This window comes from Oncorhynchus clarkii, chromosome 10 (genome assembly GCF_045791955.1).
Source record: "Oncorhynchus clarkii lewisi isolate Uvic-CL-2024 chromosome 10, UVic_Ocla_1.0, whole genome shotgun sequence".
NCBI lineage: Eukaryota > Metazoa > Chordata > Actinopteri > Salmoniformes > Salmonidae > Oncorhynchus > Oncorhynchus clarkii.
In genome coordinates this window covers 48,148,612-48,209,559 of record NC_092156.1, presented here as the reverse complement: position 1 = coordinate 48,209,559, position 60,948 = coordinate 48,148,612, and the positions used below count along the sequence as shown (strand labels likewise).

Genomic DNA, 60,948 nt, shown 5'->3' with positions numbered 1-60,948 from the left:
CTGACCGATGGGTCGGTCGCGAACGAGTCAGCTCTAAGAGCCGGTCTTGTTGGTGAACGTTGGGAGCCGGCTCGCATATCAGAAGAGTCTAAACTATTTATAAAAATATTTAAAAGAATAAGATATGAATAATCAAAAGATTTATATGAATATAATTATCTCATTCAAAGAGGGAGACTCTGCATAGTGGCCACATAAATTCCCTCGGAGAGGGTCTTTTCGAAAACGGGACAAATAATTACTGAGAGAAGAAATCGCATCAGCCCCTCAAAAGTGAGGCAGCTTGCATTTCTGAATGCAAATCTCTCATAAAAGCTAAATATGGTCAGCATTGCTGTGTGCTGCTGGTTATAACATGGCAACAAAGAAGAGAGAGAAAAGAGGGACCCGTTTAATGTTGTAAGTGGGATGCTGCAGTTTTGCACATTATTTATTTTTCTTTGATTATAGTGCAATATTATTTTATGTTCAGATTGTATTCGTTTTAATTTGTTAGATTTATATGCACTTTGTTTTTATATATTAAAAAGTTATACTTTAAATGCAAATGTTTTCTAGCATTCTTTTTCATAAATCAATGCATTATTAAATACATTGTGGTTACGGTAGGGTATGATTTCATTTAATAATTTAATTAGAATTGTTTTAACACAAATCATAGTTTGACTATCGCAAACCGGTTTGACTTGAAAAAATACAAAACATATTTTTTTTAAAGAGCCGTTTGGAAGCTAAACGTGCTGGCTCTTTTTGGTGAACTGAGCCGAACGAGCCGGCTCACTGAAAAGAGGCGGAATACCCATCACTACTGACCAATGGCAGGCACCAATGGGCGTTTCCATCAAGAACTAACCGGAATTGAAATTACACGATTTTGGAGCAAGTTGGCAAAAGCAGAAGGGTGCAATTGCGGCCAGCAATTTGGGGCGTTCCTGCATGTGGGTATTCCTACATCTGCAGGAGCCCTTCTTTACTTTTTACCAATTTTAAACTAGGACTCCGGAACACAGCAGACGTAGTAATTCCCACATACAGGAACGCCCCAAATTGAGGGCCGCAATCACACAATTGGAGAGAAAGCAGTGACGCGAATGTCTCTGTACAGTTTTCGGCTCCATCCAACTGCTGAGCGCTAATAACGTTTGCTGCGTTCAACTACTAGTCGGATCTAGGGAACTCAAATGTTCGACCTGCTGACTGATTGAACGCAGCACGTGTATAACGATAACCAGTTAGCAAGTTGGAAATTTCCGAGTTCCCTCTAGCATATGAACATGGCATAAAGCCAGCCAGCCACATCAACGTAGTTCTGACAACAAGTCGTCGACTGCTTGCACTTTTGGATGTATTTTTTACTAGCTAAATCCACAGATGAATAGCCTGTCGTAACATCAAATACATTGTTTTACAACTATAAATGAATGTTAAAACATCAAGATCGATGTCATGGAATAGTCAGTCGTCTGTTGTTTTGAAGTAGCTAGCCTAGCGTTAAGGCTGGGTGTGTAATGTCAGCTAGCTACGACGACTTTAGCAGTTAGCTACGTTTTTCAAAGGAAAAGAGGTTGCTACCGTTAACTAACAAATAATAAACCGCATACTGGGTTGCCTGACGTTAGTTCGCTAGGCTAGTTATCTAAAACGTTAATCGGTTGGTTTTCTGTTATTCCTTTGGATGCGGAAGATGGCCCAGTCACCGGTTGCGGTGCAAGTGCCTGGGATGCAGGTAAGTGGAGGCCTCCCAACTTTTTTTCAACAACAACCATTTCACGTTAAATAGCTTTCTTGCATTTAGTTGAGTAACGTCAGTTAGCAAGATTGCAGGGCGTTGCTAGTGTGTAACTTCATAACTAGGTAGTTAACGAACGTTAGCCGCTGTAGTTAAGTTACTTTGCTAACTTAGCTAGTTTTGTATCCAGTTGGTGTATTGTTGCTAGACCGTTTTGAGGGTATGACATACATCAATTAGCTAACCAGCTTTTTGAGCACTCGGGTATATATCGGCAGTTCGTGGGAAGGAAGGACACGTCTGTCAACGTACGTACAATCATAATTGGATGTTAAACTGATTATGGCAGTACATTGCCGAGTAACGTATGGCAATAGTCATGCACACACAACTCTGCTTATCGTAATCGACGTAATGTCAAAATCAAAGTAAGCATACGGCCGATTAAAACACGTGAATTATTAGGACATGTAACTAAACTCGGCCCTTTAATCAGCGTTCCAGCGGTGTATTTGATCTGCGCATGTGCCAGCACCGGTAGCGCAAGACTTCGTGACCTATGCGTCCCAGTCGAAACAGTTCGCGCATATATTATGACGACGTTTGTGTTCGTTTTTTGGTGTTCGGCAGGGTTCAACTTTTTTTTTTCTTGAGGCTTGTCGAAGTTTTGGTAGCCGAAGTCAACTTCCTGTTCGTCGGTGATTGGTCGACAGCAGGGATTCTTCAAAGAAGTGTTTGAAGTTCAATGACGGATGACTGACTCTTCGTTCACATTTGATCACGTGAGAAATACTTAACCAAACAAACCAAATGGTTAGATGTAAAAATTGAACAATGCGAAAGAGAAACTGATGACACTGCCACTGACATGCCAAAACTGCCAATGGCAGGTCTGGGTTAATTGTGTGAATTATTAATTCATTTCTCTGCCTGTTTTTTTAATTTTTATTTTATATTTGCAATGCATCAGTGCAGCAAGGTATCAATTTAGCCAATGTTATCATATCACACCAGAGCTAGGTTACATGTCACTCTCGCCATTCAAACTTCCCCTCCAGTTCATTGCCAATTTATAGTGCAATATTTACACGCGTGTTGGGGGAAAGTGTATTCATCACCCGCATTGCTTCACTAAAATGTATCAATGGCTGATCATTAGGCTATGGACAGGCTGATCATTAGGCTATGGACAGGCTGATCATTAGGCTATGGACAGGTTGCGTGCATGTTTCTATTTTCTAATAGTTGTCAATTGTCTCTAGCCTCGTCAGTGGCGTGAAGCCGTTTTTTGTGGTATCTTTACTTTGCTTTACTATTTATAGTTTTGCAAACTTTTAGTTCACTACATTCCTAAAGAAAATAATGTACTTTTTACTCCCTGCATTCTCCTTGACGCCCAAAATTACTTGTTACATTTTGAATGCTTAGCAGGACAGGAAAATGGTCCAATTCACACTTATCAAGAGAACACGTGGTCATCCCTACACTTATCAAGAGAACACGTGGTCATCCTTACTGCCGCTGATATGGTGGAGTCACTAAACACAAATCAAATCCAATTTATTTATATAGCCCTTCGTACATCAGCTGATATCTCAAAGTGCTGTACCGAAACCCAGCCTAAAACCCAGAACAGCAAGCAATGCAGGTGTTGAAGCACGTTGGCTAGGAAAAACTCCCTAGAAAGGCCAAAACATAGCCTGGTTCCTCTCTAGGTTTCTTCCTATGAGGGGTGGCCAGTCCTCTTCTGGCTGTGCTGGGTGGGGATTATAACAGAACATGGCCAAGATGTTCAAATGTTCATAAATGACCAGCATGGTCAAATAATAGGTCTGGGACAGGTAGCACGTCCGGTGAACAGGTCAGGATACCATAGCCGCAGGCAGAACAGTTGAAACTGGAGTAGCAGCACGGCCAGGTGGACTGGGGACAGCAAGTAGTCATCATGCCAGGTAGTCCTGAGGCATGGTCCTAGGGCTCAGGTCCTCCGAGAGAGAGAATTAGAGAGAGCATACTTAAATTCACACAGGACACTGGATAAGACAGGAGAAGTACTCCATATACACTGCTCAAAAAAATAAAGGCAACACTTAAACAACACAATGTAACTCCAAGTCAATCACACTTCTGTGAAATCAAACTGTCCACTTAGGAAGCAACACTGATTGACAATACATTTCACATGCTGTTGTGCAAATTGAATAGACAACAGGTTGAAATTATAGGCAATTAGCAAGACACCCCCAATAAAGGAGTGGTTTTGCAGGTGGTGACCAGACCACTTCTCAGTTCCTATGCTTCCTGGCTGATGTTTTGGTCACTTTTGAATGCTGGCGGTGCTTTCACTCTAGTGGTAGCATGAGACGGAGTCTACAATCCACACAAGTGGCTCAGGTAGTGCAGCTCATCCAGGATGGTACATCAATGCGAGCTGTGGCAAGAAGGTTTGCTGTGTCTGTCAGCGTAGTGTCCAGAGCATGGAGGCGCTACCAGGAGACAGGCCAGTACATCAGGAGACGTGGAGGAGGCCGTAGGAGGGCAACAACCCAGCAGCAGGACCGCTACCTCCGCCTTTGTGCAAGGAGGAGCAGGAGGAGCACTGCCAGAGCCCTGCAAAATGACCTCCAGCAGGCCACAAATGTGCATGTGTCTGCTCAAACGGGCAGAAACAGACTCCATGAGGGTGGTATGAGGGCCTGACGTCCACAGGTGGGGGTTGTGCTTACAGCCCAACACCGTGCAGGACGTTTGGCATTTGCCAGAGAACACCAAGATTGGCAAATTCGCCACTGGCGCCCTGTGCTCTTCACAGATGAAAGCAGGTTCACACTGAGCACATGTGACAGACATGACAGAGTCTGGAGACGCCGTGGAGAACGTTCTGCTGCCTGCAACATCCTCCAGCATGACCGGTTTGGCGGTGGGTCAGTCATGGTGTGGGGTGGCATTTCTTTGGGGGGGCCACACAGCCCTCCATGTGCTCGCCAGAGGTAGCCTGACTGCCAATAAGTACCGAGATGAGATCCTCAGACCCCTTGTGAGACCATATGCTGGTGCGGTTGGCCTTGGGTTCCTCCTAATGCAAGACAATGCTAGACCTCCTATGACTGGAGTGTGTCAGCAGTTCCTGCAAGAGGAAGGCATTGATGCTATGGACTGGCCCGCCTGTTCCCCAGACCTGAATCCAATTGAGCACATCTGGGACATCATGTCTCGCTCCATCCAGACTGTGCAGGAGTTGGCGGATGCTTTAGTCCAGGTCTGGGAGGAGATCCCTCAGGAGACCATCCGCCACCTCATCAGGAGCATGCCCAGGCGTTATAGGGAGGTCATACAGGCACGTGGAGGCCACACACACTACTGAGCCTCATTTTGACTTGTTTTAAGGACATTACATCAAAGTTGGATCAGCCTGTAGTGTGGTTTTCCACTTTAATTTTGAGTGTGACTCCAAATCCAGACCTCCATGGGTTGATACATTTGATTTCCATTGATAATTTTTGTTTGTTTTTGTTGTCAGCACATTCAACTATGTAAAGAAAAAAGTATTTAATAAGAATGTTTCATTCATTCAGATCTAGGATGTGTTAATGTTATTTTTTTGAGCAGTGTATAACAAACTGACCCTAGCTCCCCGACACAAACTACTGCAGCATAAATACTGGAGGCTGAGACAGAAGGGGTCAGGAGACACTGTGGCCCCATCCGATGATACCCGCGGACAGCGCCAAACAGGAAGGATATAACCCCACCCACTTTGCCAAAGCACAGCCCCCACACCACTAGAGGGATATCTTCAACCACCAACTTACCATCCTGAGACAAGGCCGAGTATAGCCCACAAAGATCTCCGTCACGGCACAACCCAAGGGGGGGCGCCAACCCAGACAGGAAGATCACATCAGTGACTCAACCCACTCAAGTGACGCACCCCTCCTAGGAACGGCATGAAAGAGCACCAGTAAGCCAGTGACTCGCCCCTGTAGTAGGGTTAGATGCAGAGAATCCCAGTGGAAAGAGGGGAACCGGCCAGGCAGAGACAGCAAGGGCAGTTCGTTGCTCCAGAGCCTTTCCGTTCACCTTCACACTCCTGGGCCAGACTACACTCAATCATATGACCCACTGAAGAGATGAGTCTTCAGTAAAGACTTAAAGGTTGAGACCGAGTTTGCGTCTCTCACATGGGTAGGCAGACCATTCCATAAAAATGGAGCTCTATAGGAGAAAGCTCTTCCTCCAGCTGTTTGCTTAGAAATTCTAGGGACAATTAGGAGGCCTGCGTCTTGTGACCGTAGCGTACGTGTAGATCTGTACGGCAGGACCAAATCAGAGAGATGGGTAGGAGCAAGCCCATGTAATGCTTTGTAGGTTAGCCCTTGCCTTGACAGGAAGCCAGTGTAGGGAGGCTAGCACTGGCGTAATATGATCAAATTTTTTGGTTCTAGTCAGGATTCTAGCAGCCGTATTTAGCACTAACTGAAGTTTATTTAGTGCTTTATCCGGATAGTCGGAAAGTAGAGCATTGCAGTAGTCTAACCTAGAAATAACAAAAGCATGGATTATTCTGCATCATTTTTGGACAGAAAGTTTCTGATTTTTCAATGTTACGTAGATGGAAAGAAGCTGTCCTTGAAACAGTCTTGATATGTTCGTCAAAAGAGAGATCAGGGTCCAGAGTAATGCTGAGGTCCTTCACAGTTTTATTTGAGACGACTGTACAACCATTAAGATTAATTGTCAGATTCAACAGAAGATCTCTTTGCTTCTTGGGACCTAGAACAAGCATATCTGTTTTGTTTGAGTTTAAAAGTAGAATGTTTGCAGCCATCAACTTCCTTATGTCTGAAACACAGGCTTCTAGCGAGGGCAATTTTGGGGCTTCGCCATGTTTCATTGAAATGTACAGCTGTGTGTCATCCGCATAGCAGTGAAAGTGAACATTATGTTTTCGAATGACATCCCTAAGAGGTAAAATATATAGTAAAAACAAACGGTTCCTAAAACGGAACCTTGAGGAACACCGAAATGTACAGTTGATTTGTCAGAGGACAAACTGATATCTTTCTGACAGATAAGATCTAAACCAAGCCAGAACTTGTCCGTGTAGACCAATTTGGGTTTCCAATCTCTCCAAAAGAATGTGGTGATCGATGGTATCAAAAGCAGCACTAAGGTCTAGGAGCATGAGGACAGATCTAGAGCCTCGGTCTGATGCCATTAAAAGGTAATTTAGCACCTTCACAAGTGCAGTCTCAGTGCTATGATGGGGTCTAAAACCAGACTGAATCATTTCGAAAACATTGTTTATCTTCAGGAAGGCAGTGAGTTGCTGCGCAACAGCCTTTTCTAACATTTTTGAGAGGAATGGAAGATTCGATATAGGCCGATAGTTTTTAAAAATATTTTCTGTGTCAAGGTTTGGCTTTTTCAAGAGAGGCTTTATTACTGCCACTTTTAGTGAGTTTGGTACACATCCAGTGGATAGAGAGCCGTTTATTATGTTCAACATAGGAGGGCCAAGCACAGGAAGCAGCTCTTTCAGTAGTTTAGTTGGAATAGGGTCCAGTATGCAGCTTGAAGGTTTAGAGGCCATGATTATTTTCATAGTGTCAAGAGATATAGTACTAAAACACTTGTGTCTCTCTTGATCCTAGGTCCTGGCAGAGTTGTGCAGACTCAGGACAACTGAGCTTTGAAGGAATACGCAGTCTTAAAGAGGAGTCTGTAATTTTTTTTTCTAATATTCATGATCTTTTCCTCAAAGAAGTTCATGAATTTATTACTGCTGAAGTGAAAGCCATCCTCACTTGGGGGATGCTGCTTTTTAGTTAGCTTTGCGACAGTATTAAAAATAAATTTCAGATTGTTCTTATTTTCCTCAATTAAGTTGGAAAAATAGGATGATCGAGCAGCAGTAAGGGCTCTTCGATACTGCACGGTACTGTCTTTCAAAGCCAGTCGGAAGACTCCCAGTTTGGTGTGGCGCCATTTCCGTTCAAATTTTCTGGAAGCTTGCTTCAGAGCTCGGGTATTTTCTGTGTACCAGGGAGCTAGTTTCTTATGAGAAATGTTTTTAGTTTTTAGGGGTGCAACTGCATATAGGGTATTGCGCAAGGTTAAATTGAGTTCCTCAGTTAGGTGGTTAACTGATTTTTGTCCTCTTGACATCCTTGGGTAGACAGAGGGAATCTGGAAGGGCATCAAGGAATCTTTGTGTTGTCTGTGAATTTATAGCATGACTTTTGATGCTCCTTGTGGTTGGGGTCTGAGCAGATTATTTGTTGCAATTGCAAGCGTAATAAAATGGTGGTCCGATAGTCCAGGATTATGAGGAAAAACATTAAGATCCACAACATTTATTCCATGGTACAAATCTAGGCCCAGAGTGTGACAGTGAGTAGGTCCAGAGACATGTTGGACAAAACCCACTGAGTCGATGATGATGGCTTCGAAAGCCTTTTGGAGTGGGTCTGTGGACTTATTCACTAAAAATGTGAATATTATCTGCTATGACTACAAGGTCAGATAGGAATTCAGGGAACTCAATGAGGAACGCTGTATATGGCCCAGAAGGCCTGTAAACAGTAGTTATAAAAAGTGATTGAGTAGGCTGCATAGATTTCATGACTAGAAGCTCAAAAGACGAAATCATCTTTTTTTTTTGTAAATTGAAATTTGCTATCGTAAATGTTAGCAGCACCTCCGCCTTTGTGGGATGCACAGGGGATATGGTCACTAGTGTAACCAGGTGGTGAGGCCTCATTTAACACAGTAAATCCATCAGGCTTAAGCCATGTTTCAGTCAGGCCAATCACATCAAGATTATGATCAGTGATTAGTTCATTGACTATAATTGCCTTTGAAGTTAGGGATCTAACATTAAATAGCCCTATTTTGAGATGTGAGGTATCATGATCTCTTTCAATAATGACAGGAATGGAGGAAATCTTTATCCTAGTGAGATTGCTAAGGCGAACACAGCCATGTTTAGTTTTGCCCAACCCAGGTCGAGGCACAGACGGGGATAGCTGAGCTGACTACACTGACTGTGCTAGTGGCAGACTCCGCTAAGCTGGCAGGCTGGCTAACCACTTGCTGCCTGGCCTGCACTCTATTTCATTGTGGAGCTAGGGGAGTTAGAGCCCTGTCTATGTTCGTAGATAAGATGAGAGCACCCCTCCAGCTAGGATGGAGTCCGTCACTCCTCAGCAGATCAGGCTTGGTCCTGTTTGTGGGTGAGTCATCTACAAATTCTATCTTTTGGGAGGGGCAGAAAACAGTTTTCAACCAGCGATTGAGTTGTGAGACTGCTGTAGAGCTCATCACTCCCCCTAACTGGGAGGGGGCCAGAGACAATTACTCGATGACGACACATCTTTCTAGCTGATTTACACGCTGAAGCTATGTTGCGCTTGGTAACCTCTGACTGTTTCATCCTAACATCGTTGGTGCCGACGTGGATAACAATATCTCTATACTCTCTACACTCACCAGTTTTAGCTTTAGCCAGCACCATCTTCAGATTAGCCTTAACGTCGGTATCCCTGCCCCCTGGTAAACAGTGTATGATCGCTGGATGATTCGTTTTAAGTCCAATACTGCGTGTAATGGAGTCGCCAATGACTAGGGTTTTCAATTTGTCAGAGCTAAGCGTGGGAAGCTTCGGCGTCTCAGACCCCGTAACGGGATGCATCAAATGCATCATTTGTAAATTGTCTGAGTGTGCCTGTACTTGAATTGCTAGGGGGCTGGCCCACGTGGGGGAAATGACACCGCTTCCAGAATAAGAAAATGGTGCCGTCTGCTTTGCTTAATATAAGGAATTTGAAATTATTTTTACTTTTGATACTTAAGTGTATTTAGTATCAAATACTTTTATTTGAGTAACTTTCTATTAAGGTATCTACAGTGCGTTGGGAAAGTATTCAAACCCCATGACTTTTCCCACATTTTGTTATGTTACAGCCTTATTAAAAAATAACTTTTTATTTATTTTTTACATGCCCTCAATCTACACACAATACCCCATAATGACAAAGCGAAAACAGGCTTTTAGAAATGTTTGTAAATGTGTGTGTATATAAGTGTGTGTATATATAAGTATTCAGACACTTTGCTATGAGACTTGAAATTGAGCTCAGGTGCATCCTGTTTCCATTGATCATCCTTGAGATTTTTTATATAAATTGGAGTCCACCTGTGGTAAATTTAATTGATTGGACATGATTTAGAAAGGCACACACCTGTTTTATATAAGGTCCCACAGTTGACAATGTAAAAACCAAGCCATGAGGTCGAAGGACTTGTCCGTAGAGCTCCGAGACAGGATTGTGTCGGAACAGATTTGGGAAGGGTACCAAAACATTTCTGCAGCATTTAAAGGTCCCCAACAACACAGTGGCCTCCATAATTCTTAAATAGGAGAAGTTTGGAACCAAATTTCTTCCTAGAGCTGGCTGCATGGCCAAACCTAGCAATCGGGGGAAAAGGGCCTTGGTCAGGAAGGTGACCAATAATCCAATGGTCACTCTGACAGAGCTTCAGAGTTCCTCTGTGGAGATGGTGGTCCTTCTGGAAGGTTCTCCCAGAAGGACCACCATCTCTGCACCACTCCACCAATCAGGCCTTTATGGTAGAGTGGCCAGACAGAAGCTACTCCTCAGTAAAAGGCACATGACAGCCCGCTTGGAGTTAGCCAAAAGGCACCTAAAGGACTCTCAGACAATGAGAAACAAGATTCTCTGGTCTGATGAGACCAAGATTGAACTCTTTGGCCTGAATGCCAAGTGTCACGTCTGGAGGAAACCTGGCACCATCCCTACAGTGAAGCATGATGGTGGCAGCATCAGAAAAGTACAGAGAGATCCTTGATGAAAACCTGTTCCAGAGCGCTCAGGACCTCAGACTGTGGCGAAGGTTCACCTTCCAACAGGACAATGACCCTTATCACGCAGCCAAGACAACGCAGGAGTGGCTTCGGGACAAGTCTCTGAATGTTCTTGAGTGGCCCAGCCAGAGCTCGGACTTGAACCCGATTGAACATCTCTGGAGAGACCTGAAAATAACTGTGCAGCGACGCTCCCCATCCAACCTGACAGAGCTTGAGAGGATCTGCAGAGAAGAACGGTAGAAACTCCCCAAATACAGTTGTACCAAGCTTGTAGCGTCATACCCAAGAGGACTTGAGGCTGTAATTGCTGCCAAAGGTGCTTCAACAAAGTACTGAGTAACAGTACTGAATACTTATATAAATGTTATATTTTTTTATGCAAATTTATTACAATCTGTGTGTGTGTGTGTAGATTGAGGGACAACATGATTGAATCAATTTTAGAGTAAGGCTGCACCGTAACAAAATGTGGAAAAAGTCAAGGGGTCTAAATACTTTCCGAATGTACTGTATACTTTTACTGAAGTAAAACTTTTTCCACCACTGATCCTCGTCAATTTATATGATGGGCTACATTGATTTAACATTAATTTTGATATTCCACAGAGGATTTGAAGGCAAGGTTTTTAATGTGTTTTGCTTATGGCTGAGTTAGATGTGCTGCAGGCAGCTTGATTGATGGGTCCTTTTAGGTGGGTGGTGTGCATGTATGAGTTCACCAATTCCTTATGTCCATTCATACAGTTTACTACATTACTACATTTGGCCAAGCCTGTCTGGACTTCATCTCTTTTAATCAGATAGAAAACAACAACCTATGTCTTGTTGCAGGGTCAGCATATGTGCAGGGAATGACGACAGGTGCCAGTTTTGCGTTTCCTCTCTTATTAAATGTGGTGCGACTGAATGAAACGTAGCCCAGCTCTCTTCATGATTCATCCTACAGGATGCATAGCCTCTATCATAATATTTTCAGCAGCGTATTATTTTTCCAGAAATGTATTATTTTTCTCTCATTACTGCGTCCTCTGAACAACATATTTCCATAGAGAATGACCCCAGTTGCGTTGGTGACGTTATGCGAATCGATCGGGAAAGTGGAGGGAAAAACGCATCTGACTGGGTGGGAATGGTTTAGTGCGTCAAAATCGGAATCTGCATTTTTCCTGCATCCTCTCCAAACTGACATTTCTTAATTTGTATACTAGACTAATATTTAGAGGTAATAACTTGAATAATAATAATAATGAAATACTACTGATAATAACAGTGTAATAGTAATAGCGAAGTTGCAGAAAAGCCCCTCCTTGGCCTTGCCCACATAGGATGAAAAAGCCCCCATCCACAGGGCACGAGTGGACACTGAATGGTTTGATGAGCATGAAAATGATGTAAACCATATGCCACGGCTGTCTCAGTCACCAGATCTTAACCTAATTGAACAATTATGGAAGATTCTGGAGCAGTGCCTGAGACGGCGTTTTCCACCACCATCAACTAAACACCAAATGATGGAATTTATCGTGAAAGAATGGTGTCGCCTCCCAGCAACAAAGCTTGACACTTGTAGAATCTATGCCAAAGTGCATTGAAGCTCTTCTGGCTCAGCCTGTTAAAGAGCATCTGTACTTTCTGTATACTTTTTAGCCAATAGTTCTGAAAGTAGCGCTCATGAGCCAAAAGTGGTCCCAGAAAGTTGCATACTACGTCACATATGTGCAGATATGTGCACCATGTCATTGCTCTTGCTCTGCTGTGTGTATCTTGCTAGCTGTCACTCAAATGGCGAGGGCCGGAAGCTCATTGGCTAGTACTTGAATTGCTAGGGGGCTGGCCCACGTGGGGGAAATGGCACAGCTTCCAGAAAAACTGTATTTTTCAAACAAGGTATTACTGTTTTTATTTTTAATACATTTCCCCAAATGTCTAAACCTGTTTTCGCTTTGTCATTATGGGGTATTGTGTGCAGATTGATGGGTAAAAAATTATTGTAATTCATTTTAGAAAAAGGCTGTAATGTAACGAAATGTGGAAAAGACGAGGTCTGAATACTTTCTGAATGCAGTGTATGTGTGTGTATATATATATATATGTGTGTGTGTGTGTATATTAGAGGTCGACCGATTAATCGGAATGGCCGATTTAATTAGGGCCGATTTCAAGGTTTCATAACAATCGGAAATCTGTATTTTTGGGCGACGATTTAAAAAACTATATATTTAAAAAAAAAAGTATACCTTTTATTTAACTAGGCAAGTCAGTTAAGAACACATTCTTAGTTTCAATGGTGGCCTAGGAACGGTGGGTTAACTGCCTTGTTCAGGGGCAGAACGACAGATTTTCACCTTGTCAGCTTGGGGATCCAATCTTGCAACCTTACGGTTAACTAGTCCAATGCTCTAACCACCTGCATTACATTGCACTCCACGAGGAGACTGCCTGTTACGCGAATGCAGTAAACCAAGGTAAATTGCTAGCTAGCATTAAACTTATCTTATAAAAAAACAATCAATCATAATCACTAGTTAACGACACATGGTTGATGATATTACTAGTTTATCTAGAGTGTCCTGCGTTGCATATAATCGATGCAACGCTGGGGGATGATTTAACAAAAGCGTATTTGTGAAAAAAGCACAATCATTGGACGACTGTCCCCAACCATAAACGCCAATGCCTTTCTTAAAATCAATACACAGAAGTATATATTTTTAAACCTGCATATTTAGCTAAAAGAAAGGTTAGCAGGCAATATTGACCAGGTGAAATAGTCATTTTTCTTGCGTTCATTACACGCAGAGTCAGGGTACATGCAACAGTTTGGGCAGCCTGGCTCATTGCGAACTAATTCGCCAGAATTTTACGTAATTATGACGTAACATTGAAGGTTGTGCAATGTAACAAGAATATTTAGACTTAGGGATGCCACCCGTTAGATAAAATACCGAACGGTTCCGTATTTCACTGAAATAATAAACGTTCTAAATGACGTTTATGACGTTTTCTAAATGATAGTTTCCGGATTCGACCATATTAATGACCAAAGGCTCGTATTTCTGTGTGTTATTATGTTATAATTAAGTCTGATTTGATAGAGCAGCAGCAGGATTGTAAGCATTCATTCTAACGGCACTTTAGTGCGTTTTGCCAGCAGCTCTTCGCAAGCACAGCGCTGTTTATGACTTCAAGCCTATCAGCCTAATGGCTGGTGTAACCAATGTGAAATGGCTAGCTAGTTAGCGGGATGCGCGCTAATAGCGTTTCAAACGTCACTCGCTCTGAGACTTGGAGTAGTTATTCCCCTTGCTCTGCAAGGACTGCGGCTTTTGTGGAGCGATGGGTAACGCTGCTTCGAGTGTGGCTGTTGTCGATGTGTTCCTGGTTTGAGCCCAGGTAGGGGCGAGGAGAGAGACGGAAGCTATACTGTTACACTGGCAATACTATAGTGCCTATAAGAACATCCAATAGTCAAAGGTATATTAAATACAAATGGTATAGTCCTATAAATACTATATTAACTACAACCTAAAACCTCTTACCTTGGAATATTGAAGACTCCTGTTAAAAGGAACCACCAGCTTTCATATGTTCTCATGTTCTGAGCAAGGAACTTAAACGTTAGCTTTTTTTACATGGCACATATTGCACTTCTCCAACACTTTGTTTTTGCATTATTTAAACCAAATTGAACATGTTTCATTATTTATTTGAGGCTAAATTGATTTTTATTGATGTGTTAAAATAAGTGTTCATTCAGTATTGTTGTAATTGTCATTATTACAATTTTTTTGAAATCTATTTTGTGAAGTGCACCAGTCCCTCCTGCAGCAAAGCACCCCCACACCATGATGCTGCCACCCCCGTGCTTCACGATTGGGATGGTGTTCCTCAGCTAGCAAGCCTCCCCCTTTTTCCTCCAAACATATCGATGGTCATAATGGCCAAACAGTTCTATTTTTGTTTCATCAGACCTGTGGACGATCATTGTCCCATGTGCAGTTGCAAACCGTAGTCTGGCTTTTTTATAGCGGTTTTGGAGCAGTGGCTTCTTCCTTGCTGAGTGGCCTTTTAGGTTATGTCGATATAGGACTCGTTTGACTGTGGATATAGACACTTTGTACCTGTTTCCTCCAGCATCTTCACAAGGTCCTTTGCTGTTGTTCTGGGATTGATTTGCACTTTTCGCACCAAAGTACGTTCATCTCTAGGAGACAGAACGCGTCTCCTTCCTGAGCGGTATGACGGCTGCGTGGCCCCATGGTGTTTATACTTGTGTAATATTGTTTGTACAGATGAACGTGGTACCTTCAGGCGTTTTGTAAATTGCTCCCAAGGATGAACCAGACTTGGAGGTCTACAATTTTTTTTCTGTGATCTTGGCTGATTTCTTTTGATTTTCCCATGATGTCAAGCAAAGAGGCACTGCGTTTGAAGGTAGGCCTTGAAATACATCCACAGGTACACCTCCAATTGACTCAAATGATGTCAATTAGCCTATCAGAAGCTTCTAAAGCCCTGACAACATTTTCTGGAATTTTCCAAGCTGTTTAAAGGCACAGTCAACTTCTGACCCACTGGAATTGTGATACAGTGAATTATAAAGGAAATAATCTGTCTGTAAACAATTGTTGGAAAAATGACTTGTGTCATGCATAAAGTAGATGTCCTTACCGACTTGCCAAAACTATAGTTTGTTAACAAGAAACTTGTGGAGTGGTTGATACACTTAGGTTGGAGTCATTTAAAGCGACTATGTAAACGTCCGGCATCAACTGTATATAGAAAGGCACAGGTGTTTGCCTCTGGTCTACTGAAAGCATCTTTTGTGTATCCTTTGCCTTGGCAAATTATATATTGTTTGGGCTGCCATATGGTCACCGTTCACTAGATTTGGGACTTGAAATAGGCCTAAGCCACTAGCTACAACTGCTGTTCTGCATTTACAGCCTGTAATCTGATATGGATGAGAACATTTCAGTGCAATAACGTTACAGCGTTAGATCTCATCTCTGTCGTTGATGATTTGAACGTTAGAGGGAAGATTGCTCCATGAGAACACTTGTGGGTGGAACTATGACATTACTTTACCAAAGTGAGACGTTGAAAGATTCCATGCTTTTTCAGTTATAGTTTGTGTACCAATTTATTAAATTGGGGGATTAGGCTTTAGGTGTTTTCTATTTCAGTTTAGCCACAGTTATATAACACGTCTGAAATGTAACATATTATAAGGCAAGCAAAGTCAACTGTGACAAATATGAACATTGTCCTATCTGCAGATTATTCTCTCCCTGCCAAGTTCTAGTATGGTCATTGCAAAACATGGGCATTAAGGCTACTTTGCAGCACTCCAGTACTCAAGCTGCCTCGTGCAACAGCAGGAAGGCTGCATTGATGAGAGGTGGTTGATATTAGTAATTTCCCTGGGGCTTTAGTAATGACGTTTGTTCACCATGCTTCATTGCTCTGGCAAATGAATTCCTAAATGCAGGATATCCACCTGTCTCTCTCGCTCTCTCTCTCTCTCTCCAGGGAGATCAGCAACTCCCTTGTGATTTCCTCTGTTTTCTGGTATGGGCATTAGGCCTACCTGCAGTCCAAAGTCTGATGCTAAATCGGGCCCGGCAAGCCTTACTGTTTTGTGAGACTGGTATGATACTGCCAACAATGACCAGTAGCATTGGCCACATTTGAAGTGTTCTGTCAGCTTGAAGAGGGTGTGGCCTGAGAGGGAGTATTCCTTACTCTTGTTTGCTGTGGGTAACACCCGAGTCTGCGCTAGGTTAGTTGTCAACAGTGCATTGGAAACGGGCCCATGCACAGGATGTGTGTATGTTAAATGTTGGGCATGCTGCCTGCATGTTCTTTCCACAATATGCGCAGGGGCCTATTCTCTTCAGCTTTTAGTTTTGAATCAGAATAGGCCTGTTGGATTTAGACAGCTAGCTTCCTCCCAAGAAATTCTGTTGACAGAAGTTATTTCCAGCCAAACATGTTCTGCCATGTGGCGGTAACAAACTGATTAAGGTCCTGGCCTGGGCAGTCTCCAGATTAGCCTAGTGCTCACAGCTTTATCTGAGGCAGAACGGTCTAGATGCGTGAGACTTGGTGCAGGATACAGCCTCTTATAGCTGCTCTGGCCCTCTGTGACGCCATGAGCCAGTCTCTGCCCAGACACTGACGCTGCTGCCATTCTAGGCAGTCCTTTCACACTGAAGCCCAACACACCCAAATGTGACCAAAGACAAGAAAGTCATCTATTCCTGCCTCTGTGCCAACCTGCCAGACAGGGCAAGGAGAGATCAAGGCTGGTGCCACTGACTTCCACCACTCTCTGTACTGATTAATAAATTGGTGTTTCCCCTAGTATTTTGTTCAGCAGCGGTGGCTACCAATTTGCTGTTTTTAAAGCAAATATCCTGTAATTCTACACATTTATCCACGATATATGCTGTATTCTTATGCCATCTGAGTGACTCAAACATTATAACCATATCAATGGGGGCCCCATGCCATTACGTTTTTTTTTTTACATTTTAGATTCTCCCTGACCGTCTAGTTTTTATTTAGGTGGTTGTTAGTTCTCAAAGTTGATATTTATTTCAAAAAATATATAACGGCATTATCTTTTCTACGTACTTAGTTTTTTTTGGAGTGGAGGACATGACTTGGCAGCGGCGGATCACCGCTGCTAAATTAAAATATCGGAAACACTGAGAAATACACGTGGGCAAAAATCTGTCTGTGGAAACCCATTTTCCGGTCAAAACACATCTGCTTCCAAGTGATCTCAATGCTACACCCTTTTCACCTTTGCTGTATTTGAAATGTCCCACATTTTAGAACAAGGTTTGGCAATAATAAGCTTAACAGGAGACCGTTTATTATTTATTTGGATCCAACAGGCTCTCTTTGCAAACATGCTTGTGGTCATCTAGGGATAGGTTACAGTGCAGATTAGGCCATGTGGCGTTTTCACATTGGGTAGGCTATTCTTTTATAAAACAGTTGATCGTCAGTTTTCTATAGCCCGGCCTAGCAATAAACTATGTAGCCACACCGTTCAACGTCAGTTAAATAAATGGCAACTTCCTGTTTTCGAATCATTCAGCAGTATAAACACATAACATAAGGCTCTGATGAAGGAGATTACGCTGAAACGCAAGTCCCGTGAATAAATGATCAGGTCTATGCTGAAACAGTCCTCTTTAAAAAAAATGTATTTTCCTGGATTGTCACCTGTTGAGGTGTCCTGGGGTAAGGAATGTTTATTTATTTTATTTTTTTAGCCACATAACTGCTATGTCTCTGTCTCTGAACCTTCAGAACAGCCGGACGGACCCTGAGGAGCTGTTCACCAAGCTGGAGCGTATTGGGAAGGGCTCCTTCGGCGAGGTGTTCAAGGGCATCGACAACCGTACCCAGAATGTGGTGGCCATCAAGACCATAGACCTGGAGGAGGCTGAGGATGAGATGGAGGACATCCAGCAGGAGATCACCGTGCTCAGCCAGTGTGACAGCCCCTACGTCACCAAGTACTACGGCTCCTACCTCAAGGTAACACACACGCACACCGCCACTCGTTCCACCTCAAAAAGCACCAGAAATAGGATTTGACACCCACCATCTCGGATTGTTCTGAAATCGTTAGTTTGAAACATCAAATGAATATTCCTGAAAGATTTGGTTGAAATATAATTTGATATCTGAGAAATTAAGGTGCCACTTTTTTTCCCCTTTTTTTTTCATATAATCGTCAACAAATATAGTATCTTACATTCGATTTGGATAATAATTTTTCCTACCAATGAGTAAGACAGGAGGAATCCAATAAAATGATCAAAAGCCCTCCTCTCTCTCTGCTGCCAGCGCCTACGGGCTCATTAGGCTGAGATTGACTGGTAACGGCGCCAAATTGTAATTTATTTTAAAACATTTGGCTGCATCAGCCTCATGGGACTTCAACCTCTTCTCTCTCTGCTTTTCAGCACCGCCTTGACGTTATTTCTCTTTTTGTTTGTCCATCTTGCTCCGCTCCACTATTTATCCAAATGTCACCACTTAACAGACATGGGAAAGGGGCGGGGCCCAGGTAAAGTTAGAATGGACTGCACCAAAAGTAATTGGCTGGGGGAGAGAGGCTGACAGATGTAATACCCAACCACAGTGGCAGAGGGCTGGCAGCACACTCGCCTGGGCCAGTCAGACATACAGCACTTGGTTATTTTTATTTAAGCGGGGGCTGGGGTTATTTATATTTTGCTTTGCTCAGGCCCCAATTGTCAAGCGGCCCACCGGGGAAACTCCCGGTGCGCCAGATGGCCAGTCCGTTATTGTCTGCTGCAGAGGATAAGTTCATTAGAGTAAATAAGAATTTGTTCTTAACTGACTTTCCTAGTTAAAATAAATATTTAAAAAAGTAACACACCTCAACATCAACTGTTCAGAGGAGACTACGTGAATCAGCCCTTCACGGTCGAATTGCTCCAAAGAAACCACTACTGAAGGACATCTATAATTTAGCCCAAACAACTACCTCTCCCCCTACTGTATTTATTTATTTTGCTCCTTTGCACCCCATTATTTCTCTCTACCTTGCACATTCTTCCACTGCAAATCTACCATTCCAGTGTTTTACTTGTTATATTGTATTTACTTTGCCACCATGGCCTTTTTTTGCCTTTACCTCCCTTATTTCACCTCATTTGCTCACATTGTATATAGACTTATTTTTCTACTGTAGTATTGTGACTGTATGTTTGTTTTATTCCATGTGTAACTCTGTTGTTGTATGTGTCGAACTGCTTTGCTTTATCTTGGCCAGGTCGCAATTGTAAATGAGAACTTGTTCTCAACTAGCCTACCTGGTTAAATAAAGGTGAAATAAATAAATAAAATGTGAACCCCAAAACTTCAATGGCCAATTTGAGTGCTGCTATGTTACAAGACCTGTATTTCTAGAAGAGGGCGATGTGACCCACCCCTGTTTTTTTTGCCAGGGCCTTGAAATGTTTGCTGAGAGCGGTGTGGCGTGGTGAATGCCAGCTTTGCCCACCTTTTCACTCTGAGTATGCTCTTGTTCTGCAGCCCATCTTCTCCCTCGTGCCTCAATCTGGAGCATTGTGTGATTTTTTTGTAAAAAAATATATATATTTTTTTATATGCGTCAGTTAGGGAGTCTTTATTGGATGATCTCCCAATATATGTTTGCCGGAGTGGACAAATCCCAAGCCTCGGTGAGGTTGCCACATACAGTAGAGGGTATTTCTATTTGCACATAAGAGACGTTCTGCATGGAAAACCCGCGTTCACGGCCATGTGTAGCTCCAGCATGACTTTGAAATGAAAATCATCGGAGTGGCTGGGGATCTATCTGCCTTTTCTGGACCACTTTTCCCGGGAAGCGAAAGGTCCTGACGCTTCCTGCGTGTGTGCGGTATTCTACTTCTATACAGAGTCTCTGCTTTACTCGTAGAGAACAGGCTACTCTGGTGAATGGCGCTCGTTTTAATCAAGTTAAATCAAAGATTAAAAAAATGTCTGCACGATCATGTATAAAGATCGTATTGGACATGTTATACTATTATATTTGGTTCTCGTTACTGAGAGACAAAACACCGCCTCGTGTACCATGAGATTTTAGGATTGTGCGAATGGTGGCATTTTTCTGAACAGCGCACGCCACTAGGCAAAATATGGCATATTCCCATGAAACCGATTTGAGATCAGATGGTCCACAATGCAAATGCTGCATGGACGTTTTCACCGGTTAAACCGGTGAGAAATGTGAAGGGAGGGTGACAACAGTAGCCTGGAGGTAAAGTAGGCTAGAGGTAAAGAAACGGGTGCAGAACATGATACAAATCTTTCCCGGGGGAGTGGGCCTAAAATCATGTCTAATGGTTCCCTCTTTTTCTCTCTCTCTCTCTCTCTCTGTACAGGGCAGTAAACTATGGATCATTATGGAGTACCTTGGTGGTGGCTCAGCTCTGGACCTGGTAAGGGTTACAATATGTCAGTGTCCCCCCCCCCCCCAATGTCTGTTGATGGGTTTGCGTATGTGGTATGTGTGCTCACTGTATGTCTTGTGTCTAGCTGCGAGCAGGGGCATTTGACGAGTTTCAGATTGCGACCATGCTGAAGGAGATCTTGAAGGGTCTGGACTACCTCCACTCCGAGAGGAAGATTCACAGGGACATCAAAGGTGTGTGTGTGTGTGTGTGTGTAATATCTTCCGTAGAGACGAGCTGCAGTATTAGGGTTAATATATCCGGTAGTCTTGCTCTTGTGCCATGTATTGATTTCACTCATTGCTGTTGGCATTATCATGGTTGTGTGTGGTTTGGCAGCGGCCAACGTGCTCCTGTCCGAGTGTGGCGAAGTGAAGCTGGCAGACTTTGGCGTGGCGGGCCAGCTGACAGACACCCAGATCAAACGGGAGACGTTCGTGGGCACGCCATTCTGGATGGCCCCTGAGGTCATCCAACAGTCTGCCTATGACTCCAAGGTTACCAGCTTTCTGTTCTCTTCTGTCTTTAGTGGAGGGCAAACTTAATTTCACTGAATTCCAGGCCCCTCTCTAACACACTCGCCCTCCACCAGGCTGATATTTGGTCTCTGGGCATCACTGCCATCGAGCTGGCCAAGGGTGAGCCTCCCAACTCAGACATGCACCCCATGCGGGTCCTCTTCCTCATACCAAAGAACACCCCACCCACCCTCAGTGGAGACTTCTCCAAGACCTTCAAAGAGTTTATAGACTCCTGCCTCAACAAAGACCCTTCATTTGTAAGTACAATGCCTACGCACTTATTCAAGTGATATGAGAAATAAAAGACAATCTTGCATTATTTAGTGGTAGTCCATATAGTTGTCCATGGTTAGCCTGCCTTTAATTGTGGGCCAATATTCCCCTTTATAGAGGCCAACAGCTAAGGAGCTTCTGAAGCACAAGTTCATAGTGAAGAATGCCAAGAAGACGTCCTACCTCACTGAGCTGATAGACCGGTTGAAACGCTGGAAAGCTGAGGGACACAGTGACGGAGACTCCAGCTCTGAAGACTCTGACTCGTGAGTAGTGAAGGCTCTTAACATTGTACCCTTGACTAAGAGTTGGTAAAGATTTGATCGGAGACCCTGTCTGAACTACAGTAACATTTAACCTGTGGATAATCCTATCTGTTGTGTCTCTCCCAGGGAGTCCAGCAACAAGGAGAATGACTCCTCCCAGCCAGGCTGGTCCTTTACTACTGTTCGCAAGAAGAAAGACCCAAATAATGTGTCCAATGGAACGGTGAGTTGGCCTGAGGTGGGAGGACAAGGAAGTGAATGTAATTACAATGTTAGTTGTGTGATTAGTGGGCTAATGCAAACAATTCGGGAGAGTATCATGGGTCAAAAATGTTCTCCTCTGCTTTCCATTTGATGACAGGACCAAGGCCTCCTGAAGAAGTCTGCCAGCTTGACCACACTGATCGCCCCGGTATTCACTGAGGTAGAGACTGCTACACCAGCGCTCTTTTCTAACAGTTGTAAAGATGAGATGAGTCATCTATATGGTTTTGCCTGTCTGTCTCTACATTTCCACCGCTCCTAGCTGCAGCGCAGGGATGGACAGATGAAGGGAGGGATAGAGGAGCTGGAGAAAAACCTACACATGGCTGAGGACATCTGCCCTGGAGTCACAGACAAGATGGTCAACCGGATCATCGACAAGTTCCAGAGGTGAGTTAGGGGACAGCAGGGGAGGGGAGGGGGAGGGGGGGGGGGGGGCTATAGGTAGTGACGTAGACTAGACTATTGGCTGGATGGTTCTTCTGGAGATTACATGTTACAATTTGGAGCAGGTGGCATTCAACTGTGTTTTCTTTCTGTGGACTTTTCCATCAGATTTTCTGTGAGTTAGTGGCATGTGGAGGGCAGGTTTAGACGCTTGATGAGGACCACGCCTCCAGAGTGCATCATCAGCCTCTATGCCTTTTCCCATCATCCCCCATTCCTTTTCCCACCATCCTCCATGCCTCTCCTCTGATCAGCCCCCACCAGGACCATTGGATGCAGGGAAAGAGGGAGGACTCCTGCTGTGCACACTCACTGATCTTATAACCAAAAATGTTATTTTTTATTTGTATGTATATTTGTTGAAATATGTTTATGCTATTTTATTTAACCCCTTTTAAAAGTAGGCTCAAGCGTGTTACTGTTATATTAGTCAATAGTATTTTAGTTTTGTAATATTTTAAGTCTTTTTTAAATTGTATTATAAGGACGTAACATCAATCTTCTGCTGAGCATAAGACGTCTACTTAAGTCAGATATTAAGGATAGTTTAGTTTTCAATTTTGAGTTCATTTTTTTACTGCTACTAAAAATGTTTAAGTAGCTATATTGTAGATGTTCAGTGTACTGCACTTGTTTCTGATGTCTAGCTTACCATCTTCATGTCACTTGTAGCATTTAGAAACCTGCTGTTTGGAGAACTGCATATCTAGTCAAACCACAGGAGTTCAATACCTCTGCTGAGAGCAGTCCGTGGGTGGGGGGAAAGGCTCAGACCAGTGGATGTCCGTAAACGGAAACTTCTGTTCGGTGACAATTGGAAAGGGGGTCACTTGTTTTGGGCATTAGGAAAGACCGTATCGGAAATGGGAAGACTTTGCTGTGCAAAAGATGTATCACGCTCCCTCTCATTCCAAAAGATACAAATCATATCTATCTTAGGGGATCTTAGCTCGAGAAGGGCAATCCTATTGGAGGCTTTGGAGATCTACTTTTGAAGGAAATATGCACTGCACAGACTTTGATGGGGATGCAGCTTTTTCTAAATACGCTTGCTAGTTTATTTCCCTACTTAGACTAGATCTCAAGGGAGACGGGGGACTTTTCTGTCTTAAAGACACTATGCTCTCCCTCTACCAAAAATACTTGACAAGTGCTCAAGTGAAATGGCAATGTGGGTATTGTAATGTTTGAAACATTTTGGTCTGAGTCCTTGAGTACTCTACTGGGAGTCGTGTCCTTTTGAACAAATCCCAAATAAAGATTTTCTTGAGAATGTTATCAGCCAAGCTCAGACACATACATACAAAAGGGTGCCATCTTTGGTGTGGTGGTGACAGAGCCCCTTTTGGAAGGGAGGAAGTATGCCAACTTAACATCCAATGGTGCCTAATACTTAATCGTAGTGATATTCTCTATTTAATTGTGGTCATGTATCATCGAATGCATTAAATAGTAATAATAAGTTTGTGAAGGCAATAATGCATTTGATCATTGCATATTTTTGTATTTCCTCATCAATTACATGCAGATGGAAAACAAGATTTTTTTTATATTTCTGTATCTGAACTTTATAAAATAAACTGTTGACTTAGCTTTACAGGAAGCTGTCAAATGTATATATTGGATAGTCTTTGCTTCAATCGTTGCAAAATTCATTTTGGTTTGGTTTTGAAAATAAATATTTAAATTATGAATTCCATTTTTTTTTATTGAATGTGTCAGTATTCCATGAAAATACATTGAATTGCATCAGTATCTTTCAACGGCAGAATGGTGGACAAGTCTACAGTATTCCCATTTTGTTTCTGTAGCCGGTCCACTTCCTGTTATGTGCAGCTAAGTAGTGCATAGAAAGTCCTTATTCTTTCCACAGTCCTTGCGGTCTTTGAAACCACATTTTCAAAAGGCTTGTTTCATTAGGAATATTCCAATAACAGTTGGAGTTCCTTAGACTGTTGACAGTGAGGTGAGACCAGTACAGTAGCCTATAAGGTCCATCAAAATCCAGCACTGAAATGGTAAGACTCGGAAGAGGGGCTGTTTTGTCTTTCATCCGAGTTCTCATCTTATGTGGTGCAAGTAATTACATTTGTTCATGTAAAGTCTATTCCCCAAAAAATGTGAATTGTTTGACGGTTTCTTCGAGGCATACTTATGAAGTCAGGTCCATCAGTTTGGTGTGTCTCTCATGCCTTCATCTTCAAATATGACCAGTGACCGGAACCATCGGGGCCTGTGGGAATGGTCACAAAAACCCTTTTTAGAGATTTATCGGGTCAGGAGGACCTCCCATTGTGACCACAGGCCCACCAAAGAGAATAAGCTGTGATTGGCTAGGGATAGCGCCAGTACAAATACTAACGCTCTGATTGGCTCATGACCGCTTTGTTGCTGCACTGCCTTCAGGGTCACTTAAGTTAAAGGAGTCTTCCTCCCCCTCGTCCAGCTGCAGACTACCAGATGAAATGCGCATCCGAGCCAGGGGGCCAGAGCGCACCAGTTTCCCTAGCCCTGGGCAGTAGTATGGGAACATGACGTCTGAGTCACTGAGGCTGATCTCTCCACTCCCTGTCCTGCTCCCGGCCCCTAGCACGCACACAGAGGCGGGCCGTTCAGGCATGGGGGACAGGTTAAGAGGGAGGTGTGTTGGGCGTGCAGGCGAGTGTCGGCGTGATAGGTGAGGGTAGTGACCTAGAGGGCGGAACTCTGCTGCTGGGGCAGAGGGCCGGAGGACCTTCACATCAGACTGGCTCCAGGAGCGCTTGGGCAGGCCTGCCTGGTAGCTGGAGTCATCACTGAAGTGGCCTGCCGTCTCCTCTCTACCAAATTCCCTCCGACCAGCACCACAACCAGCCAGAGTGGCAGCATACAGCCCCGGAGCGATAGCCATGCTTGGAGGCACGTTGTAGCGATGGCGCTGGCGCCGCAGACCGGGAGACAAGGAGGAGGGGTTGGAGAAACTGGAGGAGCGGATGAACTCGTCCAGGAGGGCGGCCTGGGGAGCAGGCCTTGGGCCGTAGTGGGACAGAGGCAGTGGGGCTGGAGCGTGGTCCAAGGAGAAAGAGGAGCAGCCAGACATGTAGGCCTGAGCAGAGAGGGGCAGGATGGGGTGCAGCTCCAGGCAGGGGTAGGGGTAAAGGTGGGAGTGAGGGCTGGGGTAGAGCAGGACCAGCTGCTGTGTATTGGCCAGCAGTCGGCCCCTCTGAGGCCCCTCAGCCACATTGCTGCTGCGGTTGAAGCTCTGCGTGGCCCTCTCACTGTGGCACCGCAGCCCCTGTAGCGCTGTGGGCCCTGGCTCAGCCCCAGAGAAGGAAGAGGAGCGGGACTGGCCGAAGGCAGAAGTGTGTGCAGAGTGGGACGGGGGGCCCTCCAGATCCATAGTGGTGAACAGCACCTCCACAGCAGACTGACTGTGCTTCCCACCCGGGGCACAGTCGGCATGGGGGAACCCACAGGTCTGCTCATACACCTGGAACACACACACACACCCTGATATCACTGACAGCAGATGTGTAACTTTCACCATTGTACATGACCCCCACCACATTCATAAATATTTTTTTTATCCCCCCAAATTGTATTTATCACAGTGTGATACAAAACGCGGCACCAGTGTGCTTTAGGACCATGCAGAAGCCTTATAGCGTTGGGAAGGCTGTTTTCCAGCACAGCGAGATGAACAGAGGCAGCTGCTTTCTTTTGAGCTTTTTCTCTGAGTTCCATAAGAAAGCAGAGCAGAAACTGTCTACTCCTTAGTTGATTGATCTAGCTGGCAAGGTAACTGCTGTTTGAAAACAATTATTTGCTCCCAGTGCTGAGCGAGTGGTGTAACTGACATGTTATGTTAGCTAATGTTTAATACCCTCTCGACTGAAGTGAATGAACTACTAGCAGCTAGTTAGCTTTCTAGTAGCTAGTAGCTACCACAGTCAGTTCAGCTTTAGCTAGCCTCTGTCAGGTGGCAGTATTTAACAGCTCTTGTGTGTATGGAAATGTTTTGTAGCCTTTGTTTTGTCCCGTTTCAACAGAAGTCAGTTTGATGTTGTACCATTAGCTAGAGCTAGCCAAAAGTGAACTAACTTTAGCTACTATTTTGGCCTCAATCACACTACCCCTGAATCAATGAAACCAGCAGCCAACCGATTGAAGACTAATATTCTGATGTTGTTTCAGAGCCATGTGAGTTTTTATTAGTCACTATAGCAATGTAACATTATTGATCTGTCAGTTGTCCTAGCTAATTCCCTACTTTTTACACTGACACGGTATAAACAGCTCTACAGGCAACATTGTCATAGTGCACAGTCAGTACACAACACTATGCTCATCATGTCTTAGCAGAATCAGATGGTGACAGGTGTCCCTGCAGCTTATGTGAATTTTGAGGTATAGTGAATGGATGAAAAGTTCCATCTTGAGTTGATGGGTATTCCGGCTACAGTCTGGGATCTGTGAATAATGATAATTTCAATTATTGAACCGTTGATTCTATTCTTGGATAATATAATGTATAAATGTACACCAAGGTAATTATTTGTGCAGGATCAGATGGTGACAGGGGTTTCATCAGGGTCAAGCAGCCAGGGAAGACCAGTCTGTGACAGCGCAGAGGTGAACTTTGCAGATACAACACTTTATTCTCTCAGTGCAGTAAACACTGGACGAGCCAGAAGCTTCAAAGATTGAAACTATTTTAAGGCAGTCTGACAGACCTTTAACGTTGATATCCAAACTGTATCAAGGGTTGATAGAGGCTTTTCCCGATGACACAAAACATGTCAAAGAAAAATGTGAGGAAGACCTGGGAGACGCTACTGATGATGAACGGATACAGATGTTAGAATGCCCAATCATGTATAATCTCAGACATAAATTACTGCAGTTTTTTGACCATCCAGTGAATCTGAATATCATGCATGTCATTATTCTGCTGGAGGTCTAAAACACAAAAGGGGACATATTTGCAGTCTTGTGAAGGCTGACTGAATTCTGGCAAAGAGTAAATTCTTTAATCTCAGCATGTCTACAGATTCTCACTGTTTTGGTTTCCTTATGTGGATACTGGGGGCTGGTATCAGAAGAAACTGTGTAATCTAGAATTTATAGAGGCTAAGAAATGCAAACGCCATTAATTGGAAGGTTGGTTATCCTCCCACAATGGATGGAAGAAATGCCAAGTTATGTATCGCTAGATTTGATTTATTACATGATTAAGGGTACACTGTGCAACTTTCATAAGGTCTGGATGCCTTATACGTAATACTGTACAACAAAAGGAGTCTGTATTGAAAACATGCCCACGTCAGGGGAGATACCTATTTAGGCAATCCCAAGGTGCTGGGCTGCTCAGTCCTGGCCCTGGGGGTCTGCCGTACTGTTGGTTGTAGAGGTCGACCGATTAATTAGGGCCGATTTCAAGTTTTCATAACAATCGGAAATCTGTATTTTTGGACACCAATTTTTTTAAACTAGGCAAGTCAGTTAAGAACACATTCATAATTTTCAATGACGGCCTAGGAACGGTGGGTTAACTGCCTTGTTCAGAGGCAGAACAACAGAGTTTTACCTTGTCAGCTCAGGGATTCAATCTTGCAACCTTACGGTTAACTAGTCCAATGCTCTAACCACCTGCTTTACATTGCACTCCACGAGGAGCCTGCCTGTTACGTGAATGCAGTAAGCCAAGGTAAGTTGCTAGCTAGCATTAAACTTATCTTATAAAAAACAATCAATCAATCATAATCACTAGTTATAACTACACATGGTTGATGATATTACTAGTTTATCTAGTGTGTCCTGCGTTGCATATAATCGATGCGGTGCGCATTCGTGAAAAAGGACTGTCGTTGTGAAAAAGGACTGTCGTTGCGCCAACGTGTACCTAACCATAAACATCAATGCCTTTCTTAAAATCAATACACAGAAGTATATATTTTTAAACCTGCATATTTAGCCAAAAGAAAGGTTAGCAGGCAATATTAATCAGGTGAAATTGTGTCACTTCTCTTGTGTTCATTGCACGCAGAGTCAGGGTATATGCAACGGTTTGGGCCGCCTGGCTCATTTGCCAGAATTTTACGGAATTATGACATAACATTGAAGGTTGTGCAATGTAACAGCAATATTTAGACTTAGGGTTGCCACCCGTTTGATAAAATACGGAACGGTTCCATATTTAACTGAAAGAATGAACATTTTGTTTTCGAAATGATAGTTTCGGGATTCGACCATTTTTATGACCTAAGGCTCGTATTTCTGTGTGTTATTATGTTATAATTAAGTTTATGATTTGATAGAGCAGTCTGACTGAGCGATGGTAGGCACCAGCAGGCTCGTAAGCATTCATTCAAACAGCACTTTTGTGCGTTTGCCAGCAGCTCTTCGCTATGCTTCAAGCCTATCAACTCCCGAGATTAGGCTGGTGTAACCAATGTGAAATGGCTAGCTAGTTAGCGGGGTGCGCGCCAATAGCGTTTCAAATGTCACTCGCTCTGAGACTTGGAGTAGTTGTTCCCCTTGCTCTGCATGGGTAACGCTGGGAGTGAGACCGAGTCAAGACTGAGACCGGGAGGGGGACAAGGGTTCCGAGACCAGAAAAATGCGGTGCAGGTCATACTGTTCTTCACATTACCGTCTCTGGTAAACACACATTATATCAAATATTTTATTTGTTAGTTAGCGAGCCAGCCAGCTAACGTTAGCTAGCTAACAGTACGATTTAACTAGATAAACTACTTTCTAACAAAATTTGAAATGTATAATATCTGAAAATGTATCTAGGTACACTCTCTTACCTGTAAACATGGATGAATGCTTCTCCCTCTCTGCCACAGATGCCATGGCTGCCCTTAGTTTTGAAGATGTAATCTGGAGACAGGTGTTTCATAGAACAGCCTGTATGTTCTCTTTTTGACTCCCTCCGCATATTTGAACCTTCGACCTACTAAGCTATCATCCTCTACTTCCACCGTGCATTCCACAGATTTCAAAGCTCTGACCTCCAGAAAGTGGAGAGGAACACTTTTGCAGTTATTTGTGCTATCTTTCATAAAAATCCACTTTAGAAATCATTACCTCCACATACTGAGCAGACCTTTGTTATAGACAGAAGCGTGCTACATAGCAGACCAACCCAAACTCATCTCTCGGCATGTCCAGCGCAGCCATTATCTCAGCCCATCATGGCTAGCGGGAAGGTTCCTGACTTCTTCTGTGGCTAAACCAACTAGGCTCCTAATTTAACAATTTGATTTGTTTTTACAGATAGCATACAAGTTTGTTATTAATGCGCATGAAAGTTCACATTTTCCAGAAGACATTTTCTGCCAAAAATGTCTGTTGGGATGGTGTCTGATGGTATCAACATTGATTTGGCTCACTTATACTTTGCATTGGCAAGATGGTGAAACCCATTCAGAAGTAGAGTACACAAAGTGCTGCTTGCTTGATGGCACATGTAATCATAAATGATTTATTTGGCCATAGAGTACGAGGCATGCGGACCAATTTAAGGGAATGGAGGTGGCGTGAAGTCTAACACATTGCAAGAAAATTCAGCTTCAGCAAGAACAGGAGTCCATTTGCACCTTGAGACACAGGAATGCATTTAGAACAGAGACTGGCACTGAGCCGGAGGTTTGAAACGCATACAGGAGGAACTGAACTGTGAGACACCTAGTTCTGTCACCTCAAAAGAGCATGCCTAAGGATATGTGGTCATACTACAACCTTACCTCATATTACAAACCTCCGTTGTCAAAACAAACTGACCAACAACAAAAAAAATGCAGAAGTAAGCCGTTGGAATTGACTCACAGGAAATCTCCTATTGCACTTGTGCATTTACAAGTTTGGTTTAGAGCACATGCAATTATGCTAATTGTTTATCAATCAAATCGCAATTGATTTAAAGTGTCTTTCGCTCGGTCTCAACACCCTTTAAATTCTGTTTAGAATAATAATACAACAAAGAAATCCATATAACAGAAGGCACTGTACCTGTTTGGAGACATCAGTGAGGAGGTCAGGAGAGGACCTGCACTGCCTGTTATCATAGTGGGCCTTGTAGAACTTCCTGGAACGTAGAGGTTTAGAAAGACAAGGGTTTATTGCTTTGCTTAACCATATTCAAGCAATGCAAACCTTTCTTTCTGGACTTAAAAACATCTTCAATGAAGATTCTCCATTAATTAAGATTGCTTTTCAGTCCAGAACATGGCTTAATCTGTGTTCGGGAAACCTTCCCAATAAGTGTTGTAACCTTTCAAAAGGCAGGTTCTTCCTCCCCCCTCTCCTGACACAGTCCAACAGTTGTTTCTGGGTCCTACCACTAGAGAGAGGGGTAGCACAGTGTTATCAAACTGAGTAAACGGTAAAGGCTTTTGACAAATGAATAAATTCCCCCTTACGTATCTAGTGGTCTGACCTGTATCTGAAGCAGGAGCCTTTACTGTAGAGGAAGGACTTGTGTCGGGACTTGGGCTCCTCAGAGAGACGGAAGAAGGCATGGTACTCTACACACGTCTTCCAGAAGGCCTTACACACATCCCGGCTGGCCATGGCTAGCTCTACCGTGTCCTTACGAGAGGGCTGACCACAAACACAAACACACACACATGTAATAGAGGTCATTTCTGTGGAAATAAAGCAGCATGTTGTTTGAATAAAACCACATGTAACCAACAAACAGACAAACACTCAGTCACACTTAACGTCTCAAAAAAAAAAAAAAACTCACCACAATCTTAGCATGGAGTTTAATCAAAAAATGCTTTCTTTTAAAACTCAATTTGCGGATTGAGGCCCAGCTGAAAGTGTTTATCTTGGTGTTGCCCTGGGAGAAGAGAGAAACATAGTTCAAGAGTATAAACTGACAAGCAGTCCAAATGTAAACCTCTGTAATAAATACTTCTCTCTTGGTTCTGTTTACTTCTTGGCATATCTGTTTCCAGCGCCTGTCTCTCTAAAAAAGACATAGTCCACACTGTACAATCCACTGTAATAGCATGCAAGAACATAGTATATTATACATGCCCTATGAACAACTCCTGTACATCTCATTAAGAGGTCTTTGTGACGAGCCCAGCCATTACCTGGAAGACCAACACTCCAGAGTGTGTGATGGCCAGGTTGATCTTGGTGCCCTCTCCATCATTGGCAGCCTGTGGGCGGATCCCGTACATGTCCAGCTTCCGAGCCACCTCTAGCAGCTGGCTGTCTGCCTCACCTGGTGTCTGGCCCCTGGAACACACACAGCACCAGCAACAGCCTACATTCACCTAACCACCAAACCCCCTGTCACCTCAACACGATGCGACAGTCACCTCACCGCCAGAACCATCACGCCTTCACACCTGGTAGGCCTGAGTCATTAACTACTTCAGTGAGCAGTGTAGGCCATTTTCTGCCCCCTCCCAGCTACCAGAGAGCCCCAAGCCTCTGACCCTTGAGCCCGGGAGGTATCTCTACCTGTGCCTCTTGTGGAAGCGCAGGATCTTCTTGTGGAGGCACTCCTGGTTGGGTACGTAGTTCTTGGTCTCTAGATGTTGCAAGTCAAGTTCCTCCTCGTAGTCACCTAGCTCTGCTACAAGTGTAAGGAAAGAGTGGAGACATCACCACAAACACAAGCCACTATTATGATAAAACTGTAGTTCAATTGTAATCATGATCATATTATGTGGCTTTACTCTTCAACGACAAACCCCAGGGGTTCTACTTACACTGCAGTAAATGTGAGACGAGGAGAGCAGCGCTGTTATCATTGCATGTAAGACTCCCATTGGACAAATCCTGTTTAATCTGCAATGCAAACAGGTACCTGCAAGAGGGAACTTGAATAAGCTTGAATTTGTCTTGAATAAGCATCATGTCTCTCTGTACCAAATAAGTTCCCTTAGTCAAGAGGTCCAAACCATTTGTATAGCTGGGGCAAATGTCAATTGGCACAACCTTTTTCAACAGAAGAACAAGAGAGAGTGACCTACCTGGTCAGTTCTTTCTGCAGCTGCCCTGGGTCTGGGGGGAAGAACTTCACTATGAAGCGGAAAGTTGGATTACTGGTGTCTGTAGGAGAGAGGAACAATATCCTTGATGCTCATTCCCCATTGTTTTAGTACGACAGATAGCATGATTCAGTCCACATAGCAGAATTCACAAGCCTTTGCATAAATTACAGTTGAAGTCGGAAGTAAACAAGTTTTTCAACCACTCCACACATTTCTTGTTTACAAACTATAGCTTTGGCAAGTCGGTTAGGACATCTACTTTGTGCATGACACAAGTCATTTTTCCAACAATTGTTTACAGACAGATTATTACACTTAGAACTCACTGTATCACAATTCCAGTGGGTCAGAAGTTTACATACATTTAATTGACTGTGCCTTTAAACTGCATGAAAAATTCCAGAAAATGATGTCATGGCTTTAGAAGCTTCTGATAGGCTAATTGACATCATTTGAGTCTATTGGAGGTGTACCTGTGGATGTATTTCAATGCCTACCTTCAAACTCAGTGCCTCTTTGCTTGACATCATGGGAAAATCAAAAGAAATCAGCCAAGGCCTCAGAAAAGAAATTGTAGACCTCCACAAGTCTGGATCATCATTGGGAGCAATTTCCAAACGTCTGAATGTAACACGTTCATCTGTACAAACAATAGTACGCAAGTTTAAACACCATGGGACCACGCAGCCGTCATACCGCTCAGGAAAGAGGCGCATTCTGTCTTCTAGAGATGGACGTACTTTGGTGCGAAAAGTGCAAATCAATCCCAGATCAACAGTAAAGGACCTTGTGAAGATGCTGGATGAAACAGATACAAAAGTATCTATATCCACAGTGAAACGAGTCCTATATCGACATAACATGAAAGGTCGCTCAGCAAGGAAGAAGCCACTGCTCCAAAACCGCCATAAAAAAGTCAGACTACGGTTTGCAACTGCACATGGGGACAAAGAGTGTACTTTTTGGAGAAATGTCCTCTGGTCTGCTGAAACAAAAATAGAACTGTTTGGCCATAATGACCATCGTTATGTTTGGAGGAAAAAGGGAGAGGATTGCAAGTCGAAGAACACCATCCCTACCGTGAAGCACGGGGGTGGCAGCATCATGTTGTGGGGTTGCTTTGCTGCAGGAGGGACTGGTGCACTTCACAAAATAGGTGGCATCATGAGGAGGAAAATGGTGTGGATATATTGAAGCAACATCTCAAGACATCAGTCAGGACGCTTGGTCGCAACTGGGTCTTCCAAATGGACAATGACCACAAGCATACTTCCAAAATTGTGTCAAAATGGCTTAAGGATAACAAAGTCAAGGTCTTGGAGTGGCCATCACAAAGCCCTGACCTCAATCCTATAGAAAATTTGTGGGCAGAACTGAAAAAGCATGTGTGAGCAAGGAGACCTACAAACCTGACTCAGTTACACCAGCTCTGTCAGGAGGAATGGGCCAAAATTCACCCAACTTATTGTGGGAAACTTGTGGAAGGCTACCCGAAATGTTTGACCCAAGTTAAACAATTTAAAGGTAATGCTACCAAATACTAATTGAGAGTATGTAAACTTCTGACCCACTGGGAATGTGATGAAAGAAATTAAAGCTGAAATAAATCATTCTCTCTACTATTATTCTGACATTTCACATTCTTAAAATAAAGTGGTGATCCTAACTGACCTAAAACAGGGCATTTTACCAGGATTAAACGTCAGGAATTGTGACAAAATGAGTTTAAATGTATTTGGCTAAGGTATATGTAAACTTCCAACTTCAACTGTACTTGCAACTTACTTTTGACTTGCTTGGCCAGGGGCTTTAGCAGTTCCAACCACATCTGGGATTAGAAATACAGATCAGATTAGCATCCAAAGCTTGGAGTGACATCATTTAGTGTACCTTCTTTGTTCACACTTTATTTGGATATTCCATCTGTAGATGCTCGACAGATGGTCATAGTATCAACAAACTATCTGTTGATAAGCAACTGCTTGCTGGAGTTAGCACGGTGACTGAAAGTCTATGGATATCTGCTAGCATGTTAGTTAGCATTGGCTTGCAAAACAACCTCGAAATTTCTTCATACTGGACAGAGAGACATAAGAATGATACCCACAAGTTCATCTGACTCTGGGGAAGTACATCAAGGGCCTCATTGCCAAAATTCTGAAGTATCCCTTTAAGGTTAGGGTTAGGATACGGTTTAAGGTTAGGGTTAGAATAAGGTTTTAGGTTAGGGTTAGGATAAGGTTTAAGGTTAGGGCCAGTGGTGGAAAAAGTGCTCAATTGTCATGCTTGAGTAAAAGTTAAGATACGTTAATAGAAAATGACTCAAGTAAAAGTGAGTCACCCAGTAAAATACTACTTGAGTAAGTCTAAAAATATTTGGTTTTAAATATACTTAAGTATCAAAAGAAAATTAAATTGCTAAAATGTATTTAAGTATCAAAAAGTAAAAGTATAAACCATTTCAAATTCCTTATATTAAGCAAAACATTTTTTAAATTGACGGACAGCCAGGGGCACACTCCAACACTCAGACATATTTACAAATGAAGCATTTGTGTTTGAGTCCGTCAGATCAGAGGCAGTAGGGATGACCAGGGATGTTCTCTCGATAAGTGTGTGAATTTGACCATTTTCCTGTCAAAATGTAATTTGAGTACTTTTGGGTGTCAGGGAAAATGTATGGAGTAAAAAGTACATTATTTTCTTTAGGAATGTAGTGAGATAAAAGTAAAAGTTGGCAAAAATATAAATAGCAAAGTACAGTACAGATACCTAAAAAAAGAAAACTAGTTAAGTAGTAGTAGTACTTACTTTACACCACTGGTTTGGGCTAAAGTTAGTATAGTCAGTTGAAATGTTAGTGATAGTCTGTAAGCGTCTACAGATGGAGAATCCAAATCATGTGTTACTCACTCTTCTTTTCATCCCTTAGTCAAACCTACATTTGAGGTACAGAACAGTATGTGTTCTACTGAATGACTTACATAACTGCCACACTGGTGACGGAACTCAAGGCCAAAATACTCTTTTTCCAACAGCTTCAGGTGCCCACATACTTTGTTGTAGAAATCATTTCCAAGGATCCTTTGCTGTAAACAGTAAACATGAAAGATACTTTGAAGTGTTCATTTGGCATTTTCTTTACAAAAATAACAACGTAGAGTAATTCAGCGTACACGGATCACAACCAGATCTGAATCATTATTTATTTCCCCCAACTAAGCTGTGTGAAGATGAGGAGTTTTGACATGACCTGACCATGCATTTCACTGCAGAATAAAGAAAGAGTCAAATGATGAGAGGTAGGCTGGAACGAATGAAGGCGCTTTATGTTCAATATCCCAAGGGGATGAGGAAATCGGGCCACCTTAGACACTTTAAAACCCTGCTAACTCAAAGCTGCCCTGCAGTCATTCACATTCGTCTGTACTGGACCACTCAGCAACCTCTTCTTTGATCCACTTATTGTCCCTTCACTCATGACATAGATGCACAAAATGCCCCATGGCTTGGATGGAAAAATACTGCATGCGGTCAACAGGGATAATGGGGTTTTAAAAGGAAGTGAAATGCATTGCCAACAGAGTACAATTGGAAGAATAATCTATTTATTTAACTGTAATAATAAAAATGATAACATCTGAATATACTTATGTTTACAATATGCAGAGGTATTTCCGTTGACAAAAACACATAAGGCAGTGACGGTCTTTTGGCCCGTGTGTAAATCGATGAATACTTGTGACTTCTGGTCACAAGTTGACTGGAATATAGTTATGAAAAATACACTTCTCACCTCAACCTCAAATATGCTCTCACTGTCATCCAAGAAGATGACCCGCAGTTTGAATGTGCCCTCTCTTTGTTTCTTGCGAACAATGACGGCTCTCAACTCCTGAGTTCGGTTGGGCTCGTGTCCACCTTGGCTCTCGGTCATCCTCACCCACTCGTCACGAGCAAAACACACTGACACAAAACAGCAGAACTGATGACATTTTGTCAGGCCCATCTTACAAAACACTTTCTCAGGGAGTACAGGTGCTCGAAGCGTTTTTCTTTTTTGTGTTGTCAAAATATGACTGAATAACTCAAATGTAAGTTTGATGGAATCATGGAAACTATTTGGACTCCACTAAAAAGGTATTTCAACAACATGTTTTACATACCCTTTTCTCTTCTGTGGGTTTCATCATCCCCTCAATGATCCATCCTCACCAAATTCCAAGCAACATTGTTCAAAACCCACTATGAAGAGGGGAACCATCCTCTCTATCCTCTCCTCGCTAACATCTCCAGGCACAGCTCCAAATAGATGGCTGCACTTTGGAAAAGGTCGCGCACGCATTAAATGTGTGTGTGTGAGATTACTGCAGTGATGCAAGGTCAGGTGGTCACTGGTAGCATCATCAGGAGCTCTCTGGAAAAAAGTAAGATGCAGTACCGTAGAACACCACTAGATGTCAGTGAGTGCATTTAACATGACCGCCATGGTCACTCAGGACTGTGAACTAGCTGGGACAGGTCTTTGCAAAAAAACTAATCTGACTGAAGGTCTACCCTCTATTCTATATAATATTTTACTGGAGAGTAACATTCTAAAGAACCCGTTGTATTTTCCATAGGCAGAATGGCTAATGATTGTTTAATAGTACAAATGAGATCATTCACTCAATCGGAGATCATTCACTAGGTAGGGACAATGTAAATAAACAAGTTAAGAATGTGAAAAACACTCCTTTGCGTAATTCATTACTGTACAGGGTTTGTATAGTAACTTCACTGATTTGGGTGTTCACCAATGATCATGTTTGAAACAAGTTCAGAATGTTTGAATTCCTAAGAAACTCTTCCGCAGCATTCCACAGAAAAGGACGTCTGATGTAAATTATCTTTGAAGAAATCTACAGAAAGCATTTCTTGTCACAAAAAAAATCTACTGTGCATAAGAGCACATTCTCTGCCGTCTCTATGAGTCTGCCCCCCATAGAGTGAGTGAAATCTGCCCCGCTAGGTGTCTAGCCTGTGGCTCTCTTTACCCTTTTGCATTTTAATGTCACGACTCTCCATGCAGAAAATTGATTCCCAATGATACCATTGAGAGGCTGGTTCACTAAGTGGAGAAAAACAAGAACAATGAGTCTACAAACACTAAATGGTGACACTAAATGAGGAAAATATCCTGGAAATACAAGCGATTATTAAGTGGGAAGTATGTTTGAATGAGGATATGTCAGTTTGATTTGATGCCCTGCTCTAAAAGGTCTTTGACTGCCGTAACAGATGAGGGTGACATTGCAGTGTTTGTTGATGTTACGGAGGAGACAGTGAGGCCTGCTCCTCTCTATAGCCTTCAGGCCCAGATATCCAGCACAAAAGCCATACATTGTCTCCAGGAATAGTCAGGTATGTGACACTAAGCTAAGCAAACAACAGAACATATACCGTAAGAAAAATACTACTACTACTATATTCCTACTCTAGATGTAGCTTGATAATCCTCCCCTCAATGTTGTTTTTAGTTTTATCCTCTCCTCCAATAGAGAGCATATTTGCCAGCTCTTAATGACCCAGCCATGTGTTTTACAGTAATTCATCTCCCTTGAATCTGTAAATACTCTCAACAGAGCGGAGATCAAATTACGGCAAAACAAAGCCCCGTGAGCAGAGCATTCACAGGCGTAATGAGCCATCTGTTCTGTCACGCCACCACAAAACAAATGTCATCAAACCCGTCGCTCTCTACCTTCCCTTTCTCGCTCCTCTCTCACCTCCCTTTCTTTCCAGGTAAACTGTGGAGCTTTGTTTGTTCTGGAAGCAGGAACACCTTGCTAACGTGAGTGTGTCGTGCTCCGCCGACAGCTGCAGCCACATCACACATTGTTACAGTTGTATCAGATTTTTTTCCCGAACGGAAATTGGCTCACACCTGTCAAAGCCACAGAGCTGGGGCGTGTCATTGGAGCGCTCCGTCTGCTGCTGTTGCCTCTGTTCTGTTACCTCTCCTCTTCCAATTCAGTTGGAAACTGATCTCCAACTTCACTGTAAATGACTTTCTAAAACGAGATACAGGAGCCGTTGTTCGGTAGCACTTTAATGGTTGTCAACCTTTTAAAAAGGATAGTGACAGCGACAATACACATGAGAGAACAGAGTTGAAATACTTAAGCACATTAAAAGAGACGTGGGGTTCGAGTACAATTGTGTGTGTGTGAAAACATGCAAGTTGCGTTGCGAGGCTATCCCTGCCCAGTGTTTCGGGGGGTTCTTATTGAGGATGAGGCGTCTCATACTTCCTGTAAGGCCTTAAAAACGCCCAGAAAACCCATTCCAGACATACACAAGAGGCGGGAAACAAAACAGCATCACGTCCTCTCTGGCTGAGCGAAACTCTTAACGTGAGTGCAAAAAGGAAAAAGGCAACCATTTCTTTGGGCTCTAAGCCAGAGACCCTGATTAAGAACACACATCACAATGCAACGGCTTTTAGAAAGAACAGCCCCCCCCACTCAGAAGAACCTTTACATCAACCTCAGGTGAGAGGAAAAATACAGTGAGCAGGCTGCTATATAGTGCCCAGTAAAGAAATGACTCCATTAATATACTGTGCATATCAATGTAAATACTGTATATATGTATATATATAAATGTCTCTGCAGGTGACCACATCAAGGATGGTGAAGATGATCCCTCTAAGGCTTTCTGGGGATGAGAACGCTATGTGGTTACCAAGACCACAGAGTCCAGCTATGCCTTCAGAGGAGTGCTGACTGACTGCTGTGCATGCCAGGACTCTGAGGCAGAAGGCAGCAGTCTGTTTGTACACGGAGGGGGGTGCGTGGGGCTATTCATCGCTGGTGGGGCTCGGCTCATCCCCAGCCCCAGTTTCCGGTGTTACGGAGTCTCCCGCCCCCTTCGTTGCTCCCACTGCTTCCTTTCCCTCCTGCCTCCCAGCGCTCTCTCCTCCTTGGGCACCAGCACCCTCTGCTGGTGCAGCCTCCTCAAAGCCCGGGCCTTCCCCCTGGGGCCCATCCCCATCGTAGATGATGTCCTCGGGGTTGGGGGCCGGGGGGCAGAACTCCTCGTCAGGGAGAAGCTGGCGGAACACTGCCTCGGCCTGGAGAGAGAGAGATGACAGACGACGGCGAACACACACAACAAAGACAGGTGAGGACAACTCAATCTACACCATCAGCCCCATTGGACAGTACACTTCCAGGCTAGTGATGCAAGTCATCGCTAGCCAATTATTTGCTAAATTTTTAACAATGATAAACGTTAAAGAACGCAATTCTTACAAGTTTAGCGTGACAGTAAAAAAAAATGTATATATCTCTAGGACATTTCACTTACCAGTTTGATTGAGTGGTCACTGCCCAGGGCAGTATCAGGGCTGGCACACACATGTACGTTACTGGGCAGGTCATAGCTGCTCCTGTCCACAGCAGAAGTGTCCCTCATGTTGAAGTACAGGGCCCACAGCACCGTCGGTCCCCTGCTCTCCTCCTCTCCTGGATGGGGGAAGGACCGGCGTCATGAATGTAATGTAGTGTTCAGATTTCTACAGAGAGCCGTGCACGGACAGAAGTCGCACTGAAGATCAACGGAGGAATCACCTGACATTAGCTGAAATGTTTTGGGAACATATGATGTATGTTACCGCTATACGGATGCAGCTCACGTCTGCCGGTGAAACAAATTCCCTAGATAACAGTAAGTTACCAAACAATTGAATCATTAACTCAAATTCATATTTTCAGGTAGAAATGCTCAGCCATAATGGTGCCAATTTAGTCTTGGAGGAATATTTCCGTCAGTGTTTGAGAAGAGACGGGAACTTAACAGGCTCCTTTCAACACATCTTATCTGTGGGGAAGCATGATTCCTGTTAATGGGGTGACATTTGGTTTGCCGACAAGGCACATGGGAAAGTGTTTCTTGACACTCTTTGATCGGTCCGTGAGTGAGACTTGAAGCGGTCAAACAAAAACGAGAGAGGATGATTTGGAGCTGCGAGAAGGCTCCTGGTTTTCAAAGCGTAAAAACCGTCATTCTGTATCATTACCCTTTAAAATGTAAGGGACCAAAAAAAAAGGTACCCAAAGAAAGAGAGGGAAAAAGGTGTCAGTCTGAAATGTCAGTGTGGTCATTACCAAAATGTCACACAATTATAATATGTGTTACTTTTCCTGCCTTGGGTAGCAGAGTGATTTAGTTAATTTGGTGAGCAGCAGAGGTGTGGCACCATCAACGTGACGACACTTCAAAAGGCCACCCAACCTCAACATACACCCCTGTCCATCCACACATCTTCTCCATACACCTGACCACATACACCCAACCACAACATACACCCCTGTCCATCCACACATCTTCTCCATACACCTGACCACATACACCCAACCTCAACATACACCCCTGTCCATCCACACATCCTCTCCATACACCCCTGTCCATCCACACATCCTCTCCATACACCTGACCACATACACCCAACCTCAACATACACATCTTCTCCATTCACCTGACCACATACACCCAACCTCAACATACACCCCTGTCCATCCACACATCCTCTCCATACACCTGACCACATACACCCCTGTCCATCCACACATCTTCTCCATACACCTGACCACATACACCCCTGTCCATCCACACATCTTCTCCATACACCTGACCACATACACCCGTGTCAATCCACACATCTTCTCCATACACCTGACCACATACACCCCTGTCCATCCACACATCTTCTCCATACACCTGACCACATACACCCCTGTCCATCCACACATCCTCTCCATACACCTGACCACATACACCCCTGTCCATCCACACATCTTCTCCATACACCTGACTACATACACCCAACCTCAACATACACCCCTGTCCATCCACACATCTTCTCCATACACCTACACACACACACCTGACCTCATACACACCAACACAAACAACGACGACGCCTACACACCTGACCAAATACACACCTGACCACATACACACCAACACAAACAACGACGACACCTACACACCTGACCAAATACACACCAACAATAACACCTACACACACCTGACCAAATACACACCAACAACGACACCTACTCACACACTTGACCAAACACACATCTGACCAAATACACACCAACACAAACAACGACGACACCTACACACCTGACCAAATACACACACCTGACCAAATACACACCAACACAACGACACCTACACCCATACACCTGACCAAATACACACTAACACAACGACACCTACACCCATACACCTGACCAAATACACAAACAACGACACCTACACACATACACCTGACCAAATACACAAACGACACCTACACACACACACACACACACACACCTGACCAAATACACAAACAACGACACCTACACACACCTGACCAAATACACAAACAACACCTATACACACACACACACACACACACACCTGACCAAATACACACCAACGACGTCTTAGACATCATTGTTTAGTTTTTCCACACAGCCCTGTCACAGATGTGAGAAATGTCAGATTAGCATAGAGCTGTGCTCCTGACGGGGCCCTTTACACGCCTGGAGCTTAACACCCCCAAATATCAGCCACCTCTAACACCCACTGGCTCTCTGCTTGGGCGGCCTGCCACCACACATCAACACACAGTCTCTTCTGGAATGCATTCGTTCTTTAAAAACACCGGATTTCACAACGCTGCATTGGTTCAAACTCATTTTCCAATGAAGTGGCTAGAGCAGGATCATCTAGACTAGGAGCCAGTGGGATCCTCTAGAGTAGGAGCCAGTGGGATCATCTAGAGTAGGAGCCAGTGGGATCATCTAGAGTAGGAGCCAGTGGGATCATCTAGAGTAGGAGCCAGTGGGATCATCTAGAGTAGGAGCCAGTGGGATCATCTAGAGTAGGAGCCAGTGGGATCATCTAGAGTAGGAGCCAGTGGGATCATCTAGAGGAGGAGCCAGTGGGATCATCTAGAGGAGGAGCCAGTGGGATCATCTAGAGGAGGAGCCAGTGGGATCATCTAAAGGAGGAGCCAGTGGGATCATCTAGAGGAGGAGCCAGTGGGATCATCTAGAGGAGGAGCCAGTGGGATCATCTAGAGGAGGAGCCAGTGGGATCATCTAGAGGAGGAGCCAGTGGGATCATCTAGATGAGGAGCCAGTGGGATCATCTAGAGTAGGAGCCAGTGGGATCATCTAGAGTAGGAGATAGCCCAATCCAACCTGTCCTCATCCTGCTCATAGATATGCACCTGCCAGATGTGCACCTGCCCCCGACTGCTCCAGCCCTACCCCTAACCTTCTGCAACCTCCACCCCCCCAGAGCCTCTGCTGTGCACCCCCCCGCAGCACCACACCTCCTACCCAGTGGATGAATGAGGAGCCGCCAGCCAGCCAGGTGACTTTGTCTCTTTGACCTGTTCTGGCCCACTGCTCCCCTTATCTAGTGATTCATCCTCAATAACTCTCACAGTATTTGTTCTGACATTTTAATTAAAATACTACTACCTCATTCCTGTGATAAAAAGGGTGGCGTCACAGAGCACAGCCCCACACTGCACTGCACGGCGCTGGCCTACCACCTGAGAGACTCGTGTGTACACACAGGCAGGGAGAAAGCAAAATGAAGGAACAGAGACAGAGACGGGGTGAAAGGGAGAGAGATTTTTTTTTTTAAAGGGGGAGCAGAAAAAGAGAGAGATGATGAGTCAGAAAATAGATGTGGTGGTGAAAAGGGAATGAGGATGTCAGAGAAAGAGGAGAAAAGGAGAGGGATCTCAATCACGCCTGTCACTTTCGTGATGACCTTGTCTCACAGCCGTAGAGAAACAGCAATAAAACAACAAATGGCTTGTGGATCTCTGTGTTGGTTTCGGACAGAATGGAGCTGCTATTTTAACTGACCTCAACGAGGTTTGAGAAAAGCCATAACCTACCACGGACAAAACCGATCCCCGCCTCGGTAAAAACACAACTGACTACTCCAACATATTAGATTTATCTGCATTAAGTAGCAATAAATGGTTTCAAATCCAAAATGGCAAAAGTTATTGCTTCTCGAGGCAAATTTGTTCCCCATGAGGGAGACAGATTCATAAGTTATGAGTCCAGGCCAAATGGGATGCTGGAGCTAATTAAACATTACATTTCCACTCCATTCCTTGCTAAGTAAATACTGTGCCCAATTCTGTTCTGTAGGTAGAAAGCCAGCATGAGGGTTTGCGCTCAGGCTAGAATGAATGGTGGCCGGTGTGTGAGAGGGAAAAAAATGATCTGTCGAGCTTCAAAAGGCTGGCTACTCACAAAAAGGAAGCACCCAAGGAGGCCAAGATGATCAACTGATATACTTCATTTAATCCATGCTCAAAAAGATCCATACTCATGCTCTGTGTGTTAAATGAAAGAAACTGTTGACAAAAACAACACAGCTCCATGACAAGTGAGAACCCTAAGGACATAAAGTAGGTCCAGGGAAACATCTCTAGAGGAACATGTTGAAGCAGTATATCTATAATTCGGCGTAATAAGAGGAGGTTCCGTCCGAGGTCGTGTGCTAATTCGCCATCAAGGAACCAAGCCGAGCCTGACAGAAGGTAATGGGAATCAATGGGACAACGGCCTAACGCCAGTTTGGCACGCAGCCATCAATATCAATCATCTGTATTACTGATGACGTCTCCATGCAAACCCCGACAAATGTCAGCGCATTCTCACCCAACTACAAACTAGCCTGATCTTTCTTCTTTAGGAATGAGGTACTTAGAACATCTGAGCACATTATTTTGAATCGAGTAGTGACAGTGATGTGTGAAGGTGGTGGTATGTAAAATCAAGCCAGGAGAGGGGAAGAGAGGTTAGATGGATATTTGAGGGTATAAAAAAAGGGGGGGGGGGGGGGGTCAGGTGAGCATTTCATTTCCTACTGTACCTTCTGCAGGTTCCTCTCCAGGACTAGCTGGTGTGTGGAAGAGCCTGGACACCACAGGAGCTAGGTCTTCTTGGGCGGAGCCAGAGGCAGAGGAACATGTCAGGTGCACCAGATCTGTGTGAGGGAGGTAGACGAAGAACACACACACACACACACCCGGTGTCAATTAGCCAAGCAGAATATCATTGTTGCGTCATTTAGCAGATGTTGTCCTCCAGGTTCACATCAGCCCGTCTATCCTGTAGCATGTGAGCGGGACCTTCCCTAAAGAGATGGAACATTGTCTAATTACTCTCCAGTCAGTTCCCAAACAACCTATTCCTTAACACACTGCACAGCTAGGCCATGTCAGTGTGTCCTCCGCAGCATGGCTGGGACTGTTCCATGAAAAGTGCCCAGAGAGGATGGGGTTGGAGGGAGCTGGGCTTTGGATGCATGGAGTTTGGACCTCAGAGGGGGGAAGAGGTGGTTTCATCTTCAAAGCGTTCAGCCCCGCTCCTGCAGGGCGGTATTGTGAACACCATGTTAACGGTGGCAGCGCTGGGATCCAGAGAGTAGGATCCTGGGCAATCCCAAGAGCTCAAGACAACTGTAGGGCTCCATCTCCTCTCCTTTTTGTTCTTTCTCGCAGGTTGACAGGTTTTTTTTTTTTTGGGGGGGGGGGGGGTTCAAAAGGAGCATCAACAGCAATGGGAACAAGATAGCTCCTGACTGTGCCGTGCTGGCTGGAAGGGGGGGGGGTATAGAGGGTGAATGGAGGATACAGGCCTCCCCAGTGGGATGAGAGGTGCGTCATTGGCCAGAGGGTCCATGGAGATGCTGCTCAGAGGACGTATGTGACACTCTACTCACACTGGGACTCTGGAGGCCCTCCACTCTGTCAGCTCAGGGCCCAAACAAAAAAGACCAGGAGAGTTGGTAGGATTACACTGTTGTACAGCAGGGCTGTCCACTGAGACACTTGATGCTCGTTCTGTGGGAAACTAAGCTAGCAGATGGAGAATCAGGATGCATATCTGCTGTCTTCAGGCCTTTAAGTTTTAAAGTAGCCAGGGAGAGAAGACTTTACTGTTAAGACAGCTAATTTCATGGCCAAATTTCCATTTGAAAATGGGAAAACACCATTGTTCCCATTGGGTTGCTAGTTCAAATCCCAGGAAGCCAAGTTGCCCTTGAGGAAGACACTCGGATCAGATTGGCCTGGTATATATTCACCAGTATAAATAGATATTCTGTAGACTGTAAACTCTGCAAGTATCATTCAATGCAGATGAATGGTTTACCTTATGTGTGTGTGTGTGTCGCAGGCCTGTCAAGCTCATCATCATCTTATGATTGCAACTGATCCACTCAGGTAGAACTACATTACTTAAGGGATGCTACAGCTATCCATCTCCATCCTCTCTCTCTCACACACACACACACACACACAGTAGGAGCAATGGCTCCACTTCACAATTCCATCATTCCAGACTCTATTCCTAGAGTGAGGGAGTGGACTTCTGCTGATTACTCCCCTCTCGCCCACCCCAGCTCCCCTATGGAGATGGAGATGGTCACTGGGCAGCTGTCACCATTGCTCATCTATCTAAGTATGATGACTGACTGGGAAATAATACCGAGATTGCTAAAAACAATAACACTCATAAATAACACTACGGTTAACGATGGAATCATCATCATCGTCGTCGTTGATACTGGAGCCACAATTCAAAGGGAAAACCGGGTCATATTTCCAGCTGTCTGAACGACTGATTCAGTGACCCGGTAAAGCAGCAGCAGTTTGATCCAAAGCTCTGTACACACACAGGAGATGGAACGTTCAGAGACACTATCATTCACTCACCCCACTTCTCTCAATCTTGGTTTTCAGTCTCATTTCCTCTATTAATTCTAGTCTGCCTTACAACCCTGATGTCAGCTAGTCCGCCAGAACTGCCTCCTCTAAGCATCGTGGAATTACCTTTCTAAAACAACGGCCCTCTATGTAGATGGCGCTGCCTAATACGACCCCCCCCCCCCCCCCCCCCCCCTTATCCCCTGTCCCGGGCAGTGGGTGGGTGAGAGGGGTGAGTGGCCGGGGTGCAGCTGGACTCACAGGTGTCTAGCATGCAGGTCATGGTGGAAGAGCAGAGCTCTATGATACGGACCAAGGGACCACCAGGCTCCACGGGAGGCACAGTGACCAGGGAGATCTACAGTGCATATAGAGACAAGACAGGTACGTTAGACAGACAGGTACGTTAGACAGACCGACAGAGAGTTGAACCACACAAAGTGCAGTGCTTCCGTAAGGCACTCACACACACAGCCCTAATGAAGTGTGCAAGACAATCCTAAAGCCTATTACCAAACTGCAGTTCTAAGTAATGGGATCCCTGTAATCCTTTTATATGAATCCCCTGGATGTTATTATAATGTCCTTTCTGGCTGGAGCAGGAGTGAAATCACTCCTTTTTAATCAAGTGGACAAATTTAAGGAAGGAAAGTCAGTTTCTCCCATGAGGGGAAAAGCAGGGGACAGAGACAGCCAGGGCCAATCTCCCCCTTGTATCTGCCTCGGTCCACACTGTCATTCCACAGGACCATCCAACAGCTAATTACAAAAGAGACCATATTTAATTACGTTTTGTCACACAGTCATGTAATATTCCATTTCCACACTGTGTCAAGACACAGAAATTAATTTCATATTCTCCCCACTACCTAATGAGCAGAAATTACACACGGTTTTCCCTCTGTCCTTTGTGAGTGATATTCAAAGCCGGATTTTAGCCGGGGAGAAGAAAAAGAAAAAAACTTGTGCCATGAAAGAAGGGATGAAAATTCAATGGATATATTCTCTTTATGCAGACACATTAGGGGAATTGGATTGATCAGATTTCATTCAACGTGTTCTATGCCATTATTCCATGTTTTTCATATCCATATCGAAGACTGGCACTCAAATTAGCGTACCTAATGCTAGTATGTCAATTCCCATTCTCCAGCCGGTAGGATTATTTTATCAAATTCCAAACCAGTCACAACAAACAGCATTAGGGGGGGGCTTTCATTGAACTGGTTACTTTTTCCGCAATTTATTTGGAGATCTTAAAACGGTAGACAGCCGCACGTCAGAACTATTGTAGTGATCTCCCAAATTAGCTTTGATGTTTTGCTGTTTCTGCGCTGAGAACTTGAACGCGGACCAAGAATCTATACAAATGTGATAGAGCATAAAATATAATGTAATGCAAAACAACAGGAGTAGCAAAAAAAGTGCAGGCTCGGCAGGAATACCGCTAAGCCACACTGGATATCTGAATAGCATTTAAATGTATTTTGTGCTTGTAAGGGGGGGGGGGGGGGGTCCCTTTGAATATGTCAAAACATCTCTTTGTGTGGGACACAGGATAGGGGACGAGCCATATGGAGAACATAACAACCTGCTGTTCAGAATCGGATGGCAGAATTGACCGGTCTGTGATGAGGACCGCTCTGGATATCTGCCTGTGAAAAGAGAGAGGATGGATGAAAGCGAGGAAGGGGGGGGGGGGGCACAACAGTAAGAGAGAAAAAAAATACAGCAGCACCAATATTATTAGATTATTACAGCACTGTTTTCCTTTCTTGTTTTTTGGGGGGTGTTTTTGCGGTAGATTTTGGCTGTGAGACAGTCCAGTCTGGGCCATGCTACAACAGAACAGTGGCCGGGTTGGTTCTGGCCGGGCCCGGCCCAGTCATTCTGCGCTGCTGTCTTTAAGAGCATTAGTCATGCTTTAATTGGGGTCAGTGGTGTAAATGTCAAGGTCTCCATTGACGGAGGCAGGCAGCGGTGTGGCGAGCAGAGCAGAGCAAAGCAGAGCAGAGCAGAGCAGAGCAGAGCAGAGCAGAGCAAAGCAAAGCAAAGCAGAGCAAAGCAGAGCAAAGCAAAGCAGAGCCCAGTCACCTGCAGCCAGGTCTGTGGAGTGTGTCTGGGATAATCAGCCCTTTCACCATGACACCACTGAAACTGTCCTACCGCACAAAAGACCTGAGGAAAGATCCCCCCGTTATCGGCACAGAGACCCCTTTTCGCAAGTTGACTTCACGAGAAATGTCACCTCTATGGAGGCTATGCACTGTTCTCACTAAATTAATGTGCTGCCTGAAACTGTAGGTGAGACCAGTATCAATGGCTAGGTAGAGAAGGTGCTGAGGAGGAGTATTGGGAGCCACTCTCACCTGGAATCCGTGTTCTTCCTCTGGTCTGCCCCGATGTAGCCATCCTCCACCACAAAGTGACTGCAGCTAATTCTCTGACCATGAGTGTCAATCACAGCTTTGCACCTTAAACAAGGGGAAGAAAAAAAACATTAAAAAGTAACTGTCCAGTGTTTCCAGATTTTTATGAAATATGACCAAAAATTACAATATGAGTGAAATAGTTTTACTTATTATTTAAAATTAATTCATAACTTTTTTAATTATTTTATATTAAGTATGTCACCCGCACCAGCTAATAACCCATCTGCAACTGCCCGACTAAACACGGAGTGTACAAACTCTTTCCATCACATGGAGTGACATGGTGAATCTAGTTGAAAGCTGTGATCCCTTATTGATGTCACTTGTTAAATCCACTTCAATCAGTGCAGATGAAGGGCAGGAGACAAGTTAAATAAGGATTTTTAAGTCTTGAGACATGGATTGTGTATGTGTGCCATTCAGCGGGTGAATGGGCAAGACAAAAGATTGAAGTGCCTTTGAACAGGGTGACAAGTGCCAGGCACACCGGTTTGAATGTGTCAAGAACTGCAACGATGCTGGGTTTTTCATGCTCAACAGTTTCCCGTGTGTATCAAGAGTGGTCCACCACCCAAAGGACATCCAGCCATCTAGACAACTGCGGGAAGCATTGGAGTCAACATGGTTCCCAGTGGAACGCTTTCGACACCTTGTAGAGTCCATGCCCCGACAAATTGAGGCTGTTCTGAGGGCCCAACTCAATATTAGGAAGGCGTTCCTAATGTTTTGTACACTCAGTTGTATGCCAGTGAAAATCGGAGGCATGCACCCGATTCTAACCCGCAAATAGAGAAAATGTACAGTTCCCAATTTGTCTTATTTGCCTCAGTGGGACGACTAACTTTTTCTGCCCAAAAGTCCCAAAAGCATTTGGTGATTGGCGTGTATTTGGCACTCATACAGTTAGGCCCTAAAGCTTAGGCTTACACACGAATGCCAGATAAAAAAAGAATGAAAGAAAAAACTCAATGTAGCCTACAGATATGAATTGCACTAAAACTATACATTTCTGGATTTTTTTTTTTAATGCATTGTTTTCTCTTTATTCAACCCGCCCACCACCTACCAGCCGCCCTTCATCCTCCACACAATATTTCATGACCCTAAACCCGCCCCACGGATTTAACAGCGGGGACTGTGGCTTATGAGTCCACCCGTGAACAGAATGGCGTGGGCGTATTACAGGTCCTCAGGAGTATGCCAGAAATATGTTGCCTAAGTCTGCAGATGCGATTTTGATTTGCATTTATTGAGTGGTGTCGGATACGACTTGTCCCTGACCCCCGGATTAGAAAGGTCCCAAAGCATGTTCGGATCAAGTTCTGTGCATGCGTTTCTTTACCTATACATTACGGACACATTTCTTTGGTCTCCTTCCCTTCACATTTCCCACAGTCAATCATGAATGATAATTCTTCTAAGTTTTACCAGTGAAATGGCCATGCAGCATCTACATACCATCCATTTGATCTCAAATCGGTTTCATGGGGATATGCATTTAGAGTTATACAGTGAAGTAGCGTACAGTGTTGTTTTGAATGATGTACAGTGAGCATGTTTTAGCATATTGTGTTAAAGGGACATTTCTCTAAATGTCTACTTCATATTCATCACCTCCAGCATCAACATATGTGAAAGTGACGCGTTTCTATGTTTTGTGGGGGGGGGGGGGGGGGATACACTAATGATGTCATCAATGTGCGTCACGATTTTAACTAATTATGAGTAGAAATTGCCCGCTAATTGGTTGATGTCATTGGAAACACTTGTTTTCCTCTATATATTTTTTTTACTACAAAACATAGAAAAGCCATTTTCACATATGTTGATGTTGGGGTGGTGCTGTTTGAAAAATGGTGAAATCTCACCTTGAACAAACTAACATAGCCTCCCTGTGTATTTTGCCTAGTGGTGCGTGCCGTTTTGGCCACATGAAAGAAAAAAATGTAGTGGTGTTTTTTTATTACAGTAACGTTATATTCTGTCATTGTGTGATCTTGTAGACATTGATTCAGCTTTGATCGAACTTCATTATTTATTATTAATTGAGAACCATTCCCCAGAGTAGCCTGTTCTCTACAAGTATTTTTTATTTAAATTGAAATTGAACCTTTATTTAACTACCCAAGTCAGTTAAAAACAGATTCTTATTTACAGGGAACAGTGGGGTAACTGCCTTGTTCAGGGGCAAAACGACAGATTTTGTTAACCTTGTCAGCTCGGGGATCCAGCAACCTTTCGTTTACTGGCCCAGCGCTTTAACCACTAGGCTACCTGCCGCCCCAGTAGAGCAGAGACGTGTGCGTAAAGTAGAGAATAAACAAATAAACACATGCGTAGAACATGATCAGAAGCGTCAGGACCTTTAGTCCGGGGGGAAGGAAAAAAAATGGCCAACACAAAAATAAACACTCCATTGTTATACCAAACACCTTTACCGACCTGAGCTGTATGCTTCATGAGATGGTATTAATTAATGACCTTTGTAAAAAGAAAGGGAAAACAGTTGGCATCTGTGCCTCAGAACATTACAGCCTATAGTCCAGCACAAAAGAGAAGGATTGTTTTGGCAGCTTCTCAATGCACCACCGTCGAAACAAATACAAATGGCCTGGGCTGATTCATTAATCTTTGTAAGAAAAGCCAGAGTTGAATACGTTCTCTTTTTTTTTGTGTCCAAACAATGCAAGCACAAAACAGAACCCAAAACATTGGCCAGATTGGTGCAATCTGTGAGTTAGCCAGTGCGAGCGAGGTGAGGCTAGGAGAGGCAGGATGAGGGGAGGCGAGCCTCTGAGCCCCCAGTCCTGGGCAGCAGCAGTGACCTTCCTGCGTTGCTCCTCTCCGACAGAGGGGGAACGGTGGGGAATCTGTCTGCTTGTTATGTCAAGAGTTATAAATGTGCTTTATAGGGCTCATTATCCAAACTAATGGGCTTGGGGTGACATCCTTGAAATGGACTTTCACAACACAATAAAGGAGAAGGCAAGCGGCACTCCAAAACGCTCGCTCCCACCCCCCTCCAAACCGCACCCCTCCGAATAATCCTCACCTAGGAGAGATTGACTGCAGGATGGACTGTTTATGTAAATGAAGATTTATTTACTAGGAGGGGGCTTGGCAGTGGGAGCTGGCAGTTCAAATCAATCCTAAACCAATGGAGTGGGATATGGGATATAGGAGACGGGATACAGGCCACAACCTTCACATCCCTGAGAGAACACCCACGGTTTTTTGAAGCAAAAAAAAACGCATCCTGGAAAGTACCTTCACGAGTGCAATATATCTAAATAAACACAACTAATATTTTCGATCTTAAGTATCGAAAATGTAAATGTGTAAATGTGCTTCAACACTAAATGTATATCCCCTGTTATCCGCACACCTGGAGGCATAACCTGAGCCGAGACATAAAAAAAGGTCCAGCTTGGAACTAACATCTAATAGTATGATTACCGTCCCTCTACCCACAAGGCCACGGCAGGCTTTATTGATCAGAACTGTAGTTCATAAACAGTGTTCATAAAGCACGCAAGTCACACACATAGCAATCACGGTCACAGCCTTATACACAGCCATGAACAGTTACGACTTTGATAAACATCTCAACTGGAAGGAACTCTTTACTTTGGCCAAGTGAAACAAACTAACCCCTCCCCTCCCGCATGACTTACCGGACATGACTGTCACAGGCAAGTTCTCCTCTGTTGGAAGTGACTAGGATCAAAGCGCATTAAGACTAAGGGATGGATAGTGACAGGAGTGAAGCGGCTGGTCAGTGGAGTCAGGAGATACAGGCAGACAGGCAGACAGGCAAGACAGACTGGACAGACAGGACAGACAGGACAGACGGTGCAGGTGTCTGCTGTAGTAGTGTGGAGGAGCAGGTCCAGGACAGGACAGACGAGTGGCAGCTGGGATGTTAGGTCACATCATCCACTGCTGGTGCTGCATTATTAATCTCCCTCTACCCTTTTCAGCTTTATGTATGTAATAAGAGGAGACATAAGGAGGTAATTTATGACGCCGGGGAAATTAAAATCATTGTTCAGCCTGGCAGACACCTTGCCAGTTTTTTCCACCTTCGCAAAACTTTTTCCCCCACTGATGATGTATTAGGCTTGCCTTGGAACAAGGAGCAGAGTAGACACCTGTGCGGCGCACGTGGAGAACGGCGCGGGCCCTCTTGGCCACGCCTCACCGCTCGTTTATGGACTTCTCTCTAGCGCTGACTGACATGGCATTGGATCAGCTCCAACCTGAAACGCCGTTCACACAGAAAACTATGAGAGACTGGGGCTGGTTCTGACTCGGGTCTGTGCCTTAGCGCTTGCCATTGACTTTGCACATATCAATGTGTTAAAAATTGCGCTTTGACTAGAGGGGACCAGTCAGTGTGTGGCGTGTGCATTAGGCGTCGCAGAGCGCTGGGTAGTAAGTAGATAAAAACCATGAACCACGAGCACTCTAGGAAATCCCAACCGGCTGCATGTGGATACGTCAAATGAAAAAGAAAGCCGTAACCAAAGACTTGAGTACCATTAGCATTTTGCACAAAGAGGAACACATTATCAAAGGAACTGCACTTTCCAGTCTGAGGTCCCAGAAGGCAGTATTTCCCCAATGGCCAACATCAGAGACCGGCTGTAGAGACAGGGGCTGGGAGTTTCAGTCTTTGGGCCGAGTATTAGAACGAGAGAGAGAGCACATACAGTATTACTCCTCACGACACTCCTCCACCACAAGATTCCTGGCCCCCAGGGTCACCCACCACCAAGATGAAAGAATCTCAATATCGAGCCTTCCAAAAAAAAAAAAACTAATCTAACCTAGTTTATGACAACAATCTACCTTTGAAACTCATTAAAAGGGCTTTCTAGTAGGGCCTGACGCACATTATCAGCGCAGATTAATCAAGGGAGACTGGAGATGAACTCTCATTTTTTAAGAGGCAGTAACAGAGGGCTTTTTTGTCTTCAGATGAAAATCAATTAGTGGAGGTAAGGCCACGAGGAAAAACCAGCATCACTCATCGCCAGCCCAAGTGGCAGGGCCTGTGATTTGTCTTCCGAGCTTGGCTGCTTCAGGTGGGGGGTGGGGGGGTTTGGTTCTCCCGTCTCCCAGAGAATTAATTTCGTATCTATATTCCGGACCCCGTCTTCTTTCCTTGTTTTGGAGGACCACATACACAAATTACTTCTAATCGAGGTTGCTCCCTGATTGGAGGGCTGGAACAAAGGGGCTTGACGAGAACAGGGCAGCTTTTTTGTTATCTCAGCCCTGAACACAAATCCATCTCTCTTTTACTGCTTTGTTCTCACTTTTTTTTTGTTCTCACACTTCTTTATTGTGGAGGGGGAGGGGTGTGTGTTGTGGTGAATTGGCGATGGAATACTCACTTGCCGGACTCCTTGTCCAGAACCAGACACTGAACTGAGTGGCGAAGACAATAGATCCCTCCAAAGACAGCACACATCCTGAGAAGAATACACAAAAGAGACAAGTCCTTTAAGACAGTGGCCAGTCAGTGAATAAACATATAGGATATTCACTGCAATGCATTATAAAAATACTCCAAAATGTGTATTTGACAAATAAATGTAACTTTTTTCAAATCACCTCAAACAACTTAATGATGGTGACAGTTACATATAAAAACTGTGGATGATCCTTGCTTTGGCAAAACTTTGCAAAAATCAAGTGTACTTGGGTTGAATTACTTTGAAGTAAAACAGTGGCGAACACAGTGCAGACTGTGCGCTTTGGCCAGGTTAATGTGCGCTCCCACCCACAGAGACGCAGCTGCATACAGGTCAGCACAGCACAGGTCTATGAGCCTGGCACGGGCTCTTTCAACACAGTGGGAATAACGGAGAGAGATGGCTGGGGTTTAAGGGAGCTCTGCCAGCTGTGACGGACTGGGGAGAGCAGGTCGAGAGAAAACAGAGGGAGGAATGGAGAGGAGGGACCAAGACACGCCTACCTCACAGACAACCACCACGATGCTCCTAAAAAAGGTTTGTACCTGCCCCATAGATGAATTACCAGACATGGCATCTTAATAAAACATCAAGAGAATAAAACTCACAGGCAATCATCCAGGCCCATCGCATGGCCTCTACAGAACCCCATTCAGACGCCAGGGAACCCCTTTTGATGTCATTAACCCTAACTGACAGACGTTTAAGCTGATATTACTCTAATTAACTGGCCGCTGTCTGTCCCAATGATGCCATCCCCCGGCTGAAAAGGCGCCGTTGAAGCGCGGCCGGCACTGACTCGCCCGCCCCCCCCCCCCCCCCCCCTTTGGCATCTGCGACATCACTCTGCATCGCTGCTAAATTAACAGTTGTGAAAATCTGGGACCCCTCTGAGCCCCCGGTCTTTATAGCCTCTAAATGGCATTTCAGTTCCTATCAAGGCGGGAATCAGGGGACGTGATTTTTTAATACGGTGGCAAAACAATAGGGGCCATTAATAGCCGAACTCCGTGACAGTGCGCTCGGCGATGATTTATGAGTTTGTGTATAATTTGATTACGCTATTAATTCCACTGATTACAGCTGTAGCTAGTGTGGAGAAGGTCACATCCAAAATAAATCTTCGACAACCCTCCTCTCCCCTCTCATACAAAACAACTGCCTCCAACTAGTTATTTCTGTAATTAAAAGGTAATGTAACAAGAGCAGAAATAAGCTTGAGGCTCTAGCGGCAGTATCTCAAGCAAGGCAGAAATAAATAGAACAGCCTTAGAAAAAGGGCTGGCAGTTCTCATTTTCTTGACAACTCAATCCCATACCTTAGACGATGGCAGAGAACGCATTTACAAGTTTACACTGGACGTGTCCACCTCTAGGTCTTGAATCGCTGCAGTGTTCGCTAGACTTCTCATCTCATAGTCATGACATTGACGTCCGGGGGTGTTTCTCTCAACCTTTGACAAACCTGTAGGGCCAGCAAGTGCTGTGCATACCTCCTCCTCCGATGGAGAAATGCTTGAAAAATGATACATTCGGGTTCCTTTACAGTTCAGAGATAAATCTGTAAAGTGGACGAGAGAGTGGGTGCATTGAGGAGCACTGCTTAGCAATACCGTGTGCTTCAAGCTCACTTTGGGTCTCCTGAAACTCCCTATGGGTCTCCTGTAGATGTTCCAGTGCTGAACTAAGCCCAGACTCAACCCTTAGAAGACCCGGTGGAAGAGAGGGTTCTGTAGATGCATACATTCTTCCACCACGGCCAAGCAGGAGAAAAGGGTGGGAGGTTTTAAAAGGGTCCTGGGAGGATTTCAGATGCTTTTCAGAGGGTTTTACCGGCAGTCACGGACGTGGACAATAAATCCTCACCATGTCCAGGACACGCTAAACAAACAAAATTACAGTGCGTACACAGAGCACTTACCTGTCAAAATCATTGCTGGAAGATTCTGCTGTAATCTGGGGAGCTGGGAGGCAGAGTGGGGGGCTAATGGTTGGCCAATAATTAAAAGAAAACAAAGCACCATGCCGCCTGGCGAGGCCTTCTGCACAAAATTAAATCCTGTTGGATCCGAATAAATTAGATGTTTATTGCTCCATGAGTGGGGGAAAAAAAGATGAGGAAATATGATCTGTGACTGAATGCTCAACAGACAATCATCTGCACTAATTAATGCATTTCCCCATCCTCTCAATCTGTTTCATTCTGACTCTGCTGTCTGATTGGAGCGTGGCAACACGGCATGCAAATCAAAGCGTGTCACGGCCAAATTCTTTTTCAGGGTAAATGAATGGAGGTCTAACTCCCCCCACCCCCCGCGGTCACACGCCATAGAACGGTGCGAGGGACAGAGGCAGAAGACGGACTACTGCAGTCAAAGCGCCAAAGGTTATTTAGAAATTAAAAAGAGTCTTCCCTGTCAAAACTTGAGGAATAATCCAGGCAAGGACACAAAAGCATTTCATCACTTTATTAGCAGTGCTGCTCGCTGATCTGTGAATAACCTGAGAGAGTGAGCATTATTGAGTTTGCACGGCCATCTATCCATCCATCACCTGCAAGGCAGGTATCACATTGATGGATGATCCCGCCTCCCTTCCACCCCTCACTCACATCGCTCTCAAATACTTTTTCTACCTCGGACTCCCTACCCCGCTTCTTTTGTTCATCACTTTCAGACATTTTCTACTGCTTCTTCTTCTTGTCCTCTCCATCCACCTCTTCACCGTTCTAATGTTCCAAAAACACAAAACGTTGGAACCTTCGCTACCTACACTGTTTGGGAGGAGACACTGAGAACAAAAATGACCTCGACTACAGACCAACAGAGTCAGGGTTTGAGCTCAAGGTGAGGCGTTACGTTTTTATTCCAAAAATATTTTAAAAACTAGGGAGTTTAAAGTAACAGCTCAATTCCAACTGTTACCACCTGTAGAACAAAAATAAAGACATGGCAATCCAGTATGCATGAACAACAGATTCACTGCCACTAAGAGGGAGAGAGACAGAGATTTGTGCGGCGACAGACAGGTGTGATCATGTGTCGGCTCTTTGCCTTGCTTATCTGAACGTCGGAGGAGTAGATTAGGGGGAAGGAGTGGGAAAATCAAATATGCAAATGACTGAGCCTCGAGCAGAGGAACCTTTATTAAAATTCTAAAAGTCAGGTAGAAGATGAATCCAACCTCCATCTCTTACATGTTGGAGTTATGTCTCTACATGTACTCTGACAGGTAAAAGCAGACGAGCAAGACATGGCTCCATTCTGTTGTTACAACTATGTATTCATAATTGTCTATGAATAACTAGAACAAAAAAAAGTTTATTATAATAAAGCAACAATTCTGCAATAATTGCTTCAACCAAAACCAGTTTCTCAGGGAATAAATGCATTTCACAGCTCAAGCACATATTGCCCTCATTTCCAACATGATTAATTTAAGGTTAAAACCCGGTCTGTGTTATAACGCCTCTGTACCGCGAGGTGTGCAGCCAATCTCCATGGTGGATTTAGTCGGATGCAAATGGATTGCATCGCAGATGCATGGCACTGACTATGACAGCACTGCAGCTGCAAAATAACATTACCTTCCATTTCCAGGGTCAAGGCTGCTCTGTTGTATGTGCAGCTCCGCTCGGGATGTTGGCACCCATGCATTCAGCTCAACACACCTCCATGGTGTGGATATCTCCCATTCAGAGGATGGAAATGCAGGCAGGCAGGCAGGCCGTCATATGCATAACCCCGAGACAAGTGTTCAAGGCTAGGCTATATCCAGCTGCATCCACGGCCATTGGGGAGCTGTTCTCCCATTGCCTGGCTGTGAGCCGCCATGGCCCAGTATGAGCAGCAGCCGTGGGGGACACATCCTGAAGCTCACTCGGCTCTAAGTGCTACAGTTTCACAGGAGAGCTCCCTGAAGACCTGATGTGCTAAAAGCTGCCATCCAGAGAGCCCAGCGGAGCAGAGAGCCTCGAAGTCAGAGCACAAACCCAGGTCTCATCGCCATCCCCCTAATCACAAAAATCACCTCCCATCTCTAGTACCCTGTCAAAATAGGTCTGGCCCCCAATCCAAACACATAGTTGGAATTCAGTGACTTTATAGTCGTGTGGACATTTTGTTATGTACAGTAGGATAGACTCATCATCATGTACCAGGGGTGTGAGGTAAACCCAGACATGAGGAACCACTGACCTGCAGAAGCACTGAGGGATCTCCCCCAGGCCGTAGAGGGGGAACAGGAAAGGCGTGTTGCCGTAGCGCCCCAGACAACGCAGGAAGTGCTGCGTGGCTCTCAGGCCTTCCACCGTGCCCACCTCCGGGATCACCATGGCAATAGAGTGAAGGATGAAATGCTGCAGGTTCTCCGTCAGCTTCTTGGTCTGCAGGAAGTCCCAGAAGGAATGCTCCGAGAAGTCTGGAGAGGAGAGAAGGTAGGAGTGAGGGAGAGGCCTAAGATGGAGAGAGATCAATTCATCAAACCAAATGTTATTTGTCACATGCTTCATAAACGACAGGTTTAGAGTTACGTAAGTGAAATGCTTACTTACAGGCCCTTCTCAACAATGCAGAGAGAAATAAAATAAAAAGGTTCTACACTGAACAGAAATATAAACGCAACATGTAACGTCTTAGTCCCATGTTTCATGAGCTGAAATAAAAGATCCCAGAGGTTGTCCATACACAAAAAAAGCTTATTTCTCTCATATGTTGGGCAAAAATGAGATTACGTCGCTGTTCGTGAGCACTTCTCCTTCACCAAGATAATACATGCACCTGAAGTGTGGCATATCAAGAAGCTGATTAAAACGGCATGATCATCACATTGTGCTGCGGACAATAAAAGGCTATTCTAAAATGTGCAGTTTTGTTACACAACACAATGCCACATATGTCTCAAGTTGAGGGAGCGTGCAATTGGCATACTGACTGCAGGAATGTCCACCAGAGCTGTTGCCAGATACTTGAATGTTAATTTCTCTAGCATAAGCCACCTCCAATGTCATTTTAAAGAATTTGGCAGTACGTCCAACCGACCATAGACCACGTGTAATCGCGGCAGCCCAGGACCTCCACATCTGGCTTTTTCACCTGCGGGATCGTCTGAGACCAGCCACCCAGACAGCTGATGGGTTTGCACAACCAAATCATTTCTGCACAAACTGTCAGAAACTGTTCCAGGGAAGCTCATCTGCATGCTCATTGTCCTCACCAGGGTCTTGACCTGACTGCAGTTCGGTGACGTAACCGACTTCAGCGGGAAAATGTTCACTTCCGATGGCCACTGGCACCATGGAGAAGTGTGCTCTTCACAGATTCATCTCGGTTTCAACTATACCGGGCAGATGGCAGACATCTGGCGTTGTGGCGTTGTGTGGACGAGCGGTTTGCTGATGTCAACATTTTGCCATTCATCCGCCGCCATCACCTCATGTTTCAGCATAATAATGCACAGCCCCACGTCGCAAGGATACCTAGACAATTCTTGGAATCACGAGACATGTCACTTATTGAGCATGTTTGGGATTCTCTGGATTGGATCGACATGTACGACAGCGTGTTCCAGTTCCCACCAATATCCTGCAACTTCGCACTGCTATTGAAGACGAGTGGGACAGCATTCCACAATCAACAGCCTGATCAACTATGAGAAGATGTGTCGCGCTGCATGAGGCAAATGGTGGTCACACCTGATACTGACTGGTTTTCTGAATAATGCCCCCTACCTATTATTATTTTTAAGATATCTGTGACCAACATCTTCATATTTCTGTTCCCAGTCATGTCGAATCCATAGATTAGGGCCTAATGAATTTATTTCAATTGACTGATTTCCTCATATGAACTGTAACTCTGTAAAATCGTTGAAATTGTTGCGTTGATATTTTTGTTCAGTGTAGAAAACGAAAACACGTAATAATAAAAGTAACAATAAACACACAATGAGTAATGATAACTTGACTATACACACGGGGTACCAGTACAGAGTTGATTTGCAAGGGATACGAGGTAACTGAGGGAGATACAGTATGTACACATAACTAGGAATAAAGTGGCAGATAAACAGTAGCAGCAGCGTATGTGATGGGTAAAAGACGTTTGTGCAAAAAGGGTGAATGCAGATAATTAGCCAAATAGCTACCCGGACTAACTATTTTGCAGTCTTATGGCTTTGGGGGTAGAAGCTGATCAGGGTCCTGTTGGTTCCAGACTTGGTGCATTGGCACGGCTTGCTGTACGGTTGCAGAGAAAACCGTCTATGAATTGAGTGGCTGGAGTCTGACAATTTCTAAGGCCTTCATCTGACACCGCCTGGTATAGAGGTCCTGAATTGCAGGGAGCTTGGCCTCAGTGATGTACTGGGCCATACGCACTACCCTCTGTAGTTTTTGCAATCGGATGACAAGCAGTTGCCATATACCAAGCAGTGATGCAAGCCTGTCAAGATGCTCTCAATGGTGCAGCTGTATAACTTTTTGAGGATCTGAAGACCCCTGCCAAATATTTTCAGCCTCCTGGAGAAGAGGGGTTGTTGTGCCCTCTTAACAACTTCATTGGTGTGTGGACCATGATAGATCCTTAGTGATGTGGACACCGAGGAACTTGAAGCTCTCGACCCGCTCCACCACAGCCCCGAGGTGAATGGGGACGTGCTCGGCCCTCAGTTTCCTGTAGTCCACGATCATCTCCTTTGTCTTGTTGAGGGAGAGGTTGTTGTCCTGGCATCACACTGCCAGGTCTATTCATCACCGGTGGTCAGGTGGACACCATTGTGTCGTCGGTAAACTTAATGATGTTGTTGGAGTCGTGCGCAGCCTCTCAGTCATGGGTAAACAGGGATTAC

The 60,948-nt window shown here is 44.4% G+C and overlaps 3 protein-coding genes across 4 annotated transcripts in view; 1 reads left to right on the top strand and 2 right to left on the bottom strand.

Annotated features, from left to right (window-relative positions):
- The first annotated feature begins 1,252 nt into the window (after nucleotides 1-1,252).
- LOC139418688 (serine/threonine-protein kinase 26-like) lies at nucleotides 1,253-24,099 on the top strand. The gene is made up of 11 exons (XM_071168332.1): nucleotides 1,253-1,726; nucleotides 17,946-18,176; nucleotides 20,561-20,617; nucleotides 20,715-20,823; nucleotides 20,969-21,126; nucleotides 21,222-21,407; nucleotides 21,541-21,689; nucleotides 21,816-21,912; nucleotides 22,051-22,113; nucleotides 22,216-22,343; nucleotides 22,509-24,099. Exons 1-11 carry the CDS (start codon nucleotides 1,676-1,678, stop codon nucleotides 22,522-22,524), a joined length of 1,245 nt encoding a protein of 414 aa, XP_071024433.1. The 5' UTR covers nucleotides 1,253-1,675; the 3' UTR covers nucleotides 22,525-24,099.
- A 372-nt stretch (nucleotides 24,100-24,471) lies between these two features.
- Nucleotides 24,472-36,364, bottom strand: LOC139418686 (FERM domain containing 7). The gene is made up of 12 exons (XM_071168331.1): nucleotides 36,201-36,364; nucleotides 35,389-35,493; nucleotides 34,190-34,232; nucleotides 32,384-32,462; nucleotides 32,120-32,217; nucleotides 31,869-31,983; nucleotides 31,493-31,640; nucleotides 31,138-31,233; nucleotides 30,826-30,989; nucleotides 30,661-30,729; nucleotides 30,399-30,474; nucleotides 24,472-25,869 (listed from the first exon to the last, which is right to left on the bottom strand). The coding sequence occupies exons 1-12, from the start codon at nucleotides 36,339-36,341 to the stop codon at nucleotides 24,775-24,777; spliced, it is 2,229 nt and encodes a 742-aa protein (XP_071024432.1). The 5' UTR covers nucleotides 36,342-36,364; the 3' UTR covers nucleotides 24,472-24,774.
- A 2,106-nt stretch (nucleotides 36,365-38,470) lies between these two features.
- The window catches only part of LOC139418685 (CHM Rab escort protein), a 34,128-nt gene continuing 11,650 nt past the window's right edge, over nucleotides 38,471-60,948 (bottom strand). For both annotated transcript variants that reach the window (XM_071168329.1, XM_071168330.1), the window contains exons 8-15: nucleotides 58,299-58,521; nucleotides 54,022-54,099; nucleotides 48,560-48,664; nucleotides 47,782-47,845; nucleotides 46,452-46,548; nucleotides 44,354-44,467; nucleotides 39,755-39,912; nucleotides 38,471-39,518 (exon numbers count right to left, since the gene is read on the bottom strand). In XM_071168329.1, the coding sequence (XP_071024430.1) occupies nucleotides 39,246-39,518; nucleotides 39,755-39,912; nucleotides 44,354-44,467; nucleotides 46,452-46,548; nucleotides 47,782-47,845; nucleotides 48,560-48,664; nucleotides 54,022-54,099; nucleotides 58,299-58,521 (1,112 nt within the window). In that variant the 3' untranslated portion in view covers nucleotides 38,471-39,245. The remainder of the gene's footprint in view (nucleotides 39,519-39,754; nucleotides 39,913-44,353; nucleotides 44,468-46,451; nucleotides 46,549-47,781; nucleotides 47,846-48,559; nucleotides 48,665-54,021; nucleotides 54,100-58,298; nucleotides 58,522-60,948) is intronic.

Excerpts from the sequence above, each read along its gene's own strand:
- LOC139418688 (XM_071168332.1), top strand. The coding sequence starts at position 1,676 with ATGCGGAAGATGGCCCAGTCACCGGTTGCGGTGCAAGTGCCTGGGATG. Across the intron at positions 21,690-21,815 it reads AGCTCTGAAGACTCTGACTC|GGAGTCCAGCAACAAGGAGA; the intron begins GTGAGTAGTGAA and ends TGTCTCTCCCAG. Across the intron at positions 21,913-22,050 it reads ATAATGTGTCCAATGGAACG|GACCAAGGCCTCCTGAAGAA; the intron begins GTGAGTTGGCCT and ends ATTTGATGACAG.
- LOC139418686 (XM_071168331.1), bottom strand. The coding sequence starts at position 36,341 with ATGACCGAGAGCCAAGGTGGACACGAGCCCAACCGAACTCAGGAGTTG. Across the intron at positions 35,494-36,200 it reads AGAGCATATTTGAGGTTGAG|CAAAGGATCCTTGGAAATGA; the intron begins GTGAGAAGTGTA and ends TACTGTTTACAG. Across the intron at positions 30,990-31,137 it reads AACTCCATGCTAAGATTGTG|CCCTCTCGTAAGGACACGGT; the intron begins GTGAGTTTTTTT and ends GTTTGTGGTCAG.